The following is a 72,089-nucleotide window of genomic DNA, read 5'->3' on the forward strand; positions in this document are numbered from 1 at the left end:
TATTTCCACTTTTTAACTTGAGTCACAAAGAAATAATAAATCTAGTTAATATGCTAATATTGAGGACAAGTTTGACATGGCATATAGGTTAGTTGGGGCTTTTTGCACATTTAGGTGATGGGGAGCACTATTTGCCATTATTATAAACCAAAGTAATATAGATGTTGTATGGGTGTTAATGTGAGGATAATTTTGCCCCTAGACAAGGATGGGTATGTTTGGGGCCTTGGACATCATCTAAGGAGAAACACCATTATTATCCCAGGGCATACGAGTGGTTTTGGTTGGTTAAGTAATAGTACAGACTGTGCACATGGTACAAAACCACCTCCCAGTGCCCCTAAGGTGAACGATTGGCCTAGTGGTGCTCATCGCCAACATCAAGGTTTCTTGTTGGTGGCTAGTGTCCTACTTACTAATGTCTACTACCCAATATTGTGACATTTTGATAGATCGATGTACCAACAACTAATACATTGCATTAGTGTTGGTTGACCTTGAGGTGTCCTTGATACAGTTAGCCCGAAATTTGACCTAGACTTGATGGACTATAGTCCCCAACCATGGAGTGAGAGTCCTTGAACCCCCTATCTAGATGAGCTAATGGATAATGTAGGATGATATGCTAATATCGAGGACATTGAGCTTGACATGGCATGTAGGTTAGTTGGGGCTTTTTGCACATTTAGGTGATGGGGAGCACTATTTGCCATCATTATAAACCAAAGGATTATAGATGTTGTATGGGTATTAATGTGAGGATAATTTTCCCCTGGACAAGGATGGCTTTGTTTGGGGCCTTGGACATCATCTAAGGAGAAACACCATTATCATCCCAGGGCGTACGAGTGGTTTTGGTTGGTTTAGTAATAATACAGACTGTGCACATGGTACAAAAACACCTCCCAGTGCCTCTAAGATGAACGGTTGGCCTAGTGGTGCTCATCGCCAACATCAAGGTTTCTTGTTGGTGGCTAGTGTCCTACTTACTAATGTCTACTACCCAATATTGTGACATTTTGATAGGTCGATGTACCAACAACTAATACATTGCATTAGTGTTGGTTGACCTTGAGGTGTCCTTCATACAGTTAGCCCAAAATTTGACCTAGACTTGATGGACTATAGTCCCCAACCATGGAGTGAGAGTCCTTGAACCCCCTATCTAGATGAGCTAATGGATAATGTAGGACGATATGCTAATATCGAGGACAAGCTTGACATGGCATGTAATAATATCTGATTATCATCCTAGGGCCTACGACTGGTTTTGGTTGGTTTAGTAATAATATAGACTATGCACATGGTACAAAACCACCTCCGAGTGCCTCTAAGGTGAATGGTTAATGTGAGGATAATATAGATGTTGTAAACCATTATTATAAACCAAAGTAATATAGATGTTGTATGGGTGTTAATGTGAGGATAATTTTGCCCCTAGACAAGGATGGCTTTGTTTGGGGCCTTGGACATCATCTAAGGAGAAACACCATTATCATCCCAGGGCATACGAGTGGTTTTGGTTGGTTAAGTAATAGTACAGACTGTGCACATGGTACAAAACCACCTCCCAGTGCCCCTAAGGTGAACGGTTGGCCTAGTGGTGCTCATCGCCAACATCAAGGTTTCTTGTTGGTGGCTAGTGTCCTACTTACTAATGTCTACTACCCAATATTGTGACATTTTGATAGATCGATGTACCAACAACTAATACATTGCATTAGTGTTGGTTGACCTTGAGGTGTCCTTGATACAGTTAGCCCGAAATTTGACCTAGACTTGATGGACTATAGTCCCCAACCATGGAGTGAGAGTCCTTGAACCCCCTATCTAGATGAGCTAATGGATAATGTAGGATGATATGCTAATATCGAGGACATTGAGCTTGACATGGCATGTAGGTTAGTTGGGGCTTTTTGCACATTTAGGTGATGGGGAGCACTATTTTCCATCATTATAAACCAAAGGAATATAGATGTTGTATGGGTATTAATGTGAGGATAATTTTTCCCCTAGACAAGGATGGCTTTGTTTGGGGCCTTGGACATCATCTAAGGAGAAACACCATTATCATCCCAGGGCGTACGAGTGGTTTTGGTTGGTTTAGTAATAATACAGACAGTGCACATGGTACAAAACCACCTCCCAGTGCCTCTAAGATGAATGGTTGGCCTAGTGGTGCTCATCGGCAACATCAAGGTTTCTTGTTGGTGGCTAGTGTCCTACTTACTATTGTTTACTACCCAATATTGCGACATTTTGATAGGTCGATGTGCCAACAACTAATACATTGCATTAGTGCTGGTTGACCTTGACATGTCCATGATACAATTAGCCCGAAATTTGACCTAGACTTGATGGACTATAGTCCCCAACCATGGAGTGAGAGTCCTTGAACCCCCTATCTAGATGAGCTAATGGATAATGTAGGATGATAATGTGAGGATAATTTTTCCCCTGGACAAGGATGGGTATGTTTGGGGCCTTGGACATCATCTAAGGAGAAACACCATTATCATCCCAGGGCATACGAGTGGTTTTGGTTGGTTTAGTAATAATACAGACTGTGCACATGGTACAAAAACACCTCCCAGTGCCTCTAAGGTGAACGGTTGGCCTAGTGGTGCTCATCGCCAACATCAAGGTTTCTTGTTGGTGGCTAGTGTCCTACTTACTAATGTCTACTACCCAATATTGTGACATTTTGATAGGTCGATGTACCAACAACTAATACATTGCATTAGTGTAGGTTGACCTTGTTAAGGTGTCCTTCATACAGTTAGCCTGAAATTTGACCTCTCGATGGACTATAGTCCCCAACCATGGAGTGAGAGTCCTTGAACCCTCTATCTCCATGAGCTAAATTATGGAGAATGTAGGATGATATGCTAATATCGAGGACATGTTTGACATTTTGATAGATCGATGTACCAACAACTAATACATTGCATTAGTGTTGGTTGACCTTGAGGTGTCCTTGATACAGTTAGCTCGAACTTTGACCTAGACTTGATGGACTATAGTCCCCAACCATGGAGTGAGAGTCCTTGAACCCCCTATCTAGATGAGCTAATGGATAATGTAGGATGATATGCTAATATCGAGGACAAGCTTGACATGGCATGTAATAATATCTGATTATCATCCTAGGGCCTACGACTGGTTTTGGTTGGTTTAGTAATAATATAGACTATGCACATGGTACAAAACCACCTCCGAGTGCCTCTAAGGTGAATGGTTTTCCTAGTGGTGCTCATCGCCAACATCAAGTTTTCTTGTTGGTGGCTAGTGTCCTACTTACTAATGTCTACTACCCAATATTGTGACATTTTGATAGGTCGATGTACCAACAACTAATACATTGAATTAGTGTAGGTTGACCTTGTTAAGGTGTCCTTCATACAGTTAGCCTGAAATTTGACCTCTCGATGGACTATAGTCCCCAACCATGGAGTGAGAGTCCTTGAACCCTCTATCTTCATGAGCTAAATTATGGATAATGTAGGATGATATGTTAATATCGAGGACATGTTTGACATTTTGATATGTCGATGTACCAACAACTAATACATTGCATTAGTGTTGGTTGACCTTGAGGTGTCCTTGATACAGTTAGCTCGAACTTGGACCTAGACTTGATGGACTATAGTCCCCAACCATGGAGTGAGAGTCCTTTAACCCCCTATCTAGATGAGCTAATGGATAATGTAGGATGATATGCTAATATCGAGGACAAGCTTGACATGGCATGTAGGTTAGTTGGGGCGTTTTGCACATTTAGGTGATGGGGAGCACTATTTGCCATCATTATAAACCAAAGGAATATAGATGTTGTATGGGTGTTAATGTGAGGATAATTTTGCCCCTAGACAAGGATGGCTTTGTTTGGGGCCTTGGACATCATCTAAAGAGAAACACCATTATCATCCCAGGGCATACAAGTGGTTTTGGTTGGTTAAGTGATAATAAAGACTGTGCACATGGTACAAAACCACCTCCCAGTGCCCCTAAGGTGAACGGTTGGCCTAGTGGTGCTCATCGCCAACATCAAGGTTTCTTGTTGGTGGCTAGTGTCCTACTTACTAATGTCTACTACCCAATATTGTGACATTTTGATAGGTCGATGTGCCAACAACTAATACATTGCATTAGTGTTGGTTGACCTTGACATGTCCATGATACAGTTAGCCCAAAATTTGACCTAGACTTGATGGACTATAGTCCCCAACCATGGAGTGAGAGTCCTTGAACCCCCTATCTAGATGAGCTAATGGATAATGTAGGACGATATGCTAATATCGAGGACATTGAGCTTGACATGGCATGTAGGTTAGTTGGGGCTTTTTGCACATTTAGGTGATGGGGAGCACTATTTGCCATCATTATAAACCAAAGGAATATAGATGTTGTATGGGTATTAATGTGAGGATAATTTTGCCCCTGGACAAGGATGGCTTTGTTTGGGGCCTTGGACATCATCTAAGGAGAAACACCATTATCATCCCAGGGCATACACGTGGTTTTGGTTGGTTAAGTGATAATAAAGACTGTGCACATGCTACAAAACCACCTCCCAGTGCCCCTAAGGTCGATGTACCAACAACTAATACATTGCATTAATGTTGGTTGACCTTGACGTGTCCATGATACAATTAGCCCGAAATTTGACCTAGACTTGATGGACTATAGTCCCCAACTATGGAGTGAGAGTCCTTGATCCCTCTATCTCGATGAGCTAATGAATAATGTAGGATGATATGCTAATATCGAGGACAAGTTTGACATGGCAGGCAGGTTAGTTGGGTCTTTTTGCACAATTAGGTGATGGGGAGCACTATTTGCCATCATTATAAACCATAGGTATATAGATGTTGTATGGGTGTTAATATGAGGATAATTTTGCCCCACAAGGATGGCTTTGTTTGGGGCCTTGGACATCATCTAAGGAGAAACACCATTATCATCCCAAGGCGTACGAGTGGTTTTGGTTGGTTTAGTAACCCAACACGACTACCTAAGAATAGTAAATCCTCCTTACTACTGCTGCGTGGTGATCCAGGAAACAAGATCTGGGTTTTTATTGCTTATCGGAGGGAAAGCATTCCTCCACTCAAGGAGTTTTCCTCCTATCCACTTGTACAAACAATAGGCTTGAGTAAGATAATAGGATTAGAAGAAAATCATAGGAAAACATGTGAATAATACGAGAGGTTCAGATTCCAAGATTTTTTTGTAACTTTGTCATCTTCAAAGTTACAAACAACATGTTTGTTAATTGAAGTGATATTTGATTTCAGCGCTTAGTTTAGCTTTCTTCTAAGGTTTTTAAGTTTCCTTGTGTTAACTTGGCCCATTGACCTAGGTGGTCAATATCCCTCTTGTATCATTTATGTTCACATATTTGTTTATGAGCAATTTTTTCTTACAGCTTATCTTAACATTTGTTGATGATAGTTGTAGCACTCTTACATTAGTTAGATAGAATTTTTACTTTGAATTTAGTTCATTTCCATTACTATTTTTAATTTTTTTGGTTCATTATGTGTTATTCATTAACCCTACCACAAATTGTTTTAATGCATTGGATATGTTCACTTTCCAATTTTCCAACTTCTCATTAGCATCATTGCCATCCAATACCACATTTAGCATATTCACCTTCACATTAGACTGTTTCTTGTAGAAAAATAAGGACACCTGTAGCAGTTTGCAACCCGACTTCCAAGCTTGCCCAAATTCACACGAAACATAAGATAATCCGTGATTCAACGATTTGGGAAACTTTTGAACAGACAGATAATCAGTGATCCGTGTGCTTTGACAATCCGTGATCCGTGTGCTTTGAGAAGCGGATGCACACATTATATCCAATATGGTCGGGGGTATCCTGTAGCATTAACAGGTGAGGCGCATCTGTCAACAACCTTTTCGGACGGCCAAGACATTTTTATAAGCTCTGCATTTAATTCCGTTTTTTTCTGTGAGGCCGATCTTCCATAGTTTTTGCCTAAAACAGGTATGTGTTTAGGCTTTCTGTTTGTTTTATTAAAAAATATCTCTTTGGATAAATTATTATCATATCCTGTTGCCTGTTCAGATTGTTGGGGCTACCTTTAGATTATATCTTTTTGATTTTGCAGACTTTAAACACATATCTACTAAGCATAGGATGATAAAACGTTGCATTTTCTTGGATCGGATTCTAGCTTAGTTATTTCCTCTGCTTTTGGGCATATGTAACGTTAAGTGCATGTTAATGGAATTTGATTACTTGTTTCTTTGTGTTAAGTACATTGATAAGCAGAAAAACCTTTATCGCTTCCGAAACATCTTCACCATGCACTTTCTGGGTAGAAATGTTAGGACTTCTTATTATTTTCAATGGCATATTACCACAAGAACGCTTGAGATGAGGGATACTCAGATTACGTCCAGAACAGATACAAATTGGTGTATTTTCAATGGCATATTACCACAAGTCTTCTTATTTTCAATAGAATATTACCACAAGAACGCTTGAGATGAGAGATACCCAGATTACGTCCAGAAAAGATACAAATTGGTGGTTCTTTCAGTGACCTATCCCTAGCCAGTTTCTCAACAGTAACTTTCACCTTTTTCTCAGGAAGACTAATTTGAGAGGCTTCCATCTTTATACGAAACCACCCTCTTTCTTTTTCATAAATAGAAGATTTTGATATCATTGGGCATGGACTATCTGTTGTAACAAGTCCCAACATAAGTCGTCAAAATGGTCATATATTTTGTTCAATAGCACAATGACTAACCTGCAAAACATAAACCCCGTTTGTTAATAACATCTGGAGCATTAAAAAACACATTTTCCTTCACAATGAAGCAACATAGAAACCCTCAGAATTGAAAATATCCATTCTTACAAGTAGTGGAAAGACTGAACTGTAAGTCCCATCATAAGTCGTCAAAATGGGCATAGATTCTGTTCAATAGGACAATGCCTGACCTGCAAAACATAAACCCCGTTTGTTAATAACATCTGGAGCATTAAAAAACACATTTTCCTTCACAATGAAGCAACATATAAACCCTCAAAATTGAAAATATCCATGCTTACAAGTAGTGGAAAGACTGAACTGTAAGTCCCATCATAAGTCGTCAAAATGGCCATAGATTTTGTTCAATAGCACAATGCCTGACCTGCAAAACATAAACCCCGTTTGTTAATAACATCTGGAGCTCCTTCTATTAGGGGATCTCCCTTCTACTAATTATTTCCAAAGCTCATATTTCATCTCAAATTCTGGGCTGTTTATATATTGTGTCATCCTTTCTTGTCTTCCTCATTGCAGTCTTTTATTATCAGGTGGAAATGTGCTTCTGAATTGGGTCTACATGGTCTTCTAGCATATGAATGGGACAATTTTATTAAGAATCTTATTCTTAATGGTCTAATCTTTTTTTTTTCTGAGTAAAGACTATTCTATTAGGATTAAAAAGAGAAAAAATATTTACAAAGAGGTTTGAACCTCTGAGGGGGCCGTAGCCTGCCCTCTGTCAAAGAACCATTGCAGGTAGCTTTTTTCCTTCTGTTTACAAAACTGATAATCATAGCCTCAACACTGAACAGAACTATATGGACCAAGACTAAACAGAGCTAAACGCTCCAGAGTGAGCTGCCCTATTACAAAAAACTGTTCTTTACCATAATTACAAAAAAGGAAATCCAAAATTGTACCCTGGAGAATGAACAAATTCATATTGTTGGTATCAGAAGCCATGCACACTGAAAATGACACACGAGATCCAGAAAACCAAAACGGACTTACTGTCCTGTAGCTGAAACCAAAGGTAATTAAACTTGCCGTGGCGCATCCGTAGCATTTTCATTAACCTGATTAGGGGAGCTTGCCCAGGTTACCATCACCTCATCTTCAGCTTCCATCAAGTTGCCTTCTGTAGGAGGCACAAGGTGCAGAACACTGCCAAAGAGGCGCGCTGGCTCACAAACTATGGTCTGTTCTTGAGGAGAGTCCGGCGGAGGGCGAGAAGCCTCCTGTTGACCTTCTTCGTACACCGCAGCAAAAACATTGAGGACAGCACCAGCCAAGCTGCTCTGAGAATCACTGGAATTCTGAGAAAGCGACTGTTCCTTGGAAATTTCGTTTGAGCTTGTGAGCTCATCTTCTTCCTCCGAGAAGATGACAGTAATTATAGCTGAGATGAGCGGTCTGTTAAGTCTGCTTTTGAACTTAAACCTTGAGGTATGAAGGGAACTGTTTAGGGAGGGTCCAGAATTGTCTGAGGGCGGAGAGGAAGGTGAAGCAGTAGCTAACGGGGATATACGACGAGGCGCAGAGCTACCACGCCCTCCAGATCCTCCACGGGATCCCGAGTTGCTCCCTCGCCTTGGAATACCCCGACGACGGGCCATAACAGAATACAACAGCGGAATGAGGATGCTAAAGGACTGGGTGTGAGGGAGAAGCAACGTGCTGGGCAATTGTAACCAGATTAAAAACCAGACCTTTGAATGAAAGACCCAGAAGCCCAGCACACATAAGCTAGACTCGGCGTCAAGAAAATACCCAACGACGACTGAGAAAGCCCAGTACCCAACCCAGACACCTTTAACAAGGACAAAAACCAAATCCCTTCCCGAAATGAACCAGAGGACTGACTTAAGACACCAGACGCAAATGGAGAAAACAAACTTAATGCACCCGACGCTGTCTGAAAGAGGCAGAACTATATACCTGAAGCCGACCAAATGGGAGCAGTTATGAGACCAAGGAGGCTTCCAAATTCGCTGTGTTGCACTAAGACTCTGAGACCATGACCACCAGAGGAGACCTCTGCTAGAAAAAACCGGAAACACTACATTGATGCCTGAAAAGACCAGAACAAATGAACCCTGGAGAATGCGCGCCATCCTGATAACTTCCATCTGCGTACGAGCTCGGGCCTTCATTAATGCGGATTAATTACCTGCCACGAACCGCCTTACCCTTCTTAATTACTCGCCAGTTGCCGACTCCGCGTGCTCCAGCATTAACACCTCTTAAGGACACCCGCATCCGGGTTTGAGTCTTCCTTCGACTGCATATCACTTGTTACTATAGTATGGAAGGTGGAAAGTTGGTTCTCAGAAGCTATGCAAGATATAGAGCCTTCATAGAATTCCCTTCCACTGTCCACTCCTAAATTAGCAAGAAAGTCTGCCAGTTTGTTCCCTTCCCTTCTGATGTGTTTAAAAGAAATAGCTTGATTGTGAATAAGCCATTGCTGTAGTAGCTCGAGTCGAGTTGCCATTCTCCAGCTGCTACTGACCTTGTGAACCGGGGATCCCTGCAGAAGTTTTAAGGCCATGTTTATGATTATTTGGGAGTCCATGATCCATCAACCTCCTCTAAATACATTATCCCCTACTGTTAAATCAAGAAAAACACTATGAAGTGCTCTTGGATTAGCATGGTTACCTTTGTTGCTTCTTAGCTACATCCTTTGACACAAGGAAAAATAGAACCCCCAAAATAAGACATAGGGGATGTGAAAATATATAAATTTATTTATATATATGAAACAAAAAAATATTAAAATTACAGAAAAATAAGACATGCAGACATAAGGAGCTACATCAAACGCATCTGAACAGATTTTTGAAATTTTTTGGTGCCTCGACTGTTGTATATGTAGGGGTAGCTGGGGCTAGACTGTTTGACACATGTCAAACATGCAAGCTTGCATGACCATGAATCCAGGTGTACAACATGTGGATTTTTGGGGATTTTGATTTGTTGATATCCAACTTTGTATGGCTTTAATAAGAAGACCTTACTCACATGATTTTTCATTATGTGGTTTTTCTCTAGTTGATGATGACATATAAGATGGTTTTGGTTTCAAAACAACTTTGGATTCTTCTACTTACTTAAAAACAATCTTATCTTTAGGTATACAATATGTTGGTTTGACAACAACAAAAAAGTTTCCTTAGATATGTAGAAACCTTCAGAGCCAGTGAATGCTGATTACTGCTGAGTAGAGTGAATGGATTAAAGCTTGCTTTCAAATATGATCTATCCTGCCTAAATGATCCATCAACCTCCTCTAAATACATTATCCCCTACTGTTAAATCAAGAAAAACACTATGAAGTGCTCTTGGATTAGCATGGTTACCTTTGTTGCTTCTTAGCTACATCCTTTGACACAAGGACACATAGAACCCCCAAAATAAGACATAGGGGATGTGAAAATATATAAATTTATTTATATATATGAAATAAAAAAATATTAAAATTACAGAAAAATAAGACATGCAGACATAAGGAGCTACATCAAACGCATCTGAATAGATTTTTGAAATTTTTTGGTGCCTCGACTGTTGTATATGTAGGGGTAGCTGGGGCTAGACTGTTTGACACATGCCAAACATGCAAGCTTGCATGCCCATGAATCCAGGTGTACAACATGTGGATTTTTTGGGATTTTGATTTGTTGATATCCAACTGGCTTTAATGCTGATTACTGCTGAGCAAGCTTTAATCCTTCAGCTTCTAAGTGAGGAAAAGGATAATTAAGAAGAGCCATAAACTACATTGAATGAAGATCAAGAAATCAAGCCTAATATGAAAAAAAAATTAAATAGCCACATAATCAACATGACAAGCATAAATGTTTTGCCTAGATGAAGAATGGTGAAAATACATGGACAAATAATTAAAAACAAGATATTGAAATTGGTTGATCAAGCTCTCTGTCGAGGTTCCATCTAGAAGTTAAGAGTGGGGGTAGCCACAATAATGACCTGGGTTCAAAACATCATTTTCCCACATTATATGTATGAATTGGCTAGCTTAACAGCCCCAACTTTACTTTAAAGTGGGGAGAGAATATGAATATCATGACTTATTTGATGTACACATTGACTGCATTCAAATCAAGTTTTGGGACAAATTTCTAGAATTACTAATGTCACAAGGATATCGGTTCTCTTGTTCTTTGAAAGTGTAAGGTCCTTATATGGTAGAGGGATTTGAGACAGAATATGCATAGAATTTATTTGCTTGCAGGAATGAGTGCGCTTAATGGCACATTGGCGGGGATAAGCACAGAACAGAACTGAGGTTCATGAGATTGAATTGTGAAGATTCCCTTGAAGCTCTTAACTGTGACAAGTCCCTTTCTTACTACCATTCATACTATGCAGTGATATGTTTTCTTGAGAATGAAAGCCATCGAAATTGATATAATCATGATTTGAGGCTCTGGTTTATTACAATATGTTGGTTTGACAACAACAAAAAAGTTTCCTTAGATATGTAAAAACCTTCAGAGCCAGTGAATACTGATTACTGCTGAGCAGAGTGTTTAGACAATGTAAAGAAGTTTCATAATCTTGCAGCAGGGTCTAGAGGATCATCATTTGAACATTTGAAAGTGGCATGATACTTATTTCACAAAGTGTAGCATTAAAGGGTCTCATTGACAACATTGAATACAACAGTGTCGTTGCAGTTATTAACCTATTGATTTTTACATATGTCAGAACTGAGGTTGAATAGAGGGTACTTGAAAAATTGGTACAGTGAAGCAGAGCATGTTGATGCTAGGGTTTGTTGCAGCACATTAGTCTACCAATCTATGATACTATCTATAGTTGAGCATCAATCAGATTGGTGGCATTTTGAGTTATGCTTGTGGAACATTTGATCCTTGGTACATATTGGATTCTCTCTAGACTATCTAGATTCTAGAGTATGGAAGATGATGTTAGGAACAATTCTAGAAAGGGCCAGGACTTTAAATCAGGATTACATAAGAAACCCTGACATAATCAAATTTGAAGCAAGCTACTCTAGTAGGTCCTGAAGCAGTTAAAATTTGGTAATAACGGTCTCAATATGAGAAAACTTGAAAGTCTCTTTTCTTTTCAGTTAAGAGAGAACCAGCCCCTTTGTGCAACCCCTATAATCATAAGGAACAGTGATTGAATCCTTGGAAAGCCCAGATTTTGTGATGCTTGAATAAAAGGGACCTTCATAAATTGGGTTCTGTTCATAGCCTCTGTTCTGTTTATGTTAGGTTCCTTTTAAAAAAAATACAATTACTACACATTAGTGCAAGGATCCAAACAATCATTGCAACAATTGTAATATTGATGGTTTCATTGGATATAAGTGTTGAAAGCTACATCTAGGGTTGAATCCAAATAAATATAGTTTTTCCAAGAAGAATAACATATTAGATATGGATTCATTCAACCTAATAGAGTGTAGCATGGATGTAAATGAGAAGACTGTCTACACCTCAGTGCAAAAGGAGTTGAATATGAATATCCTTCATAGCAAGGAAGAGAATGAGATGACTAAATTATTCCAGATTAATACTCAAGTAAAAAATACCACGGTGGATGCTCTATTCGATTTTGATTCATTGGAAAAACTCACAGCAAAAAATCAAGTCAACAAGCTTGTGTTAGATGTTCATGATTATTTGAACCACTATCCATTGGAATGGGTGAATAGAGATGTAGAGCTCAAAGTCACTAAATAGTGTAAGGTCAAGTTTACTATAAGTGCATATTTTATGAAATGGATTTATATATAATACTCCTTGATGTGTGTGGTATAGTGTTTGGAAGCCCTTACATGTACACAAGGGATTGATCTTCATGATCAGGGAAAACTAGCACTTATTGATCAAGGATGGGGAAGTATTTCATCATCAATGTGGAAAAAGGTAAGTAGAAGGTCTCTCTAGTAAGTTCCAACCAAGCCAAAAATCGATCACTTTTAGTGGAAAATTTGTATTATTTTTCTTGAGAGATAATCAACCAAGGGATGAATTAGTAAAAGGAATCCATAGAGAGATGTAATGAAGAGCAGAAATAATAGTTAGAGGATTTATTGTATGTGTATAGAGAAGTGCTCGAAGAGCCTAAATATTTACCAACTAAAAGGGAAGTGGGGCACAAGATACAATTGTTTCCTAATTCCCCATTACCAAATATTGGGTTGTATGGATAGTTTATTTTGGAAGGAGATAAAGTGAAGAAACATTTGCAATAACTACTAGAGTAGGGAGTAATTAGACAAAACACATCATCATATGGGTCACATAGCATCATAGTTCCCAATAAGGATGGGACTTGGTGAATGTGTAACGAATTTACTTTGGAAGGAGATAAAGTTAAGAAACAATTGCAATAACTACTAAAGTAAGGAGTATTTCAACCAAGCACATCATCTTGTGGGTCACTATCATCATCATACCCAACATAAACATAAACAGAACAGAGGCTATTGATAAAACAGTCACTATCATCATAGCAGTGAAAGTTTGCTACCTGTGAACAATGAATGAAACCAATATCTAGTGGTAACAACAACCTCCAAACACGTTAGAAGGCAGTGAAGTTACAGGGCTAACCTGGTCATGACAAGGGTCTCTAAGATGCGTTTGGTGTGGTGAGACCCCCACAACACGTGGAGATATTTCCTTAACAGAGGTTGATCATGATGCTAGCTTGGTTCAAGGTTCATATACTTACTCTGTTTGTTCTGCTGCTACGTATGCATATATATGCTCTTAGGTATACTACTAGGGCAAATTATCCATGCTTACAAGTAGTGGAAAGACTGAACTGTAAGTCCCATCATAAGTAGTCAAAATGGCCATAGATTTTGTTCAATAGCACAATGCCTGACCTGCAAAACATAAACCCCGTTTGTTAATAACATCTGGAGCTCCTTCTATTAGGGGATCTCCCTTCTACTAATTATTTCCAAAGCTCATATTTCATCTCAAATTCTGGGCTGTTTATATATTGTGTCATCCTTTCTTGTCTTCCTCATTGCAGTCTTTTATTATCAGGTGGAAATGTGCTTCTGAATTGGGTCTACATGGTCTTCTAGCATATGAATGGGACAATTTTGTTAAGAATCTTATTCTCAATGGTCTAATCTTATCATAGGAGGATGGTTCAATTGCTTGTGCTTGGAACACCTCATTTGGGAAAATAACTTCTTGCCATGCCTATAATTCTATATCAGCATGTTCTTCCCTTCCCATGGTAAATTGGTGGTATAATAAGTTTCGGGACTGTCTTATTGCTCCAAAAATGTAATTATTCATATGGTTGGATTTAGAGAATTAGATATAACCATGGGACCCTCTATTGTGCAAAGGATTATCTAGGCCAAATATATGTATCCTCTATTCAAAGGACTTTGAATATGTCAATCACTTATTTTTTCTGTGTGATTTTTCCATGGAACTTTGGACTGCAACCGTCACGTTATTTAATATTTTGGACCTTGTTCCAATGTATCATATTGACCATTTCCTTTTCTTATGTGAGAAAAACATGGGTAATTATAAATCCTTTCCTATCTTCATCGCTTGGGGTGTCTAGAAGGTTCAGAATAAACATATCTTTGAAAGCAGAGATCTCTGACATCCTGCCTCATATTATGGGTTTCTTCTCTGTATGTCAAGCCTTTGAATCCTCCTCGTAGTCACTCCTTATGCTTCCCTCATAGTCCTCTATCTATAAATGTAGGTTTCTTTGATGATGCATATCATTTAGGTGTATCTGGAGGGGGTGCCATCAGTTTCCTCCCTAGAAATGGGTCTTATCATATTTGGTTGAATATTGGTTCAGAGTCTAATACCAAGGCAGAGGTTTCTGTAGTTTGGGCCCTTTTATATATTGAAACATCATTGAACATTATCTCCTGTCAGATTTATGGAGATTCCAAGTGTGTGATGGACTGGATAATGGAGAAGGGGAATTTTAAGGTTCTTTCCCTCAAGCACTAGATGTAACATATTTAAATTCTTAAGGGTCTCTTTCATAATCTACTATTCTAGCATATTTTGAGGGAATGTAACCAACATGTGGACTATATGTCCAAAAAATATCTACAGGTGGAGGAAGGCCACTTTTTATTTGAAGAACCAGGAGGCTTACAATTATTGAGAAGGGGATATGTTCATATCCCCAGTGATCTTCAGTTGGCTCACTTCTTTTGATATGTCAAGAAATTCTATCCTTTTTGTCATCTTATGAATAAAATATTTTTGTTTGAACTGGTTATTCTTGTTTGTAACTAGGATTTTAATGTTCCATACTATCCGGGTTTTTATCTTTTTTAATAATTTTATCCATGTTCTACAAAGTTTATAGATGTTCTTTTCATGTCCATTTTTGGTCCCTGTTAGTTAATTTTGTGATGGATGTTGTTGTTGGCATTGGTGATGTGCATACCTTTGAGGTTTTTTGGGTCATATATATGTAAATGTACTCCTCTTTCTTAATGAAAAGGATGATTTATCTTCTCTAGAAAATATTACCCTATAAAAGGGTTGGTGTTTAGGAGTTACGAGACTCAGCAATTTTTCAGTTACGAGTCAGACTAACCCATATTCCTGTACTCTGTTTTCCTACATGACAAAGTGATAAACAGAGGAAATGAAGATTTTTTTGAATATTTCCACCATTGATACAACCCATATGCAGTTCTAGGCAGGCAGGTAGAAACCATGTTTCTACCCCAAAAGATCAACCATATGAAAAGGATGATCGAGTACATGGAGGCAAGGCTTAACCCTACCCTCCTCCTTCAGGGTTCCTGATATTTCTCAACAAAATATGGCAGTGAAAGTTTGCTACCTGTGAACAATGAATGAAACCAATATCTAGTGGTAACAACAACCTCCAAACACGTTAGAAGGCAGTGAAGTTACAGGGCTGACCTGGTCATGACAAGGGTCTCTAAGATGCGTTTGGTGTGGTGAGACCCCCACAACACGTGGAGATATTTCCTTAACAGAGGCTGATCATGATGCTAGCTTGGTTCAAGGTTCATATACTTACTCTGTTTGTTCTGCTGCTACGTATGCATATATATGCTCTTAGGTATACTACTAGATATACTACTGGAACTAGAACTGCTAGTGCTGCTTCAAAAAAAATTAGTGAATTAGCAATAACATAGTAGTGAGCTTGAGTGGACCCTCAGGGGGACTCTACACCAGCTAGGATCTGTCCAAGTTAGATATCAAGCACACTTTCACAACCCAACACTGGATACTCTACACCAGATAGGATCTGTCCAAGTTAGATATCAAGCACACTTTCACAACCCAACACTGGATATTCACTGAGTTTGGAAGGAAATAAACTTTAAAAAGATTGCAGATCTATTTGATTGAGAAATCTTCGGAACAACATGCAGATTTAATTACACTACAACACATTCCTTGCTGAAAAATGATCCTTTAAATAGAATGCAGATCTATCTTATTCCCCACTATTTTCACCATCTTCCCATACACTATCAACAACTCGCAAAACAACAAGGAGATCAATACTTTTCATTTCCAGAGAAATACCACCTACCACATTATCAATAGTTTCAAAAGGGAATCAGTTTCTTTATACCACAGATGGCAAAGTTCCTTTAAGGGGTACTCCTTTGGGGATCCTATTATTAGACTTTGTGGGTGGTCCATTTATTGGAAACACCAAATGAACTCTATCAAACTTGCAATCTGTGCCTCCTCCTTGTAGAGTTATATAATGTGTTGTAGAACCTTTCTCATAATTCAACCTAGCTAGTTGTCTGCCACTGCATTTTTACCTCAAGATATCACTTCTTTGGAAATGGCTCTAAGGTTTGCATAAAATTATGAACCCATAGTTAAATAGGAACCTCCTATATCTCCTAATGACTTCACAGTAATACATGTATCCCATTGGATTGGAAGTACCACCGAATTGTAGGGGCTGGTTGACAGAACTGGATTCCAAAATGTCATTACCTAGTGGAGCCCCAATTTCTGGTAGGCCTTTATCATTAAGTACCTCTATCATATCATGCCATGAGTGAAACTTGATTTGATGTGCTTACCCACCATTACATGGGGGCCTTTTCCAAATTCATATACATTGTTGCAACCCTTTGCTCAGGCACAATCTACTCCACCACTTGTTCCAAAGATTCTTTCATGGTGTCAGTTGTGCCATTAAACTCAATATCTTCTTAAGCTCTGCACTAATCCACCTAACTATTTTCAACATCATGCAATGCCAAAAAAAAATTACAGTCTATTCAAGAGTGATTAAAATCTATATTTATCTTTTTCCATAGATCAGACACTGACACACAAGACAGAGTTCCGAGTCATCATTGTGCTCATACAAAATAAAAATTCAACCTTTCTTACACAAAGGCACAAAAAGAGTTGAAATATGGGCATTTGTTTGGAATTCACTCTATGTGCCACTGTACCCAGTTAGTTTTATTGTTATGTTTATCTGGTTTTACTTATAACACTTAAAAAGAGGATGAGAATGGAAACAGTAAAGGAGTAGAGAAACATCTTCCTCTGCGATAACAGCAGCTATGGTGGAATGGTAAACGCTCCTCGCATATTCACACCTTGGAAACCTTATCTCGAAATGAAGCTAGTCCTCACTTGCATTAGAGCAAATCCATTTGAACCTTGTTGGGCCTTGAAAGAGAGATCAAATTTCTCCAAACACCTCGTAAACAAATATTCTTGTAAATTTTTTATATTTTTTAATAAAAAACAGCTGAAAGGTAAGATAGGCCCCATATAGTTGACTCAGTAATAAAATTTAATTATTTTTAAATTAGATTTTTTTCATACAAAACATGTCTGCTTGAACAGAACATACTGAAAAGGAAGATAACCCGATAACCCCATATAGTTGACTTAGTAATTAAAATTTTAGGTTTATATGGTATCAAATTCCTCATCAAATTTCTTTCCACATCATCCAGTGGTAAAAAATATATCGAAGAATTCAATATATTTTAATACACAATATATATTTTTTAATTTTTTTACATAAAATTTTATGTTTATCATATCAAATATTTTATATTTATAAGAAAGATTAAGTTTCTAAGAGTTTAATATCTTTTAATATGTAGCATATATTTTTAATATCTTTTAATATGTAGCATATATTTTTAATAGACAATATATTAAAGGGAAAAATAATAAGATAACTTTTTTGTAAGTTAGTAAAGTTTCAATATATTACTAAATAAACATACAATACAAAAATAGTAGTTGGTTTACCAAACCAGTTGTAGAAGAAGATTCTCTTTGTCACACATTTAACCAGACATGCCATTAGATTTTTCTGTCTTTACTTTCCCTTATATAGTTCAAAAAAGTTCCCCTTCCCACTACTACTATATGTAGGTCTGCCTATCTGAATAGCTATATAGCTCTGATCTTCAGACCTAAACTTGACAAAATAACTACAATACTACCTATATAACATAACACAAAACTAAACAAAAGATTGGTCGATGCCATGATCAACTAACACAATATTATTTGCTTGGAGTTGTTATCGTCGTTGGCCCCATTGTTGGGTCCTCCACAAGGGTTGTCGCTGGAGCCTCTAGGGTTGCCAGTGGACAGCCGCCTGCAGCGCAAGCCTCTCGAACTCGATACTTCCTCAAGCGGGCGAAATCTCCTATCTCTACACCCATCGATATATCCACATTATCGATATAATTTAGATAGATTGAGAACATTTTGTTAAGATCCCCAATTCTGCCAACATGCAATTTCTCTATGTTAACCAAACCCTTGAGAGCCTCTTCAATTCCTTTTAGGCGTTGGTCTATAGATTTTAACTCGATTTCTGTCTCGAGTTGCCTCTTTTTCCTCTACTCTGCTGCCTCTGCTTGCAGCTTTTCCACTAGAGTCTTGACATGCCAAGCGGTCTCCAAGGTCTTTTGGTACACAGTCATCTATGTTTTGGATTTCCCTGTGTTGATGATCCAATCTCCTTCCTCCTCTATTCTACCATCAAAGATAGCCCTACAATGTCTTCGAACCTCACTCTCCCAGATTTCCACTATATCCTTCCCTTTTGTGTGACTGTTTAGCAACAACCTCCGCTGCTTCCTCCATGCATGTCTGTTTGCAAAACTCAAAGCCCTGAGCATCCGCGGGAACTACCTCTTGGCCTACTAGCATCACTTTAGCTCTTACTCATTGCACTCCCTGATAACTGAATTTCCCTCATAGAAATTACTATCACCAACTCACAATTACACCACCTTTCAGTGTTTTGCCTTATGTCGATGAAGCTTGCTCCCTAGCTATGATTTAAAGATGACACCCTAGATGAGACTTGCCTCGCCGATATTTGAGTACTTTCCCTCTCAATTTTTAGTAACTCTGACCTGCTAGCGATGTTGTTGTTCATTCGTGTGTACTTGTGGACGTCCTTCCTCTCATTTTCCCTTGCCAGCGGTTTGTTCAAAATCATAATCACCCTGACCTTGCTCTTGTATGTTTCCCCTCTTGATTTCGTACCTTCCCACTCCTCTTGCCACATCTCCTATTAATGAGACGATCACACTAACAATCTATTATGGGGGAAATCCTCTCCTTCCCATGATTAACCATCACTCTATCCTTGTATTGCAGACACATACCCCTTCTCGTTTCCTAAGTATGTCCATAATGAAGGATTATTTGTTCGTATGAACTGGTAGATCACTGTCCTGATTCGGGCCCACCCCTTCTCTATCAACCTACCTTAATGGCGTGGAGTGATCTCTCTCTGCCAACCTTTGGCTTTCCTCCTTTAGCTAGCCCTCTGAAAACTTGCACATCACGTCGGTGAGCAAATGGACATTATCTACCCCTTTATTTTCCACCCTATCCACCAACACATTCGAAAACCACTGAACTAAGGTGAATTCCATGGTTTTCAACACCTCCAGATGTTTTTGAATGCGTTGGATTAATGGGGGCAAGTGCCAGTTCCATGTTACTTTACTTATTTGTGTGCCACATTGTAACTTACGTGTCACTTGAATGATAAGAGGTGCGGTTCCTACTAGGTCTGGTTCCATGGGAGTTTGCATGGGCTTACAACCATTCATATGGGATTTCTCAATAAGTGTCTTGGCATATTTTCTTTTATATACAAATATCCGGTGATGTGTTTGTCACACCTCCAAACCAAGACACTAATGCAATAGACCAAGATCGGTCATGTCAAAGGACCTTTTCAAATCTTGCCAAAATTCTCTTCTCATAACTGCCTGTGATTACTAAGTCATCGACATACACAACGATGATCACAATATCCCCCCTTGATCTTTGCAGTAGAGGTTAGGATCATAAGGGCTTCTCTTTCAGCCGTGCTGTGCAAAATGCTCATCAATTTGTATAGAAAGTTCCCACAATATATTCCGTTTAAGCAAAATATAATGCTTAATATTTTGCAAAATAGATACAAATGGATTACTGCGATGTAGTAATATCTCCGAAAGAATATCTAAAAGCATATTTTCAAGATATTTACACCATGCAGAGGTAAAAAAACAGGGCATATATGTTTAAATCCCTCCCATCAAAGTACCTTGAGGTCCCTCTAATGGTGCAAGCCTAGAAGAACTCCAATTAGGAAAAAATTGTATCAAACCTTGAGGATAGGGTGAAACAATGGAATGTCAAAGCCCTAAACCTGGGTGGTCATCTGATTCTAACAAACACAGTGCTACAAGCTATTCCAAGGTATATGTTATCTATCCTCCCTTCTCCCAAAAGATCTGGGACATCCAAAGGAACTTCTTGTGGCGAGGGGTAGAGGTGAAACGAAAATGGGCGCTAGTGGCCTTAAATAGAGTGCAAACCAAAAGATGCAGGTGGGCTAGGTCTTCAAGATCCAGAGGTAACCAACAAAGAAAATGGAGCAAAATTATGGTGGAGATGGTTAAAAGGGGGGTCATCACCTTGGGAAAGGCTTTGGAAATCAAAATATGCACCTAATTTCCATACAAAAAAGTTAGTTTGGTTATCAAGTTCCACTCAGGGGTTGGCAATTTGGAATTTAGCATGGAATAAAAGAGGTATAATGCAAAAACACTATTCTGGGAAATCAGAAATGGAAAGGAGGCCCTATTTTGGGATGATGCGTGGTAGAAACAAGCTAAGTTATGCAGGGAGGAATGACATCCCTTCAAACTAAGCACAAAAATATAAGAGTATAGAGAATTCTACCAATTCTAGGATCAAGGACTAGAAAATAACAAATGGAGGCGATGGAATTTTAATATCTTTCAACGGCCAACCCAGAATGACTTAGCTATTCAGTATCTAACAGAGGAACTAAGAAAATTAAGAATTATGTTCAATAATGAACAAGACCAACTCAAATGGGGGAAAAAAGAAGATGTGGAGTTCAATCTCAAGGAAGTCAAAGCTTATCTTAGTGAGGGATATACTGGTACAAATGATCCATCGTGGAGAAAACTGGATGGTGCCACATTGGCCATAAATTTAAATTTTCATGTCATTGATTTTACACCAGAAGGTCCTAACTCAGGACAAAGTTATAAAGAGAGGATTTATAGGTTCCTCTTCGTGTTTCCTCTCCGAAAACACAAAAGAGAGGCTTAATCATTTACTCAACACCTGTAACTATATGGAGGCACTATGGGACTAATTAGCCTCAATATTTAGATAAAGAAACCAAAGTCGAGAGAGCATACAAGAAACAATAAAGAAATGGCGGGTGCATTATACAAAAAACGAGGTGGTGAACCTTACCTGAAATTTCATTCGAGGTTTCATCCTTTGGGAAATTTGGAAGGAGCACAATAGATGAATATTCTCTTATAATAAGCTTCCTGTTGACAACCTAGTGGAAGGAAAAATGTGTCAGCTAAAGGAAACATTAATTAGTACGGGAAATCAACCATTAGAGGAACAACCACCCCCCAAGGAAACACAAATTTTGAAGTGATGAGGCTTCATGTTTTTCACCCTGTTTTCCCCAAATAAATATATTCTAGCAGGAAGAATTATTCATTACTTTCCCCTCTTACAAGCAAACACTCGACAAAAAAAGGATTTCACACCTCGGAGTTTTTTTGTAGGATAAAGGGAAAGGTGAGTGGGTATCCTGCAGTAGCTGCATTGGTCTTATTAGCATTACGCCACTTTTCATATGGGTCTTCACAACAAATAATCACCATTACACTTTGTTGATTTGTTTTAAAAATAAACATAACACCCAATAGATTTCTTTTGGGATGCAATGTTGTTGTTGGTAGTATGATTGTATTTGTGCCACATGTAAAGCTAATATGCGTTAAATTTCTTTCACCTTGCAATATTTTTATTGGAAATGTGTTTGTGTTTGGGCTAGAAACTATGCTAGATTTCTTTTGCTTTGCAATAGTGTTGTTGTCAATTTGGTTGTTTATGATAAAAGGAAATCTAGCAAGTGTTAGATTTCCATCACTTTGGCAATGTTATTGGAAATGTTGTGCTTGTGTTTGGGCTAGAAGTTGTGTTAGATTTCTTTTGCTATGCAATGTTGTTGTTTTCAATTTGGTTGTTTATTATAGAAGGAAATATAACACGTGTTAGATCTCTTTCACCTTGGTAATGTGCTTTTGTTTGTGTTAGAAGGAAATATAGCATGCACTAGATTTCTTCTGACATAAAATGTTGTTATTGGTAGTATGCTTGTATTTATGCTACATGTAAAGCTAGCATGCGTTAAATTTATTTTACCTTGCGACATTGTTGTTGGAAATGTGATTGTGTTTGTGATAGAAGTTGTTGGATTTTGTTGGCTTTTGTTTGCCCTACAATGTTATTGTTGCCAATGTGCTTTTGTTTGTACTAGAAGTAAATCAATCGTATGCTAGATATCTTCTACACTGCAATGTTATTTTTGGCAATGTGATTGTGTTTGTGCTACAATAAACTCTAGAATGTGTAAGATTTCTTTTACTTTGAAATGTTTTTGTGAGTAATATGCTTCTATTTACGTTAGAAGAAAATTTAGCATGTGGTGGATTTCCTTCGCCTTAGAATATTGTTATTGGCAATGTGTTTGTGTTTGTGCTAGAAGGAAATCTTGCATGTGCTAGATTTATTTGACCATGTAATGTTGCTTCTAGCAATATGCTTATGTTTGTAGTAGAAGGAATGATATTGATTGTTAGCTTTCATTTGAGGAAACAATGTTTCATTACATACAACATGACAACCATAATATTTTTATTTTTGCATTTATATTACTTTTTCGGAAGTTGTGTGTTTTTGGGGAAATATAAAGTCACACTTTACACGGTTCATTCTTTTAATTACAAGTTACGATGTAATTGTTGTTACAGAATTGATGCAAGCTACAATGGAAAATATAATTTTGGCAAAAGGGGACTATGTTGATCTCCTTATTAATGATCAAGTCATTGGGCTAGCAAGGGTTGAATCTGCAGAGTCTGGAACTTATTATGTTGGAAAAAAGGTTAATGTTGGTTATGTTGCAATTTTGATAATTGATCTCATTCAACCACATTTGATTGATGATGATGTTAATGAAGGGGACATACATCCATGGAAGATTGTGGATTTGAGACACCACATAGGTAAATCAAAATATTGAAGCATGTGTTATATATTTTTGATACTATAATAAATGTTCTTTTTTTGAGTAAATACTAACATTATTTACATTTGTTTATAGGTACAAATGTTTCTTCTACATTTTCTATTGGAGACAAGGTAAATCTTCTACAACATGGAGTGAAGGTGGGCGAGGGCTCCATATTCAATACAGAGCTTGGGCATAAAGTGCATGGAAAGATGGTAAAGAAAGGATGCATAGTGGTTAAAATTGAAAAGGTGTTAAAACATAATGTTCCTCTACCACATCCAACAGGGTTTGAGCATACACTTGGGGGTGCATTAGAATCTTATGAAATTTGGCCAGAATCAGATTTGGAGCCTCACTGTCATGATCATGCCATAAATATTGCCCAAGATAGGGTTAAATTCATATGTGCAAAGGTTTCTCTTACACATGAATGCATGGGAACAAGCATGTGCATTGCCAAAGGAATGCTAGTTCATGTCCGCGAGGATGACATTGTTGAGGGTGAAACACTAGGTGAAATGGATTTTGGTGTTTTTCTAGAAGAGATAGATGGAAATTGTGAGATATGCAAAATTGGAGATAAGTCTATACATTGTTTGGTTAGATGGCCAATAAATAAGTTGGTGGACAACAAAGGTGTGATATTAAGGGTCAAGGAAAAGTTCAAGGAACCAACCAAAGAAATGGTGATATGGGATGTTATAGAGGACACAAATCCCTTAAACAAATGGGATGGGTACCTTTGTAATGAAAAAGATAGAAACTCAATTGATATGAATGTAACAAGGCCATATAAAAGGATTAAACGAGTTATGGCTACAAAAAAAACTGCAAAATGTCAAACAAAAATAGATGAAGAGAAAGAAATTCGACTTTTGGCAGCAGATGTATGTTGTAGAAAAGATTGTCTTCAACATGTCGATAGGAAGGCCATTGCAGGTGCTAGAAGGGGTATGAGACAAATAAATACAAATGGTATTAGAGAATTTGTCTTGAATTCACTCATGTCAAACACAGTGATGTCAAGCGGCCATGGCCATGGCCATGGCCTACCACCTATTGCTAGAAATGTAAAGGACATGAGATTTAATGGGAATATTATTTGTAAGAAAGCATGGTATAAGATACATAAAATTCCTCAAAGCACATTCTATAACTACCAGCATTATTTCCAACATGGACAGATCAAAGCTATTCATGGTAACACCAACACATGCAAAGCACGAGCTCACACAGTGGCAGCTATAGAAATATTGCACAAAATTGTAATGGATAATTCAGATTTTTCACCAAATCAAACACGTCAAGTTGAAGAAGATGGAACATCTGCTCCTTTAAGACTGCTTCCTTCGACTTACACAAAAATTCTTTGTTAAAAGAGATCAATGAGGCTCTTCAAAAGCTCAATTACCCATCAATATCACAACCAACAATGAGCAAGATCTGGAATACTAAGTTTCGAGATGTGGCATTTTCAAAGAACACCAACTTCAGTAAATGCAGTGAATGTATTGTGTTGAAAGCACAAATGAAGTCAGCAACTACAAAAGAGTTGGAAGAAAAGGCACGAGGTAGGTTGACGAAACATAACAAGATTGTTATGTGTGGAAGATATTGCTACTATGCCCATAGAATTATGTCAGAGCGGTTTCCAAAGGAGTATTTGAGCATTATCCATGATAAAATGGACAAAACAAAGACATCAATCCCAAGGCTACGTGTCAAATCAAAATCTGTTGTAGGAACAAATTTGGGTTTGTCATTGACAGGTATGCTTACACATGGGCATAAGGCGGGAGGTTTTGGTCATTTCTCCTTACCATTTGTCCATATGGGATCACAATTTACTATTACATCCCTTGCAAAGTGCTTAAGGGACCTTGAAGACCCACAAATGGATATGTATGGTGATCTACTTTATGAAAGTGGAATTTCAAGAAACCCACTTACAAATGCATTACTTGACACCTCTATTTACCCAAAATGTCAAGGGTACAAGGATGATTTTATATCTCATGGAAGTTCAAAAAGTCAAAATGTTGATTTTAAACCTCTTCCTCCACATTTGTTGTTACAGTTGGACAATGCAGCAAGTGATAATAAGAATCGCTATCTTTTCATGTTTCTATCACTTTTAACTGCACTTGGTGTCTTCATCACTATTGAGGTTGGGTTCTTGCCTGTGGGGCACACCCATGAAGACATAGATGGAACCTATGGAAGAATGTCTTCCAACCTAAAAAGTAAAGATATTTATTCTTTACCTGAAATGATGGATACATATCGCATAATTGAAGAAAATAGAGTGTTTCCACCTACACTTATTGACAAGGTCTATGACTTCAAAAGTTTCCTTAGTGGATACATTAAGGAGGGAAAAAATGCACTAGTTGGACATCTTAATGTTCAATACTTCCAATTTCTTATACTCAATGATGTTCCAGTACTAAGGTATAAAGAATCAATTAGAGACTCTGAGTGGTCAGAACCAGTTGAGTTATGGAATATAGATGATGAAGGTCGACCTATAATTCCCATAGGGAAGCCATCTTTCTTAGCTTCCAAACAGAATGATGTCTATTTAAAAGAACTAAAGGAAGGGATAACATCATACATAAAAATGTGGAAAGACACTATTGGGAATGAGGATTCACCAATTGTTACAGAGGAATGGAAAAATAAAGTGGTGTATTGGGAAAAAGTTCTTGATACATTAGATGGAATCTATAATGATCATAGAATAATAGATGGAAATGATTCATCTTCTGAGGCTTTCTGGCCCAAGACAAGGCACATTGTTGATGTTGATCGTAATGCACTCCAAGTAATCTCAAGTATTATGGATGGAGATTTTGATAATGCGATAGATGAACCAATATATGTTGGACCCAAATGCAACAAGCCAAAGCCAACATTCAATCCGATGACTGATGTTGAGAAAGGAAAGATGTTGCTAGTTAGATCAGGAAATGAGGATGCAGGTGAGATGATTTGGATGGCAAAATCCATCTCAAATATCTTTAGGGATAATGAAAGTGAGAATCTTCATGTAAAGGTTGACTGGTGGAAGCCTATGTCAGAGAAATACAATGGAAAATTTTTAGAGCAATATTGGGTACCAAATCCTAATGACAAAGAACTTGGCTCTATTCCAATTAATACCATAGTGTGGGCATGGATGCCAAAGAAAGAACATTGCAAGAAGACCAAGATAAATAAATATGGTGTAGAAGCCATTCTTGATCTACTTGAGCGATTATCTTAAGAGTAGGTTTATATGATACATAAATGTAATTTTTTTTTGGAGGATCTATTAATATACATTCAGACACATTTTCCCATATTTGTTGTATAAATATTCTCTTCATATTTTTTTTGAAGGAGTTTTATATTATTTAATAGTTTGATGTAATCACGTGTTATACAAATTACATGACAATGCCATAAAATATTTAAGTTTTCAAAGCTTTATTTGACCAGCATGACTTCTCACCATATCAAATATGCGTAATAAAATTCAATAATGCACCTAAAAACATCTTCTAAACTTGTTATAGTAAAACAACAGTATTATATTTAATATAAACCATTTAAACACTTAATGAATAAATGCTAGATGCTTGATATAATGTTTGAGGTGAGTTTTCCTTAATTTTCCTTATTATAATTGATATAATCAAATTCCCTATTTTGTTGCATGTTAATTTATAAAATAAATATTTTGATCATTGAACAACACAACTAGAATTATAAAATATTTCTACTTATAGATTTTGAAGTGGTGCCAACATTATACTAGTATAATTAATTTGTACTCAACTTAGGAAAAGTAGTTAGTGTCAATTTAAAATGTTCAATAATAGTAAGAAAAACAATATTAATATATTGTTAAATAACTTTATAGGTAAGATTTTTTTTACACAATCTAGTATTCATGGTCATATTTAATACATAAATATAAATTTTAATGGTAATAGAAATAATGTAAGGAATTTAAGTTTTAGATGAATGTTAATATGTTCTTTTCAATATAGTATCCTTAAACATTACAGGGATAAAAACTAAACATGTGTAATAAATATCTTAATCATTTTTCTCTCTTTCTTGTTGTATTTGAAAATAATCAAATTGTACTACTTTGTTACTATTCTAATTCATGATTTATTTTCATCATTAAAATGAATAGTAATTGAGACGAGAGGCTCATTTTACAGCCCAATATGGGGGGATGTGTAAGTTTGTCTATCCGTCTGTGCCCGTTTAAAATAAAAATTATGTTCTAAATAGAAAAATATAAAAAAGAATATTTTGTAAAGTAATTAGAAGTAAAAAAAAATGTGTGAATCAGAGGTTTAAATCTTATAATTTTCAAAAGTAACTATTGAAGATTTATGTTAACTAATTTATGTCAATATCAACTTCATATATATCTATATATATAAAAAAAAAATCTTATGGTTAAAATTATTATTTGTTCGTATATATACTCTATTTAGCATTCAAAAATATAGTTTCAACAATTAAAAATAACAAATTGTATCTTTCACTCTAAATGTGTTTGGACTTGAAATTTGATCCCTACATCTGCACTTAAAATGGATCTATGATGGTATATATTGGACACATTACTATGATCATTTGTCATTGAATAACTTTATACTTAATATATAGCTTGCATATTAATATATTATTCATTAAGTAAGCCTCAACCAACTTCGTTTCTTACATAAAAGTACAAATAATAAATAAAAATAAATTATATTCAACATTTAATTTGATCCTAAAAAAATATTTTCTCCTTAACTCTAAAATGGTGCAAACTTCTTACAATAGTATGTAATGATGATGGTGATAATAATGATTATCATCCACTAAGACCAAATATGGTATATAAGAAGGTAAAAAGATATTACTAAAAGTTATTTTGAATTTTAAATTGTGCCAACATTGTTTTAGTAATAATCGTAAATCAACATATACATGATATTTACTATATCAGATTATCGGTTAATAATAGTTACACACACATCATTATTTTCATAAAATAACCTTAACAAACTTATCTTTTTAATATAAACCATAAAAATATTAAAATAGATAATGTAAGGAATCCAATATTAATATGTGAAATATTTTCTTTTTCAAGTTTATATAAATTTGTTTTATAAAGTTTATCATGATAATTTTTACACAAAAAATGGTGAATATCTATATAAAAATTAGTGAACTAAGTGGCTTTCTAATTCCTCATTTAGAAAAAATATAATCTAGTTAAAGTTCTAAATAATGGTATATATTGGACACATTACCAAAAATTTCATTTGTCATTAAATAACTTTATACTTGTTTAGATATCTTCGGCAAAATCACATAACCAATATTTTGTCGATGCGTTTCGAACCAACCAGTGTGGTTCATCATCAGGACAAGTTGAAGAACTGATCTGGCTTAGCGAGAATAAATAGAGTGTGCAGAGATTCCAACAGCTAAATCCTAACGGCTAATTTTGACCAGGTCAAACCACTAAATTAGTTAGTTAATATTTCTCGAAGAAAGTAAAATTAGGTAAATCAAGGAAATTCAATTGTTAATGAAAAATAAGAATATTATTAATATTATCCCAATTAATATTATAATTATAATGGTCATAATATATAATAATTAATCTATAATCCATTATTATTCCAATATAAATTACAAGTAAAGATAATCCATTACTAATATTTTTAGAATTTTATTTATCCTAGGTAATTGAGTCATAATTATTTAATGGTAAGATAGAACATGTTCTTTAGAATAAATCATATATATTGTTTAAATTAATTGGTCATTAAAATGATAAGTTATATAAAAACAATATATGTTTATTAAATCATCTATATCTACCAATAATTAATATTATTGGTGAGACTGGTCGCTCGATCAATCAGCGGATTAGCGAGCATTCGGCTGACTTAAGACATGGGAGGACCAAGTCCTCGGCCCTGGCTGAGCATGCGGAAAAGACTATGCATCATGTGTGTATAGAGGAGGCTCAAGTCATTGCCAGAATTGCGCAGTTTCACCACCGCAAGTTTAGAGAGGCCATGGAGATTGAGAAAAGGTCGATCAATCTTAATAGGGATGATGGCTGGAAGATTAGCAGTTGCTGGGTCCCTGCCTTGTCTTCCTAACCTTTTTTCCCTTTTTTAGGTCGTAGGGTTTCTGTTTTTCCCCCTCCTTTTTTCTCCTTTGGCAGATTTGTCCTGTTATTATGGGGTGTTTGGGTCATTATTTTGCTTTGTTTGAGTTTCGGGCTTATTATTGTATTAACCTTACCTTCTAGTGGGCATATTTGTTTTTTCCATATTTCTCTATTTTTACTTTATATATTAAAATCCCCCTTTAACTAATAACTAGAAAAGACCCGCTTTATTCCTCCCTATATTAATGACATAGTTAACTGTAATAATTTTGGAATAAATATATATTGATTAAATAATTATTATTTGAATTTTGACCATTAAGTTTTAAGGATAGATTTTGATATATCAACCCTAGATTATGACATTCATCTTATAAGTAATAATATGTTTACCTATAGTCTTAGTTAACCTCAATATTTTATTGGAATAATAAATATAGTTCTAATATTGATTATTTGACCATTAGGTTTAAATTATTAGTTATGATATTAATAGACCTAGCTTTAACGACCCTAGATTATGGATTTACCTAATATAACTAATTTCTAGAAATATTAATGGTTTAACAATTTGTTTGATAATATTAATTATTGGTAGATATAGATGATTTAATAAACATATATTGTTTTTATATAACTTATCATTTTAATGACCAATTAATTTAAACAATATATATGATTTATTCTAAAGAACATGTTCTATCTTACCATTAAATAATTATGACTCAATTACCTAGGATAAATAAAATTCTAAAAATATTAGTAATGGATTATCTTTACTTGTAATTTATATTGGAATAATAATGGATTATAGATTAATTATTATATATTATGACCATTATAATTATAATATTAATAATATTCTTATTTTTCATTAACAATTGAATTTCCTTGATTTACCTAATTTTACTTTCTTCGAGAAATATTAACTAACTAATTTAGTGGTTTGACCTGGTCAAAATTAGCCGTTAGGATTTAGCTGTTGGAATCTCTGCACACTCTATTTATTCTCGCTAAGCCAGATCAATTCTTCAACTTTTCCTGATGATGAACCACACTGGTTGGTTCGAAACGCGTCAACAAAATATTGGTTATGTGATTTTGCCGAAGATATCTAAACAATGTTATGGATCACAGAAGTCTAAATTCCTTAATAACTTTATACTTAATATATATCTTGCATATTAATCTATTATTCATAAAGCGAGCCTCAATCAACTTCTTTATTAACATAAGTGTACAACTAATAAATAAAAATAAATTATGCTAGTACTCACATTCAACATTTAATTTGATCATAAATTTATTTTTCTCCTCAACTCTAAAATGGTGCAAACTTTCTACAATAGTATGTAATTATGATGGTGATAATGATGATTATCATCCACTAAGACCAACTATGGTAAATAAGGAGATAAAAAGATATTATTAAAAGTTATTTCGAATTTTATTGTTATGCTGAAAAAGCATTAAAAGAAGTGTTTCAATATCATCATAATTTTGTTTAGTTAAACAATCAAAAAGGTTGGTACAGTCACAAATATATTGAAATTTAATTCTAATACCAGTATAAACTCGATGCTTTGAGGGTTTTTTAATCTTCAACCATAATATAACTAGTGTTGCAAAGGTGATAGACTTTTAAATTGTGCCAACACTGCCTTAGTAATAATCATGACTTTTCACATACATGATATTTACTATATCAGATTATAATTAAATGGATTAACAATAGTAACATATGCATCATTATTTTCATAAAATAACCTTAACAAACTTATTTTTTACTATAAACCATAAAAAATATTAAAATAGATAATGTAAGGAATCCAAGATTAAAATGTGAAATATTTTTTTTAGCAAGTTTATATAAATTTGTTTTATAAAGTTTATCATGATAATTTTTACACAAAAATGGTGAATATCTACATTAAAATTAGTGGATTAAGTGACTTTCTAATTCCTCATTTTGAAAAAACTTAATTTAGTTAAAGTTCTAAATTCTAGATCCACTTAATACTTCCATATTTAATGAAATATGTGTTTTTTACTTGTGAGGATGACATTTTTCGATCACTATGTTTACTTTAAGATGGTTATAAGGATTCACTGCAATATAATTTTTCTTTACAGGTTAAGTATTGAGCTTTTAATTGTAATGAACAACAAGTAATTTGAATGTTTAAGGTTTTACTTGAAAGACATATATATTTGGTGTTACTGATTCTATTTTCTTATCGGTTTTTTGGTCAAGGTTTTCTTATTTTTATGTTATTATGTGTTTTCTTAAGAATGTACCCATGGGTGTTACCGATGCTACTATGGGGGATTCAATGATATTCACTACTTTTATGGAAATGTTAACAAATGCACGAGGGCAAGACGTTCCTATGATGATGCATGAGGTAAGCTTGAATATTGTCTTTTATATGTTCAATTATCTTATATTCCTTACTATATTATGCTACTTTATGTTTGTGGAATGCATGCAATCACTAAAGTCATTCCAACCCCTATAACACCTTATAATACATCTAAGATAATGATAGTGGTAAAACTTGATCAATATTTTTGTGCATTTAATTAACTTATTTCACTATATATATTTATTAATATTTGTGTTTTTACTAAGCGTGCATTTTGTTGGCATGCAGGATTCATTTATGCCCCTCAATACAACCAATGTTGGCATGTAGGGATCATTAATGCCCCCATATACATCTAATGCTATGCAAAATGTAAGATTCAACCATTTATTTGTGTGAGTTTGATTATGTTATTTGTTGAGAAATCTAGGGCATATATTTAATAAAGTTTTTGCACAACGACTCCATGATTTATGAGGTGTTACGAAGAGCTACATCATGCCTTCAAATGGATCACCCCATCCATTTTTTCTTCTTGTACATACAATACTATTTTAACAAGTAACCCAAGCAATATATTATTCCAAAACATGATGTCAAGTTACTTTTCAAAGGTTTTATGTAATCAAGAGGCCTTTTTAGGGTTTCTTAAATTCAAACCTTAGATCATACTCTTTTCCCTTTATGTCATTCTAGAGTTTATCCCATGCCCTAGAAATCAAATCATAGGAAATAAATAATTAAGATTAAGGTTTCTAAATACTAGGGTATTTCTTAAAATATAAACCCATAAATTCAACCCTACTACATCTTATGATGGACCCTTTAAAAGAAAATTATTATACATACCTCATGGACACCTATCTGTACTAATTAGTATTTAGTAAACAACACTACATGGTAAACAGCAGAGGCCCCTTCATAAAAACCACTTACAACTAGTATTCCCCTCCGCTAACAGCTTGTGGTTTCAACATAGAGCTGTTACAACTCAAGGAGGACAGGAAGCTGTAAATCCATGTGGTCAACTAGAAATAGCCCAGCTTATTCATCGTGATCCTGAAAGGTGTGCAAGTGTTTAGCTAATCCGACATCAAGATGTTGACACCGTAAGGTTGGAGGGCCATTGTTACTGAAATTCATCAATGTAGATATGTTGATGAGGGTATGACCAGAGCTTACTTATATTGAAGCATGTGAAGGGATTGAAGGGAGAAATGGTGACCAAATCTTCCATAATGTTGGGTCTTGAAGAATCTGATAAAGAGATAAAGAAAACAATGAACGACACATGTGCTATGGGTGTTGATATCCTTACAATGGAACAGTATTTGCAGCTCATGGCTTTCAAAGAACGAAATTTGATTAGTATTGTTGATACAGACTCTGGAAAAACAATGGCATATCCTTTACCTGCTATTGTTCATGTTAATATGCAACCTTATCTAGCTTCAGATTCTGAACCCTGAATGCAAGCATTCTTGCATTCATAGTCGCTGCATTATTATTTGCGGAAGCTTACGCACACCTTTCATGAAGAAAAGAATATGGTGCTATTACTATTGAGGAAGCTAACTCCATGACAATGTCCTGATTGTTTTGATTGACATTGCTGATTCTTTGGGTGATAGTCAACAATTTGGATGAATTTCCTGGCGATAGATTAGAATCTGGATAAATATGATACCAAAAAGAAACTTCTTTGTAGCTAAACTCCAATTCATGTGTAAATCACACCATTTCTGGATTGAGGATTGTGAAAGCAGGTTTACTATGGAATAGTTTCTGGTGTTGAATCGTTAGGTCTCAAAAGATATAGGCCTATAATATTGGTTAAGAGGTGCCTCAATTTCCACTGTTCTGGACCTGTAGCACTCAAAGGAAGGCATAAATCATGCCAAGAATATTGTGGCCAATAACACTGGACGGGTAAGGAAAATCGCACAAGTATAAACTTGTAATGTCAATAGAGAAGGGGTTAAAATATGTAGAGTGCCCCAATCCAGATCCACCACATCTATTTAGCTACCATAGCTTTATCACACAGATCTTGTATATACAGCATGAAAGGGTATTCAGATTTATTTACGAAAAATAGAAATCAATCTTAGATGCCTTATAAAGTATTGATTTGGCCGTAGATTCAATGTGTACAAGGTCAAGTTGCAGATTGGGTATGGGCATATTTTAGAGCCCAGTTTTGATACAGAGACAACAACTCTGAGCAAAAATAAGGAAAATTATTTTGTGATTTCAAGTGTGACTGCTTTTTCCAAATATCGGTTGAGTTTTTACTGCATTTTCCCATTCTTTTATGTCACTCTTGAAGATATTTTTACTGCTTTTTCCAATTCTTTTATGTCACTCTTGGCCTCAGAGTTAATCGTTTCTTTGGATATTTTTACTGCTTTTTCCCATTCTTTTATGTCACTCTTGGCCTCAGAGTTAATAGTTTCTTTGGTCTGCCAGTTGTTGTTCTTCTTCTTCTTCCCTGGCTTTTGGCAAGCACTGTTCTTCTCCACTTTCACTACTCTGTTTGAAGAATGAAGAAACCAACCATTACAGGCCTGCAGGTTTATACACTTCAGTTATTGGTTCTTCATCATAAACTAATGTTTTCTCCATTCCCATTCCCATTGCATTTGTGGAGCTACAGCTGCTCAGAAGGGTTGTTGAACTCCTCCTCTGGGGTTTCTGCCTGATTCATTAATTGATAATATCAAAGGCATCATGGAGAGAAGAGAGTTAAAGTCTTCAGAGGGAAGAAGTTGCATGCAGAATTTCCATATGTTGATCAAGAATGCAGCTGGGTTTTTCTTGGCATTAACTATCTTGGCTATTGCATTTTCACCTGCAGGTGATGTTTCAATTCAGGGGTTAAATTTTGCTAATTTCCATTTTACATGTTTAAATTTTGCAGTTTGTTTTCTATAACACGCCAAGATTTATAATATAAACTTATTTTTACCATAAAATTTGGCAAAATTTTAAGTTTTAAGATCAATTTCCATTCTTAAACTTTTCCATCCTTATCAAGGATATGAATACAATATTAACTTAAAATTTATCTACATTGTGTTCTTTACAGGTGCTTATGATCCACTGGATCCAAATAGTAACATAACGATCAAATGGGATATTGTGTCTTGGCCTGTAGATGGATATGTTGCAAGTAATGCCCTTTCAACAAATAGGTCTTGAATTATAATTCGCCCTCCTCATTTTCCTGAAATAGATGTTGAGCTTTTCTAAATTTCATTCCTAGTAGCCTACAATTTAAATTCTCAAAGCTTGACATCATGACAAATTTGGAAAACCTTCAAGTCAAGTAGAGTTTATTTTGATATTGATGAAAATTTCTGATAAATTGTGTTGTATTCATTGGTATGTTCGATATTTTGAGTAAATACTTCACTCATTTTTAATTAGCTTTATGTCCTTGAAATTAAGTAAGTATTCACTAGAAACATTGGTACAATTTACTAAACATTCCTTGAAAATCTTCATGCTAGAACTTATTTCACTCTTTGCTGATTCTAATGAGCTTCCCTCTGTAGGTGGCTGTGACCATGCACAATTTTCAGTAGTACCGCCATATACCAAGCCCCCCAGGATGGACTTTGGGTTGGTACTGGGCAAAAAAGAAGGTCATATGGGCTATGGTTGCTGGCCAGACAATAGAGCAAGGAGATTGCTCCAAATGGAAAGTAGGTGTTCCACACTGTTGCAAGAAGGACCCCACCGTTGTTGATCTCTTACCAGGTGTGCCTTACAATCAGCAATTTACTAATTGCTGCAAAGGTGGAGCATTGGCATCTTGGGCTCAGGATCCTCCAAATTCCATCACATCCTTCCAAGTTAGTGTGGGAAATTCAGGGACCACTAACAAAACTGACAAATTGCCAAAGAATTTCACTCTGAACGCTCCAGGACCAGGTTATACTTGTGGCCCTGCTAAGATTGTTAAACCCAGCCTGTTCTTTAGTACAGATCGCCGTAGAACCATTCACGTTCTGAGTAATAAACTGTTATAATCCCTCATAATTTATATATTTGTGAATGTTATGTGTTTCACTCTGAGCTGGCTAAGTCTTATATTTGAATTTCCCTTGTCCTTGTGCAGTGACATGGAATGTAACATGCACATATTCTAAGTTCCTGGCTCATAAAAGTTCAACATGCTGTGTCTCCTTATCATCGTTCTATAATGATACTATAACACCATGCCCTGCTTGCACCTGCGCTTGCCAGAACAACATAACTCAACCTGCTTGTATTGAGTATGATTCTTATTCCCTTGCAAATTCATTCAATTTATTTACATGCCATAAGACACCTCCACTACATTCGCCACTTAACTTGAATCGACTTCGACTGTGAATTTGAAGGAGGTGAGAAAGGAGAAGGAAGGAAATCAGGAAGCAAAATTGGGATTCATCTCTGTTGCAATGGCTCATTCAGCAGATCCCCTGGTAGTAGGAAGAGTGATAGGCGATGTTATTGACATGTTCGTGCCTTCAATGGACATGGCCGTCTACTATGGATCCAAGCAGGTCACCAATGGCTGCGAGATCAAGCCCTCTGCTACTGTTGACCGCCCCAATGTGCAAATAGCGGGTCGACACTTCGATGAGAGTCTCTATACTCTGGTACCCATTTCATCAATAATTTAATTCCAACACCTTTGGTTTCATAGAATGAATATTTACATATAAATTTGTTATGGGTCTTCTATGAATGCATGCATTTACATTTGATCAGGTAATGACAGACCCAGATGCTCCTAGTCCAAGCGAACCCAACATGCGGGAATGGGTTCACTGGTATAATAAATTCCTTCCCTTCTCCTTTCTTCAATTTATACAAACATGCAGGAATGGCTTCACTGGTATAATAAATTCCTACCCTTTTGCTCTCTTCAATTTATACAGACAATACACTAAAAAAAATTGAAAGAGAGACACTCTAATGGTAATAATATTTGGTTATTATTACCAGGTCTGATATGCACATCGAGGTTGCAGAGTTCATATCTCCAGTTTTAGTATTCTAATATGCATGTTTGAGCTTCACAGCCTCTGCAATCTTATCAAAGTTTCTAGTGCATATTAGACTAGATAGGTCTGATTTTATTTGGTAGTGCTCACATTCAATTATAACTTGATGGTGTCTAAACAATGGCACCAGTTTAGATCGTGTTGTGCCATTGTCCATATTCAATGAACTCACTACCTTTGTCCATATTCAACGTACTCAGTGCTGCCACAAAATGGCACATACATAGAAGCTGAGTCATTCCCATCCTCACATAGAGTTGCCAGCACTTCCTCTTCCTCCTTTTGCATTTGTACTATCACCACTTCATTGCATATTTGCCACACCATACTATTTAGTAATTTTATATGGGCCAATACACTGTCCTAGTCATCCCAGCTGTATAATGCACAGTTCTACTATTGTAACACTAACATAGGCACCAGAAAGGATTAAAAGTAAAGTAGGATGCTAAGACCTTAATGTCTTTGCATGTCAAACACTATGTAATAAATATTCAGGTTTGCACATGGAGTTCATAGGTTCAAGGGTAAAACATTGAGATCTATGGCCAGCCCTAATAGATTCAAGGTTGTTTGCTTCTGGACTGTAACACTATCTAAGAAACATTTTGTTTGCTCATTGAGTCTGTCGATCCAAAGTTAAAATCAATATTATCTAATAAAGAGTTTCTTTTCAGCAAGAGCTAATAGATTCAAGGTTAAAACATTCAGGTCTGCAACTAGAGTTAATAACTTAATAGATCCATATTCAAGGTTAAGACATCTTTTTTTTTTGGCCTGGGAAACACTATCTAATAAATATTCAGTTTGAAATAATAGTCTTTGGACAATCAAGTATTATTTAATAAATATTTTGAGTATTTTCAAAAACCTAGCGATCATATATTCACTTTTAAAACATTAAAATAACAGTTTTTGTCTTGTCAAAATACCATATAATTGGTACTAGAGAATAATAGATTCAAATTTTTGAATATGAGGTTTGCACACAATTATTATTTTATTCTGGTTAACCAAAATAGATCTGGTGAAAATGGATCTATTATTTATGGTAGTTCTTTAAATTTGGTATCTCAGTGAACTTTGCACCCAACTTAAAAATAGATTGATAAAGATGGATATAATGCTGGTTGGTTTTGGTAATGGGAGTTTATTCATAGTTTTTCTTATAATTTGGTATCTCTTTGAGGTTTGCAGCTGGTTGATGGATAGATCGTAGTTCAATTGGATCTACTCTAATTTTCATTTGGATTTAATACATCATGGATGGCTTTAATACATCATGGATTTTTGTGGACTTTAATGGTTAAGAAAATTCTATCATAGTGTATTAGGTTAAGATGGTTTATTTACTTATTTCTCCTGTCTTTTGCTTAAGTTGATATATTCTTTGAGATTAAGATGCTTTTTTAATAGGTTTGATGAAGATTAATGTATTCTAGTTTACTAGGTTAATATTTTTTGTTTTAGTAATTTTTTTGTTCTCATCATCTTAAAGATAACATGAAGTTAAGATGAATCATTTTAGGTCTAAACTTTTTTGGTTTTAGGTTTAGTTAAGATTAGTCTCTTCTAGCTTGTGAGATTAATTTGTTTTATTTTACTTTTTTACTTTTTTAGTTGTTTTTACCTAAGGTGATAAACTCTTGAACTGAGATTTTTTTGTCAGTTTTTTTAAATACTGACTTTTAAGCATTGAGGTGTGATATTTTCGAGGTTTAGATAGATTTATACTATCTTTAGGTTAGATTAAATGGAACTGATATTCTTACGGAATAGATAGATTTTTACATTCTTATGTTAGATTAAATGGAACTATGTTGGATTCTACTAGGTTATTTACAGTTGTTTTAAGATAATGGTCAATAAGTTGAATAAATAATAATTTTTGTTTTTGTATTGGTGATCCCACTCACGATAGTCACTAATATTCCTAGAGCCACAGATGTAGCTCAAAGCCAGCTAGCCTTTTCACTTGGTGGATTGTGTGGATTACATAGTACTTGGCCTTCATTCCTTCTATTTTTAACAATTCAAAATGTTGTTTAATTTCATATTTTATCTCAGTGGTTGAGTTTACAAGTTTTTGCAGGGCATGAAATAGATATGTTGTGATTTGTGACATGATTTACTTTCTATCCCATTAACTATTTTGGTCATATTTTTTTTCGCATGCTTTGTAATACTAAGTACTTTTCCTGTCTATTAGCAGAAATCATGAAGTTCGATGCGTGCAAAGGAGTATTCTTCTGGATACCCTTGCAAAAGAATTAGCTCCAGGAAAGATCAGATTCAATGCTAAAGTTTTTTCCATTCAACAGTATACAGATTCTTATTCAACTATAGTAAAACTGGGAGATGGAACACTTATCAAAGCTAAGGTAGCATCTTAAATCCAAACTTATGACTCCCATTTGAAGTAGTAAAAATTGGGCGTAAATTTAGTAATGAATTGAGTCCCCTCTTGCTAAACAAAGGTAATATTAATAACCCATATGCGTTGGTTTCAAAATGATTTTATTTATTTATTTTTAAATAATTTTTTATATTGTCTCTAGAGAGACAATAGTTTCAATTATGATTTTATTTATTTATTTTTAAATAATTTTTTATATTGTCTCTAGAGAGACAATAGTTTGAATTATGGACATATTGTCTCTATAGAGACAATATGTTTTTAATCTCAGCTATTGTCTCTAAAAGGACAAAAATGTAATTGTCTCTAAAGAGACACAAATGAAGTTGTCTCTAGAGAGACAAATGAAATTGTCTCTAGAGAGACAAATCAAATTGTCTCTTAATAGACAATAATTCTTGTCTTTATAGAGACAATAATAATATTTGCTCTATATTGTCTTTACAGAGACAAATTTTTGAGACATTATATTTTGAGACACCCGCTTAGAGACAATATTTAAGACAATGCACAAGTTTCTTTTTGTCTTAAGTTAAGACAATTGACTCAAATATTGTCTTAAAACCCCCCTACATGTAGTAGTGGCATCAAAATCCAACCCATATTACTTCAATTGATGAAGTATTTATACAATTTCCTCACAAAATATCTTGATAAAAATATCAAGAGTTATTACAAATATCTGAAAACTGTATTACAAAAATAGAACACAAATAAAAGTAACTAAAACTATTTGAAGAGTTCTAGTACTATCCTTGAGGATTTTTCTGATAAAGAAGAGAAATTCGAATTTGGTTGCAACTCATATTTGATGAGGTGGCCTCCAAGTCACTAACGGTCTTTGAACTTTTTCCTCCGGAAATTTTGAAAAATAGGGTCATGTAATACCTTTGTGTCTCCCAAAACATAATAGATGTTAGAAACGTGCGAGAGGTTTTTGTAAATTATTATGTTAGCAACAAAAACCTATTTCATGTTTTGAAAATTTGTTCCCCCCTACTCGGAAACTGCATTTGAAAACCCTGGATAAAATAAGGAAACTTCTGGAAAACATGCCTGCAAAGATTCATCCAAATATCCCAAACCATAACCTCTGTTAATCTGAGGAACAAAAACCTCCTCTAGTTTCCCAAGATTCATCTTTGTTTAGCCACCATATTCTCTGCAAAAAGGTGACTAAAACATGAAATTTCTAGAAAACAAGCCTTCAAAGATGTAACTGTATCTCCAAAACCATAACAACTGATAGAAAACTAAGAGTGGGTTTTGTAAATGAGGATGTTATGAACAAAAACCTCTTTCCATTTTTGAAAATTCATTTTCAGTTGTTTGTAAACCATGTTTGAATTTACTTTATTACATCATTTAATCATGTTTAAATGCATGATTAACTAAATCAACCAGCTAATGAGACTTAAATTTACATTTTGAGGGCGCATTTTACTCTTGCAGACCCATTTATTATTTCTAAACTACTAAAACCTATTATATCAGCAAACTTAAATTATCAAAACTAATCATGTTACAACATTGGCTCCAATGGGCACTGCTTCCCCCTGTGGGATGCAGAGAACTAGTAGACCGGTTGCCTTTAGTGTTGGGCATGGAGTCATACCATAAAACCACCAACCACTAATTTTCCATCTTATGTCGAAATATAACGAATCTCCATGGATCAGTGTTTTCATTTGAATACTCTGCTACTGCACACTACACACTACAACCTACAACTGTGAAATGCAACCATATGCCTGCACTAATTCAGATACTCTTTCATACTGAAATCTGAAAAATGAAAATTTCTAAAGACTGAAAATATAAGTTGATCTATCATATACTCTTCAAATCACACCACTCATAAACATCGAACACGTTGATATACTACATACTGAAACTCAAAATATCTATTTAATCCCCACACCTCTATCTAACTGAACTGAAAAAATTTACACTATTAGGTGTAATCCGCTTTCCAATGTAACCAAGTGCGAAGTGGATTTATTGACAAACCATGTTGTGAGGAGCTGAAAATCTGAAGAATATATACAATATGAACATAAAATCCCATGGAAAACTTATACTCATAGGTGTACTTTAAAAGTTGCATCCTCTGTAGACATTTTAAATTTTTGACCATGGCTGAGAGGGAGAGACATATACTACTGATTGAAAGTATCAATGAACCTTGCATAGCAGTAAAGGTAGTTGAAATTTCGAAACAGTGGGATTGATCACCCAGTGGAATCGCCATATGACAAAGTGGAGTCACCAGGTGAAAGAAATGCAACCAATAATAAATGTCTACTCCTTGTTCACCATAAAAGAATAGATCTAATCTTTATCATTCCCCGTAGATATATATATTCGTTACTTCGCTCCCTGGCAAGGATGCCAGATTTTGTACCTGTTTCCCATAGGCAGTCCTTGGATGCAAAAACTATGCCAGGAAACCAACTCAACTAGCCTTTAGGTTCAAGCTGGCCCTTGAAACAGAGGGGGCTCCATCAGTTGTTACGAGGCTTTGTTTAACGTTGTTCACCTATCACTGAACAAAAGCCTTTGAAGCACAATGGCCAAATTTATGGTTTTATTGGGGATGGTTGGTGATCAATGACAATCCCTAATCATGATTAAAGGCCTCTCTCACAGGGTCCCTTCTGAAAGTGTCAGCTTCGAGCCTGACAGAATGACTTAGCTTTTTCAAGAATTATGGTAGAAGAATGTAAGGGGATTCCTAATAATTGAGCAGTCAGACTGACTACTTAACAACTAGGGAAATTTAGATGTGTGTAGAAGATTTCTACAACCCAACAAAAACATATTCAAAGGTAACAGAAGGCCAAAGTGAAACTGATTCCAAGAGGAGCTATTTCAGACAAATAGTCTAATAAGCTAATCTCTTTCTAAAGGTTATGATTTTGCAGGGAATTACAGGGAGATTAAGACTTAATCTACCTTACCCAAACCTTCCTACAATTTCTTTGAACATATGTAGAAACAAGTTATGAAAACACTAGAAAGACATACAAGAATCACAAAATTTTGTCATAACTGGAGTTGGAAGGCTTTCATTAGAATTCTATAAGAGAAGCTATTACATAGTTTAAGAGCCTTGGCATCAAAATCCAACCCATATCACTTCAATTGATGAAGTATTTATACAATTTGCTCACAGAATATCTTGATAAAAATATCAAGAGTTATTACAAATATCAGAAAACTGTATTACAAAAATAGAACACAAATAAAGGTAACTAAAACTATTTGAAGAGTTATAGTACTATCCTTGACGATTTTTTTTTATAAAGAAAAGAAATTTAAATTTGATTGCAACTCATCTTTGATCAGGTGGCCTCCAAGTCACTAACTGTCTTTGAGCTTTTTCCTCCCGAAATTCTGAAAAATAGGGTTCTGTAATACCTTTGTGTCTCCCAACATAATATATGTTAGAAAACTGAGAGAAGTGTTTGTAAAGGATGATGTTAGCAACAAAAATCCTTTGATTTTTTGAAAATTCATTTCCCCCTACTTGGAACCTGCATTTGAAAACACTAACTAAGAAAAGGAAAATTCTGGAAAACATGCCTGCAAAGATTCATCCGAATATCCCAAACCATAACCTCTGTTACAAAAAGGAGAGAGGTTTTTGTATAATAGAATTGTAGGAACAAAAACCTCCTCCAGGTTCCCAAGATTCATCTTTGTTTAGCCACCATATTCTTTGCAAAAAGGTGACTAAAACATGAAATTTCTGGAAAACATGCCTTCAAAGATGCATTTGTATCTCCAAAACCATAATAGCTGTTAGAAAATTGAGAGTGGTTTTTTTACATGAGGATGTTATAAACAAAAACCACTTTCTTTCTTTTTTAAATTCATTCGCGGTTGTTTGTAAACCATGTTTGAATTTACTTTATTACATCATTTAATCATGTTTAAATGCATGATTAACTAAATCAACCAACTAATGAGACTTAAATTTACATTTTGAAGGCACATTTTACTCTTGTAGACCCATTTATTATTTCTAAAGTACTAAAACCTATTATATAAGCAAATTTAAATTTTCAAAACTAATCATGTTACAACAACTGCTAGAACGGGAAAATTATTTTGCCTCTTTAATTTTGCTAGTGATCCTAAAAATTTGGTGGGAAACTTTTGACCATATTGTTTAAATAAAATGAAAAAAACATAAAAAAGGGGTGGTGTGCTACCACCCCCAACGAAATTTTTATATGATATAGTCAAACAAGGCGGATGGGCCACCCAATGGCAGACCCACCCAACCAAACGGCACAACATGGCAGAATACAATGGGTTGACAGGGTTTGAACTCACGTCGACCAGTGGCCAGCCTGCCCAATGTGGCAGCCTAATCAAAACAAAACCAAACTAAATGCGCCTCTACCACCAAATTGTGTAAAACACCAAAATCGTTATGTAACCACAGGAAATTTCAAGTGAGGGCAGGGTTGGAACCACCGACCTCCCTTGCCCAACTTAACCCCGCCACCAATGGCCCAAGTGGCTTGTCTTTGTATTGTTTGTGAAAAAACACATATTTAAACCCAAACATTCATTCACCTGGGACAGAAGAGGCAGCGCTGAACCCAATAATAGTGAAATTCAGAAGGCATGTTTTTGAAGACATAACCATTTTGAGAATATTCATTTTGTAGAAGCTTGAGGAATCTAAAAGATTCCCTTGGAGGCTGATTTTTTACAAAGGTAGAATGATGCCAACTTTATAGTCATTTTTATCAAAATTTTACAAGGAGCACGATGGTGGACTCAGAATGGTCATCTGAGCAGCAAGATTTCAGGGAGTCATTAATAAGGAATCTTTGGAGAATCTTTGAGATTCCTGAGGGTCCAGATTTGACAGTGTTAGAAAGGGGTCAAGTTTATAGTTGTTTAACATGATTTCGTGCCACAAATTCAACGATGATGTCTGTTTTTGTAACTAAGATTTGCATTTTCATGCCATCCCCGGAAGTGGAGGTATATGATGTAGTGATGCTATGTCTTTCTTTTGATTTGCTAAGATGATGATTTTGTTGTTGAGATCCTTGTTACCATTATGTTGAAAGATACTTGTATGCCATGTCATATGAGAATTTATTATCTTGTCATGCTGAAGGAGGGCCCATATGAGTGAGAGCTCTTATAGGAGAACGTCTCATGGAGGGAAATCCCACTCTATTTGAGGGAGTTTACCCTTGTAATGACAAATAATGTACCATGTACTTAACATCATTCTTCAACATTTAATGAAGCAGCCTCCCCACTCTTAACATCTAGCCCGTAGACGTAACCCACACTTGGTGAACTTCATTATCAACTTGTTTGTGTTCTTTGATTTGATGGTTGTCATTATTTTTCCTCTTCTTTAAAGCACGCACATACGGTTTTTCATACTCTTTCACATGAAATTTTGTTAACATCACAGAATTAAAAGATCTTGGTTAATTCTAGTAGCAGAGAGAATCCAGATCAAACTATGAAAGCAAAGTGCCTATGGAGTCTCTGGTATTCTCAAATCCATCTTAAAGGGTTAAAAGACATTATGGAGTGACGATAAATAAAGGAAAATCTTTGGATGTAATTCTAGAAGAAATTTAGGGAAATTTGTGTTACTACAAGATTGTTGCAAGATACCTCCATTATGCTACACGAAACTTCTACCAAGCTTATTTCTCGAGTTAACCTGCCAAATTCCTAAGCTAATAAAATGAAAATGTTGCGGGAATTTTTTATATTAATTTTAATTTTTTTAGGATTAAATCTATGTGGAACCAACATGAAAGATCTTCATTAGCATGTGCTAAAATTTAGCAGAAATTTACAACTAAAAACCAGAAATTTCAGAACAATGAAGTAGTAAGTTGATCTAAATACTAAAATTCCTCACCTAATATAGTGAAAATGCTATGGGGTGAATTTTTTTGATTAATTTGAATGTTTTTAAACTTCAACATAAGTGGAATAAACTCAAAATAGGTTCATTAACATGTGCTAAAATTCAACAAAAATTTATTACTGAAACTAGAAATTTCATAATTATAAACTAGTAAACTAATCCAAGTAACTCAATGATGAATATGAATTTGTAGAGTTGTTATAAGGATGCTTCATAATTTTAACTATATGTATGACCTAAAAATCAAATTATTTCAATCATTTAACTAATTTAACCTACAACAAATGAAGCATGAATACTAAATGCAAAAATACGAAATGCAAGAATAAGATATGTAAGTGACTAAGAAATGCAAAGAAGATAAATAAATTGTATAGTAAGGACCTGAGGCTCCTAGGATGGCTAATCCCAAGGATACTCAAATTCCTATGAGGGAAACCAAGCCTCAGAAGCTGGAAATGAAACCAAACTTCATTACTCAGATCAAATCAAGTACATGCCTGCTATAAATGAAAGTAGAATTGCTAAATAACAATTTTTCTTCACAAGGCCAAAAATTTCATGCCCCTAGGAGCTAATTTGAATTGGTACTTATACAATTTGATGGGGAAGCATCCCCCTTGAAAGGAGGCATCTTTCCCCTCCAAAATCCCTCAAAATGTGGATCTAGTCCTCAACAATAGGAATCTTCTTTAAATACTGAGTTTTGATTTCTCTTGTAGCAGGGAATACATCCCTAGATTTTCTCAAACAGTGGAGCTACAAAATTTGTTCAATAATTGTATAATATCCTATTCATTTGTTGTTCCATCAAAGAAAGTTCTGAAATTCTCTCATTCTACATATCTTCAAAATTCGCTCAATATTCTCTCAATATTCTACAAGTTAATTAATATTAGGCACATGATAAGCAATTATCTCTAAACCTTCCTAAGAACTTATTAAAGCTAAGAAAACAATATTAAGTGTAAAATGAGAGATTTAATATAGCCTTTATGTGCCTAGGAAAGGTTAGATGGGCTTTATTTTGCACCGAATTGGGAAGCCCATCACTAAGTTCCATTGAGGCCTGTGTGCTTGCTTATGTATAATTTTTTAGGCGAGTGGGCCATTGTATTGATACATTGTAAGACCAAAGTTCCCATGTGATTAGGCTACATAGACTATGTGGTAAAAGTTCAGTGAGCCTAGTATACATATTATGTAAATACAATGGGATTAACATAATACCACCATGGTTGTAGACCGAGGTACAAAAAGTGTATGGGGGGCTAGGACTCCATGATCATAAAAGTGCTTTGATACATTATAATATTATAGTATATCATTAAAAAATGTAAAAGTAAGGGGTACCATTCCTATAAAATGGAGGTTCTCCTATTCAATTGGATGTGGCTAAGTGGGGACAAGTGTCTATATGTGAGGGCCTGGAGGGTAATTAGAGACTCATAAGGGTAGTAGGAACTCTTGGAAGCCACACGGTCTGGGAAATACATGGTCGACCAATTTGGTCACCCTGGAGGTAGTGGTATCGCCCGATTGACTGTTAGTGAAAAGAAGGGGGTGCATTAATTGAGTGCGGGGCAAATGGGGCATATGAGATTATTGGTTAGAGGTTGTTATGGTTTGGTACCTTGGCCTTATTTGTATCTGGTTGTGGATATGTACCTGGCTTTAGCAGGCATTACCATCATGGAGTAATGTCCCTAACTCGAGGGTGATTGAAAGCTAAGAGAGCACGAGTAACATGGTATATGGTTGGATGGTATGTCTAAGTCATATAGCTAGTCAACGAATTTCATAGATAAGTGCTTGAAACTTGTCATCTACATGTTTTATGTATTATCTATCATGTTATTTTACTATCTTGTCATTCTATATGTTTGTATATTGTGATTATGGTATCAAAGTCAGAAGCGGTGGCATTGCCTCAGTTGGGATACTAGGGGGTGTTACACAAGGCATTATTCTTATTGTATCTCTTTGATAATTCTTTTTCTTTTTTGGTAGGTAAGCACCCACGGGGGATTAGAACCAGTGACCTATCACAAGGAGTGTCTTAACAGTGCACCCATTCACCGTCAATCCAAAGCCCCATGGGCAATCTCTTTGACAAATCAATATATCTATATATATATATATATATATGTATATATGTATATATGTATCTATGTATGTATATATGTATATATGTATATATATATATATATATATATATATATACATATATATATATACATACATATATATATATATATATACATATATATACATATATATGTATATGTATATATATATATATATATATATATATATATATATATATATATATATATATATATATATATATATATATATATATATATATTCTTCCTCCCCCCTCCATCACCATGCCACCTAGTTACCCATCCCACTTGATTCCCTTACCCTTGAACCCTCCCACACCGACAAGATAAGGAAAAAAAAACTCTCTGGTTTATTAACCTTTTAGCATCTATTAAATAATTAAATTGTATAATTAAAAAATAAAATAATTATACATGAAAACTTAGAAATATTATTATACTTGAAAGCATTGTATGTTTTCTTTTTCCCATTTTTAAGTAACAATGTGAAAAATATTACATAGAATTAGATTTTTTTTCTATCTTAAAAGATAATGCCAAACATGTCAACAACTCAAAATAATTTAATAGCATATATGATCAACATCATTACCAACTAATTTAATAGCATATATGAATTGGTACTTATACAAGTTGATGGGGAAGCATCCTCTTTGAAAGGAGACAACTTTCCCCTCGAAAATCCCTCAAAATGTGGATCTGGTCCCCAACAATAGGAATCTTCATTAAATTTTGAGTTTTGGCTTCTCCTGTAGCAAGGAACACATCCCTAGATTTTCTCAATCCTGAGATTCAGTGGAGCTACAAAGTTTGTTCAATAAATTCATAATATCCTATTCATTTATTGGTCCATCGAAGCAAGACCCTAAATTCTCTCATTCTAAAGAACTTTAGAATTTACTCAATAATCTCTCAATATTCTGCAAAATAAATAATATTAAGCACATAATAAGAAATTATCTCTAAATCTTTTAAATCTTGTTTAGTTGTCCTTGAATGTTGGCTTATTCATGCTAAGAGTTGTGTTGGACCTCTTTGGAGCTCTATTTTTTGTGTCTAGCTAGTGCTTGAGCGCTAGTGCTTGAGCACCAGTGCTTTGTTCGTGGTGTTATGTATCTTGGTCAAACATAGTTTGATTTTCATTTGCATTATGACACAAGCCCCATGCAACGTCAGCGCATGAGGAGAAGAAGGGGAGGATGGGGAGGATGAGGCCCCTAGGACCATAATCGAGCCCATCAGTAAGCCCAAGAGGTTGATGAGTCATTTCACTCGTATGTTCCTCTTGATATTCGGAGTAAATTTCAAAACCTTGAGACCATGGCATCTAGAGAAAGAAATTTCTTCTCATATTCAGAGCTAGTGGAGGAATGTGGGCAGTGGATTTTGGATACTAGCCAGGCTGAAAAAAGTAGTATCTTTTCATTATTTATTTATTCGAAAATGAAAACCTTGATAGGAAGTATTCTTATGGAAAAATAGGATGATAGGTATAATGTTTTTGCTAGCCTTCATGATGTGAAAATAGAATAGCATAACTTGTGGTTCTATGTGGAGAGGATGGATACTTTCCTTCCTCAAAATGAGTGTCATATTCTATGCACTGGCACAACGTTTGAGCCTCTAGGATCTAGTGTGAGAGATGAGACAAGTGTCACTTCTTCTTATTCATAATTGTTAAATGTTGGTTGATATCACTTCTTGTGATTCATAATTGTTAAATGTTGGTTGATATCACTTCTTTGATTCATAATTGTTAAATGTTGGTTGATATCACTTCTTTGATTCATAATTATTAAATGTTGGTTGATAGTTTTTTGTGGTATGATGACTCCATAGACACTGTAGTGCAGATGTTACAATTTTTGCAATTTTAGAGTAATAACTCTATTGGCAGATGGTCAAATTATATAGTTTCCCAATAGGTAGGTTGCTCTATAACTCTATTGGGAGATGAACAAAATTATATAGTTTCCCATTCGTAAAGTTGCTCTAAAAACCATGTACGAAAACTTTGATTTTGTTAAGCTATACAATCTTACTTTATATATATATATATATATATATATATATATATATATATATATATATATATATATATATATAATAAACACCATTGTCAATTAATTATTTTGTGTGATTAAATATTAACTTTCAAACGGTATCCAACTCTGGATAATTGTACAATTTTTTTAGTTTGAAAAAGTAAAACATGTTATATGAAAGCAGACTTTTTCATTCTTAAAAGACAATCTAAAACAAACTCCGGATCATTGTACAATTTTTTTAGTTTGAAAAAGTAAAACACGTTATATGAAACCAAACTTTTTCATTTTTAAAAGACAATCTAAAACAAATTAGATAAAGGTAGACATTTTCTATTTTTGAATGTCGAAAGAAAATACGCAACTGACCATATCCTCCCGACAGACATATATATATATATATATATATATTTCACAAAACATAACTATAGACTCTAGACTCTAACTAACCAGAACTCTGACACAGTCGTATGCGGCAGAGGGGATTCGGTGGGTGGACCTGCAACACCGGGTCATTTACCATAGTTATAAAAGGGAGCAACGCTCTCCATTCATAATCAAATTCTATTTATTTTCGAATAGAAGAAAAGAAAAATAGTGAGTTACAGCCATGGAATCCTTTCCGGCGTTAGCAGTTGCAGTACTAGTGATCTTATCATACGCGAATAGTATTGTTATTGTGCGTGCAAGTGATCCAGATCCTTTACAAGACATTTGCGTTGCTGATATGCAAAGCAATGGTAATGTTTCCATGTTGTAATTACATGTAATATAAGAATGCGATGACGGTCACAGCAGACGACTTCCGGTTGAGGGGCCTAGATAAACCAGGAGATACCAGTAACCAGTTGGGATTCGTTGTAACGCCAGCTTTTGTAACGCAGCTACCAGGCTTAAACACCTTGGGAATTTCGTTGGTCCGCCTTGATTTCGCTGCTCCTCTCGGCCTCAACCCTCCTCACACACATCCGCGGGCCACCGAAATCTTGGTGGTGATCGAGGGTACTCTCTTGGTTGGCTTTATCACCACTAACAACACTCTGTTCTCCACAACGCTGGAGAAGGGAGACGTGTTTGTGTTCCCTCGAGGTCTTGTGCATTTCCAACAGAACATTGGCCCTGTCAACGCAGTGGCCTTCTCTGGACTGAACAGCCAGAATCCAGGAACTCAGCAGGTTGCGCCGGCCTTGTTCGGAGCCTCTCCTCCTGTTTCTGCCTCTGTGCTCGCCAGAGCTTTCCAGATCGATGACAAGCTCGTCCAAATTATCCAAAGCAGGTTCACATCCTCATGATGTTGATCCGATGCTGTCATCGCTCTTTCCTTCCTTCAATTGTGATGGTATTTATATAGTTAAATAAAACCAACCTCCCGATGTTGTTATCTGAGAGAGGTAATTATAATAGCAGACGCTGCGTTTAATTATAATATAAATAAAAGTTCAATATTTCAAATCTGACGCTGCGTTTGATACACGATTGACAAAGACTTGGAAATACATATCAGTGTTAATTTGGATTATGAAATTTCTCATGTTAATCAATATTCAACTCTTCAGACAAAAACTGAGGAAGTAATCGTCCACCATTCTCACAAAGAGAACAACATCCTTCTTTTAAAAATGTAGTCTACTCAAAACTGCACTGCAGGAACGGCTTTGATACACCGCCTAAATTACCAAGAACTACATAGATTATAGAAAAAATTGAACAAAAGATCAAGTAATAAACATCACTCACACAGGATTTTTCCACAATTCCACGATCATGTACAAAATATTGAACGAGCAATAGAATTCATTCTTCTTGGACGGCCTCTTGCCATTGTCATATTCACTTCGCTATCACTCAGATTAAAGTAATTTCATATATATCGTCAAGATTAAAGTAAATCATACTAAATAATTAATTTATAACTTTATTATTAATAATTATAAAATGGAATCTAATTTTTAATCATGGAAATTCTTAATTGGTAAATCAAATGACTAAAAAACAGTAACTCTTTTCATGTTCAAAATATTTATATTTTATTTTAATTTATTTTTATTTTTATATTTTATTTTAAGGCATAAAGCGAGCAGTCCACTCCTTCTTCAAAGATCTTTACTCTGCCCCCGTAAGACCCTCCTATCGATTCTCAAGCCTATCCGATTGATCTTATTCCTCATTGTGTTCAAGATTCTGACAATATTATACTGACTGCTCCAATTAGTATGAATGAGATTAAAGAAGCTTTGGATTGCATGGATCTAGATAAAGCCCCGGGCCCTGATGGGTTCACTGCAAGGTTCTATCTGACTTGCTGGCCTACAATTAAAAAATGCCTTCTGAGAATGATCCGTAAATCTCAAACCTGCACCAAGATTCGAGGCAGTACCAACTCGGCCTTCCTTGCCTTGATTCCGAAAGACAAAGGTGCCACCGATTTCAGCAGATTCAGGCCCATCTCTTTGTGTAATACAAGTTATAAGTTGATTACAAAAATAATAGCCAACCGTATTAAGAAAAGTCTGCCAGTCATCATCCCTGAAAACCAAGGAGAATTCATAAAAGGGAGAAAGATTCTTGACAATATTGTGCTGGTGCAAGAAGCAATTCATTTGAGGTGTCATCGAAAAGAGAAAGGCATGGTGATTAAGCTAGATTTGACAAATGCCTTTGACAGGGTGAGACATGATTTCCTGTTTTCTGTGATGGAGAAATTTGGCTTCTCAAAAGTTCTCATAACTTGGGAGAAACCTTGCATTGCCTCCCCTTGGATAGCGCCTCTGGTTAATGGTCGTTCAACGGAATTTTTCCAGGCCTCGAGGGGGCTAAGACAAGGTTGCCCTTTGTCCCCACTTCTTTACGCCATTCAAGCTTCGGTGCTCAGCTTCTAGCTAGACTATTGTCAACAGATCCAAACTCTGCCAGGCCTGAGAATGGCTCACAATGTTAAAGAAATAAATCATGCCCAGTTTGCTGATGATACATTATTTCTTGGAGGAGCTAGCATAAATTCTGCTAGAACCTTCAAGAAGGAGCTGGACATTTATAGGGAGGTTTCGGGCAGCAAGATTAACTATCTAAAAAGCACGATCTATGGCTGGAATTGCTCGATAAAAGATTTGATAGACATAGCAAGGCTATTAGAAATGGAAATAACCCTGACCTGGGAGTCATTTAAGTATCTTGGGATCCCAATTTTCAAATCAAATCCTAAGGTAGCTCACTGGATGCCCCTGCTAGACAAGCTAAAACTCATAATACAAGCTTGGGGAGCCTCATGGTTGAATAATGCTGGGAAGGTAATCCTTATGAAATCTATTCTCATAAGTCTCCCAGTTTATCAGAACTCCATTCTACTAGCCCCTAAAACCTTTATTAGTAAAGTGGATGGTCTCCTGAGAATATTTCTGTGGGAGGGAGGGAAAAATAATGAAAGAAGGCTCCATTTAGTTAATTGGGACACTATTAAGAAGCCATTCTTGGAAGGAGGTCTCCAAATGTGGGATCTGGCAGCCCAAAATCTTGCTCTGGGCTCCAAGCTCCTTTGGAACATTGTTTCTGGGAATCCTAGTTGGAGCAAGAGAGTTCTGTGGAAAAAATATTTTCATGGGCAGCGTTTGAGGTGCTTGGACCAGCCTCCTAGAATTTCCAAAGGATCACCAGTTTTCAAACTCTGTCTCACAACTTTGAAACTTTTCAGTCATAAGCTTTATTGGATCCTAGGTAATGGGAAAAAAATAAAAATTTGGGAAGATTCGATTCTTGGAGATCAGCCCTTGAATCAGATGGCAGAACTGGAAAATATCAGAGCTTGGCTTCAGGCCAGCAATCTGGAAACCCTTTGGGACATCTCCAATTGGACAAATGATGCAGAAAGTCTATGGGATGGTTGGAATTTGGGGGAGGTCCCTCATTGGCTGGATGGTGAAGCCAATTTATTGTTGGATTTGCTCCAAGGAAAATCTCCCTTAAAGGCCTCTTCTAAGGACAAAAGAGGGTGGGGTTCTCTTTCAGGCTCTTACTCAGTAGCAAAAGATTACAAAAGTATGATGGTTGTCCCTAGCATCTCCCCAGAGCCAACTCAATGGAAATTTATTTGGTCTTTTCCTGCTCTCCCCAAAATTGACTTCTTTTGCAGGACTCTGGCGCATAAAAGTATCCTCACTAGAGATAACCTGAGGAAGTGTGGAATGGAAGGTCCCTCCAGGTGCCCTCTTTGTGCATCGGATGAAGAAACAGCTAAAAACCTATTCTTATTGTGCCCCTTTGCTCAAGAAGTTTGGAAGGGTGTCCTGATGTTAGGACCTGAAAAATAGAGCTTTCAGGAAATATTCAGGACATACTAAGAAACTGGGACAAGTTATCCCCGTTTTGTCTCTCCAAAAAAAGCCTTCTCAAGACTGGCTGGATGTGGATACCCAAATTCACATGCTAGAAACTGTGGTTGGAGAGGAACAACAGAATATTTAGGGAGGAGAGTTGTAACCCGGTCAGAATTATCACTAAGATCAAAGCTCTGTTGGGGGAGGCCTTAGAAACCAAACCCAACATAAGAAATGGCATGATTCTGGACAGCGAGGAAGACAATGGTTAAAATAGCTTGTTCCAAATCATCAGAATAGATCCATTCCTCCTGCTAAAGCCCCTTCTCAATGGGAAATTCGTCTGGAAGAATAGGAATTCATCAAATGGAGATCTACTTTGGATGATCACTGCCTATTCTTCGATGGGGCCTCTAAAGGTAACCCAGGAAAGGCAAGTGGCGGGGGAGTTATCTTAAGCCCAGGTGGCTCAACTGAGTTGTGCTTTGCTTGGGGTCTGGGGCATGAAAAAAACAACAAAGCAGAGGGTCTTACTCTGTGGCAGGGTCTAAATTTGGCTATCAAGAGGAATCTCCTCTCCATCTCAGTATTTGGAGACTCCAGACTAATTATACAAGCTATGAACTCTCAAAAGATCCCTTCTCAGGTGCAGTTAGCCCCCATCCTCAAAAAAATCAGACTACTATTGTCCAAGTTCCACAAAATATCCTTCTATCGTGTTCTGAGGAAGTTAAACTCATAGGCGGACTTGGCAGCCAACCTAGGCTCTCTCAGGAGAAGGAGATCTCTGTTAGTAAATGATGTTGAATCGAACTGCAGCATTCCTTAATTTTGGAGTTGTCTAGGCCTCTGTTCCTTTGAGCATTTCACTAATTCACATTCTCCAGACTTTGGGACTGAACCATTTTGAGCTAGCTGCTATTAGGAAATGCAGACTCATCCACAAGGGAAAATTCAGAACGCAATCGTGGCATTTTCGATCTCTGTTCGTCGTTGGAACTCACTGCTGCATCTAGGTAAGTGCTGGGGAGTTCACGAGGGTCTCTTCAAGGCCAATTTACTGCTCTTTGAATTCTTGAACACTATATAACACTCCGCCATACATTTCAAAAAGAAAACATAGTGATTCTTCGGATGATTCGGCACTTCGGCGTGTTGGATCTCCTCTCTGCAAGCTAGGAAGTAGAGATACGTCACAGAAAGCAAAAGCAGCGGAATTTCAAGGCACCATTCTGAAACCAAATCAAGTTCTTTTTCAAGCCTCTATCTGCATTCACAGTGTAACTCATTCAGTGGACTATTCAAAAGAAAAATCTTCTTTCCCCGCCGACTGTAACAAGGAAATACAGGGTTTCAGTGTTAAAGTCCTCCGCAGCTAATTTGCTGAATTTTAAATAAAAACTAACCGTTTATGTCAAAAAAAAGAAAATGGAGAGCGGAGCGCTTAGGGTTTGATGCTACTCTACTACTGGCAGACCTTCACAGACTGCGTCGTTCTGCCATTAACCTTCAACCATAAGGCAGCTACAGCACAATAAGGAACAACTATCGCGCAACGGAATCCCCTCAGGGGGAGGACATGATGCCTCCCCCCGCTGATACGAAAAACAGCTTGTGACAGACGGAAAATGTCAGGATGGACCATCCAGAATATACAGCAACAGAGAATGAAAATACGCCAGCAAATAACAACACAAATGAAGAACCACGAGTGATGTCAAACACCTGCAAGTCGGTAGCAGTTGACAGACCCAAAATCGAGCACCCAAGTCAGCGCATCAACACTCAGATCCAGTTTATGAGAGATCATGCTTTGATAGGAAAGTTCATAGGCCTTTGGCCAACAGAGAAAGCTTTGCACGGCTGGATCGCAGCCAAATGGAAGCCAAAAGGGCACATAACACTGCAGTTAGGGCCTAAGGGCTTCTTTACTACCCTTTTCAATTGTCTAGAGGACCGAAACAGGGTATTGGATGGAGGACCATATTTCTTCAACGCAGTAGGGCTATACCTAAGAGGATGGATCGAGCGCTTGAACCCGGAAAAAGAAGATCTGAGCTGGGCCTCGGAGTGGTTGCGCCTTTATTCTATCCCTCTGGAGTATTGGGATGAAGACTCTTTGCGAGACATTGGGAATCATTTAGGCGAATTCATCAAAGTGGCAGAGGAGACAAAGATGAAGCGATACACCTCCTATGCACGGATTTGTGTATACATGCACCTCAGCAAAGCTCTCCCGGACGTGGTAAGCCTCTACCATGATGATTATGAATGGTTACAAATAATAGATTACGAGCATGTACCATTCCACTGTCGAAAATGCCACGCCCAGGGCCATTTATTCCGAGACTGTCCCTCCAATATGAAATCCATGACCACCCCTTCAATGGACAAATCCGACTCGGATGGGTTCACAAAAGTTCCCAATTGCAATAGACCCATAAAAAGCCCTCTCCCTCAGTCAAAAAACCTATCACCAGCACCTCCTTACCTTCAACAAGAAACAGCTTTGAAATCCTGCTCCAGCCGGAGGTAAATATTTTAGATCATCAGAAACAACCTGAAGCCATTCCTAAGACTTCCGCCCATTCTGCTCCATCAAGCTCAAAGAAAGCCCTCACTTCTAAGCAACTCACGGACACCAAAACGCCCTCTCGCAGTAACATGCAGAAAAGGACTACTCATGGTATGGAGGTAGATAGCACTCAGATGCAACTCACGATTGTAGATGATACAAAGGCAGAGAAAGAAACAGTACAACACATGGAAGAGGAACCGGAGAGCTTCGACATCGGAGATCTAGATATACTGGGACTTCAACAGGCTTATAAGAAAAAGGAATATGACAAAATTCCGGAGTGACAGCTAGAGAACTTAGAAGTAATTCTCTCAAGAGCACAGAAGCAAAGATCATTAGGCGTCCAAATTGGTAGTCAGTGGGATGGAAGAAATATCTTCAAAGACAGATGAAAGATGTTTGATGATATGTATGTAGTCAGTACACTCCTCTGCATTACTCCTTTGCATTAATCCTTGCTTTGTATCTTGCATGTACCCTCACCGCTTGTCAGATTTGGCTACCTGCTGCCAATAGTCTCTTAGCTCTTTCTTGACAAAGAAGGTGAAGGAATTTCCTTCAACCTGATTTCTTCAAGGCTCTTCATAGAAATTATAGAGCTAAGAGAAGGAGATGTGGAATCTCACTGTCAAACTCTTGAAAATACTTTGCATGTTCGAATATATCGAAACAATTAAGCTACCGCTCAACAACATTGTCAATCTTGGAAGACTCAAGAAAGATCACATCTCTAGATATTATAAACTTCTTATTCACTTCATCATAGAGATGGTATGCTTTGGAGGTATGAGTACCCAAAGAAGATACATTTGTGATTCCTTGCACTGAATTTTTTTTATCTGTTCCTTAGGTATGAAGGCATAATATGAGGAACCAAAAACCCTGAGATGCAAGAGTCTTGTTTCTAATAGCAAGAGTTGGACACCTATTATTTATATACACAACACATAGAACCACATCAGCCCAAAACCTTATGAACTTAACATGTGAACTATGCCAAGTTCATAGTGAAAGTAATACATTCCAATGAACTATGTGTTGAAAAATGCAACAAGAAATTCTCAATTTGATTTTTCCTTGATTAAATTGAAAAAAATTCAAATTTCCACATCAACAGACAACTTGGATGATGTTAACTTGTGTGACATGGCTTGTGTCACCTAGTTTACTCAATAAATTTGAGTTGGAGGAGTTAGAGTTCAGTTCTACGTATGCGATTGCTAACTTGTGGCAATAAAGGTCAATTATCTCAAGTTGTTGTCAGTTAAACTAGTTCTAACTTTTGGAGGAACTAGTGGAAGGTCATTTAACCAGTGAGACTTCAGTCAAACTTGGTGATCATCTAGTTAACTGATCAATCAACCCAGAATAGTTGGGGCATGAAGAGAAGTCAAGTCCCCTAAAATTGGTGGAGATTCGAAGGTAGTTTTAATTTCTTGTAGCTCACACAGTTGCAAGAACTTGCTATAACCATAGTGGAGGAGGTAGCTTGATTAGAAACTTCTTGTGAAATTAGAGAGCGAATGATTGTTGGTAGCATTAATAGCCTACCAGCAATTTGCTTTGCACCACACTTCAATGTTTTGGGCATGGTTTTTGAGGGTGGATATTTTTTTTTATGCTTTTTGGTCATGCACGTCCTCAATAAGTATCTTGGGAGGTCTGTAATAGTTCCTTGCATGCACATCCTCACTAAATATCTTTTGGGATGTCTGTATTAGGTCCTTGTAAATTTTTGTTTGCCAAGGCTTAACTACTTATGATCTTAGGTGCTCACAACAATTCGACAGTTTATGGCACTTTCCAAATCACCATTCCTGAAAGGATCCAACAAAACGACTTCAGAGGAAGATGAGAAGGGAACACTCTTATTGGAACTAGCCTAGAACTAGTGAAATTGGTTGGTCCCAATGGTTTTAGAGTTGTACTAGTCTAGTTTGGTGGTTCAGATTAGATAAGGTTGGTCTTGTATTGAACTGACCTTAAAACACCAAATTCACTAGTTCTCTAATAAACTGACCAATTCTGAAGAATGTAGTGCAACATAGCTAATGACCACCAAATAATAATTTTTTAATAAAAAATACTGAAAAGGAAAAAAAATATTATTAACTCGAGGGCCCTACAAAACCTAACCCTAGTAATTAATGGTAATATTTAATTTTTAAAGTTAAAGTAAAAGTTGACATTCTCCTTATCTTTCCTTTTTGAAAAGTAAAGATAAGGATAATGTCAACTTTTACTTAAATTTTTAATATTAACATTAATTGTTTCGAGTTGTTTCAGAGTGGTTCCAACTTCATTCAATTTTGAGAAATTCAAATTTTAGATCCCATTCAAAACTTAGTGGTTATTGTTTGAACCGCTTCTTTATAATTAGTCCTAGACTTTGACTTCCAATTTTTCAGGTGCAGTTATTGCATAATCATATTCCTCATGAGATTTTGCAGCAGAAGTTGATCTTTAATCCATTGCAAGCACTTGACCTAGCATAGGGAACCATCAGCTACCCCTCCCAAGTTTCACCTCAACATTGAAATTTTCTTTTCCAATAGACATTCATTTTATCCATTAGATCATTTCTTCCACTGTGACAGTACAACAACACCCCTGCCATCATATGCTTGACAATCCATCTCATCTTTACTGCTACCTCATAAATACTCTTAAATCTTGTGTCTCCAATATAAAAGAGGAAGAACCAGAAAGGGCCTTCTTGGCCCTCTTCACAACCCACAATATGTTTACCTTCTCTCTGGTGCTTACACTCTAGTCTTCTTGCAGCTTCAAGACGGTGAATCTTAAACACAGTCTCATGATGTCCATTCAGGAAAGCATAATTCACCCTTTGTTTGAATCAAATTACCCCCCTAGTATTCCCTTTACCTTTAAATGCAGGCATATATTTTCCTTCTGGATGATTGTTAAGCTTCCCTTCTCTATTTCGCCTCCCTCTCCTACCCTCATGAACCCGATAAGCTGAATTTAACCAATCTCAATGTATCTGAGATAAACAATCCATCCAACTAGGTAGATTGAGTTGAGACCCTTTTAGAAACTAAATCCATCCCTCCACAATGATATATCCGTCCCCAACAACATCATCATGCTCTGTTCGAGATCTATCATTCCCATGATCACTATAAATTTCTGAGTCCTTCACTTACATATTTGGTAACATCATCATTCAGATCACTTATACTTTGTTGTGTTGTTTCTTGTGTTATGATTTCCTTTAATGGAAATATCTCCCTAGTAGGCACGAGTAACTAAATTCAAGTTCTTATTGAACTCTTGCATTAACATACTTAATTTTCATTTTGACCTATTCGGTTTCAAATTCTTGTGTGGTTGGTTTATTGGTTGACTACTAGCATTCACCAAGTGGTTATTGTTGATCATAGTTAGTCTAGAGTGAACGTTGGACTTTGCCTTGAAAACCAATCCCCAAGAATAAGCACTTATCATGGAACATTTCAAAGCCCATACTAGTGGAAGGCCAATTATGCAGTGGGACTTTAGTCAAACTCAGTTATCATCCATTTAATTGATCAATCAACCCAAAATATCTAGTGCATGGAGAATTCGAGTTACCCAAATATGGTGGAGATTCCAAGGCAATGTAACATCAATTGTAGACTAGCCTTGAGTGTATAGGTGTTAGATACTTTCCCCCTTTTCTTGCTTATTCATTCATTGCCAAACACTAGACCACTAGTTCTAAGAATCTTGTGGATACTATCACCAAAATAAATGTATATTTTATTTTATAGGAGACAAGAATTATATATTTACCTTTGGGACACTCCAAAAATATTTTGATGCACCTTTTTGACCTTTATGACTTTATGACCTTAATTCACATTCCATGTTCATCCATGTGGACGCACTTTATGATGTTCTACGACAACCTAATGTCCTTGTCAACTTCCTCTCATCTTCCTTGTCATGTTTTCAGGACTTGTGTGTCCAACAAGAAATTTGGGAGATGAATGCCATCAAGGTAGAAAATCAAGGGGTTTCAAGTCATTTATTTAGGGTTCCCACTAGCATAGTCCCACCATATGATCCACCCAATCCCTAAATTGGGGTCTACTGCTATTTCAATTAATTATTAGATGATCATGGTGGGCCATAATTCCAGGTTAAATATTATGACTCTTCATATGATATTATTGGAGATACTTGAGGAGACATCTTTTTGGCTAAAGGGTTAAGGGAGGATTTTGACTTCAATATTGACCCATATTCTAATTCTAGAGAGCCATATTGTAATAAGGTGAAAAGCTCCAATACTAACCAGAGATTTGTGGAGTTTTAAATGACAACTCATTAAAATTCCATCAACTGACAAAGTCTATAGATAAATTTTAAGGAAACCCTTTCGAAGAACTTTATAATAAATGATCATTAGACCCACCTCTGATTATGCCTTGATCCAACCTCAGAAAGAACTTTGAACAAACCTTTCAAGTGACATCACTCCAATATCCAATCCAACATAAGAGAACACATGGATGCCCCACTTTAGTGAAAAGAGGATATTTAGTGAAGTACAAGACCCTCCCAAAAATATTTGAAACATAGGCTCAAGTTGCCTTAGGAGGTCTGAAATGAAACCACATTCCTACACTCATTAAGATGCCACCGAAAACATTTATAAGGAATGAAGTAGTTTTATATTAAATTCCACAAAGGGTTGAATGAGACTCAAAACATAGCCACCTAATTTCTTGTGAAAGATCCTTAGCAAAGGCTTCTCTAGGCCTCAGAATAGTGTCTGAAATAGGGCTTTGACTTGTGAGAATTAGGGCTTAGATTTCCCCTACCAAATAGGGTTGAAAAAGATCTCTATTAATTCAATCATAATGTATCTCTATCCTAGGGCCAAAAGATAAAAATCGGGCAAACGAGCTTTATCCATTGAGATAGATTTGGATGCAAGAATCAATGTTTTTGGGTCCAAGACCATCTTCATATGATTCTCTTCATTGTGTCAATTCCAATGGTAGGTGGAATACCACATAACTCCTCATGTTTGACGAGATATGCTTGATCAAATTTAGTGCCTCAAAAGTATGGTAAATATCCCCAAAATGAGTTGATGAAGGCAACTTGATGTTGTGGTGAATTAATGGAACTTATTCTCAAATGGTTGATTAACATTAAAGGTATCTAATGGGTTTCCTTAAAAGTTATCTATAGGCACATTTAAGAATTAATATGGTTATACACAAAATCAACAAATTAATAATATCTATCAGCATTAAGTTATAGAAACGTTTTTCTCACTCAGCTTTGGATTGATGGTTAATGGGTCCACTGTTAAGGCACCCCTTGCGTTAGGCCACCAGTTGAAATCCCCCATCACTTCTAGCCTACAAAAAAAAGTTATATAAATGCTTTATAAATTAGAGCTCACAATTATATTATTGTCTTCTCTCAGTCTAAACATAAATGGATGGATATAGTTAGAACTATAGCATATGTAGATGGCTTAATCAAATAATTGACGCAATCAATTGCTGAATGTTGTTGTCATTTATCCCAACCTTAGTCTTTGAAACACTCTTAATATCCGTCTATGGATTTCATTGATAGGAATACCCAATGGTCACGAAACCCTAAAAGGAAGAGAAGAAAGAAAGCCATTGTAGTGTAGCCATGATACTCTGCATTTAGGAATTTGGATGCAAGAATCAATGTTTTTGGGTCCAATACCATCTTCATTTGATTCTCCTCATTGTGTCGACTCCAATGGTAGGTGGAATGCCACATAACTCCTCATGTTTGACGGGATATGATTGATCAAATTTAGTGCCTCAAAAGTATGGTAAATATCCCAAAAATGAGTTGATGAAGGCAACTTGATGTTGTGGTGAATTAATGGAACTTATTCTCAAATGGTTGATTAACATTAATATTGGGATTATTAAAGATCATCCTAGTTAGTTTTAACTTACAAAGAAAGACTTTGTAAAGGGATTATTTATTAAATATTTTGAATCCCATGTCAGCTTTTAAGGATGATTTTTTTGGCTCCAAAATTTAAAAAATCAAGTTTCATTTTGTCTATGTCGGCGCCATGTGTTAGGATGATGTTCACCCCTCTAGAAGCTTTCTCCACTTTATATTTGAGCTTGACATCTCCTTGGAGTGCATTGAAATTTTATCCAATCCTAGAATTATCTCTATTCTAGTAGGTGGGGAATAGTCGCATTCACCTATGGATGAGGATGAATTTCATTGTGAGCTATTAAGATTGATCTAAGGCTATTGTGAATTTTCTGAGGAGAACACTTGAGGTTTTTTGTGGAGTTTTTTTACCTATTTTGAGGCCTAATTTGAATCACCTCTATGGAATAATTTCAGATTCTATTGTGGCTGAACTCACTGGCATAATCAAGGAATCTTCACTATTTTTTGAGGTAATTTCATTGGTAGTCCAAGGATATTTTTATATTAATATTGAGCCCTATTCCAAGATTTCTCTAAGGAAACCTAGTTTTCTATTTCTGAGCGCTAATTTGTAACTGTTTAAAGAAATTTTCACAAAGCTCCAATACTAACCGGAGCGAGTTTTGGAAGTGGGAGATATTGTAATAAAGATTCACATTGTCTAATTCTATGACTTCAATTGTAGGATTTCAGTGGCTCGCAGCGATGGATAAAGTTGTTTGAGTGAAAATGGAAGTTGAAGCACAACATGAGAACTCTGCTGCTCTGTGCGAGGCCTTATGTGCCTTGAACCATCTCTCGGCGCGTGGCTTTGAATGTGGAATATATCTCTACATTTGATTTATGGCTACGACCCATGTCTCTACGCGTGGCATTCCCTATATCCAGCTACCCTACGCGTGTCTTTTGTTTTTCAAGTAAGATGTCTTCATGATTCAAAACATCATTTTGGTCTAGTTAGTCTACCATTAATGTTTCCTATCTAGACGAGTGGATCTCAATTTTTATCCTTGTAGCTGTGCATGGTCATCTTTAGTCTGGCGTATGGCCTTTCCCTTTCTGTTTTGCCTGGTGTGTGGTATGATTCTAAATTGGTTAGATCTTTTTTGGCACCTCGCATACTAGTTATGGCCTGACAATTGCAGGAACATAGAGGGTTTCAAGGAGAGGGTTTCTGCAAGGAACAGAGGAATGAAAAATATAGAGGTTTTCAAGGAACAGAGAGGGTTTCTGCAAGGAACAGAGGAACGAAAAATATTGAGAAATGTTTGTAGATTCACAAAGATGGTGACAGTGCCACACTAATGTCACTTTGTTTCTGTTGTGCTAAGAGATGGCTAGAGAATCGCCTCGATTTGTTCCAGAGGGATTCTCCAGATGGCACGAGAAATTGGGCAGAGAGGGTTTCTGCAAGGAATAGAGGAACGAAAAAGATTGAGAAATGTTTGCATATTCACGAAGATGGTGACAGTGCCACACCAATGTCACTTTGTTTTTTTTGTGCTAATTGATGGCTAGAGCATAACCTCAATTTGTTCCAGAGGGATTCTCCAGACAGCACCAGAAATTAGGCTTTCGGGAGGAATTGATGGAAAAGAATCCAGCGGTGGGCCTGGCGGAACTACTCCATTCCCTGCCTGATTCCTGCCACGACTTTCCATTATGAATCCACAGGAAAATGGTGCCGCATCTTCATCAACCAAACCTTCCTCCACACTGCAATGAACCAACACCTTTACTTCTACAACCAAACCTTCCTCCTCGTCATCAACCAAACCTTCCTCCTCGTTTGCCCCATTGCAATGGAGGGTTTGTCGAGAAAATGGAGAGACAAACACCAATGTTTGAGAGCCACGAGACTAGGGTTTCTGTGATGGGCATTAAGGGCATGAGGCCCAACGACAGCAGAGCACATACTCGTTTATTCGTGGGTGGCGGGAGATAGATATTAAGACCCTCATTCTTAGGAAAAGTGGGAGACATGGGCGCCGATTGAGTGGGAAACAACAGGAAACAGCAGGCTAGGCCATCTTAAAATGGAAACAAGCTGGCTTAAAATGGAAACAAGATAGCTGAAACCACTGAAACTTCTTTGGTGTAGAGGCCAAAAACCTTTTTGGCGCCAAATTGTTTTAGTTTTTATATGCTGGGGCTTTCACTATTATTTTGCAGAGGAACTCGAAGCTGAGCTAGAAGTTTCAAGGAAGACAACAAAGGGTTTATTTTCCATAGGTATTTTCCTTTCAATTTGATGTATTTCCTTTGCAAAGATGTTGGCATTGGTATTATTTTCCTTGCGTAGCTGTATTCATTGGTATAGCTATAGGAATTGGGATTATTTTCATGGTATAGATGTATGCATTGGGATTATTTTCAGGGTATATTTGGGTTTGTGAGTATAATTTAACGTGTTTTCCAACTAGGGAAAGTACTTTTGAATTATACTAGTGCATGAACATGGAACCCCAACCTAATTTGAATTAATTGGTCTCTAGAAGAGTCTATATATTGCATTCATGTTCATCAATAACATATTATTACATTTTATTAGAAATTTGAATTGTCTCTCTCGTTCATTAGTTAATTTCTTAGTGGTTTTATTCTCTCTTGTTTCTTGTTTTGCAAGTAACTATCTAGTATTTTTTCACACTTATATCTTTCTATTATAGTTTTATCTTGGCTAAGAAACTCATCTTGGTACCATTTCCTAAAGTCTTGCATTATTGTGATTTGAATCTATTCTCCTTCAAGGAAGTTTTGTTCAAGAATGCTTATTTTTATTTTTCTTATGTAATTCCCTCTTGGAACCATTTCCAAGAAGCTCATATGAATTGACTATCCCAACCTCAGACAAATCAAATAATGATTTGTTACCAAATGTATCTATCCTTTTAGCATGGTGTATTTTTATGGAGGTGATTTTCCTCATTTTATTTGTAGATAATATGTGTTTTTTAACCTCTCAACGAATCTTTATCTTTGAAATTAATCATTGGTATCATTAGGTCTTTGTTGCAATTTCTTGTGAATTTCAGATAGATTTTCTAGCAACAATGCATTCAATTCTAATGGTCTTTCTCTCTCTTGGATTATCCTTTCATTATCTATCACGTAGCTTTAGAGTATTTATTTTAGGATCCTCACTATTTCTACAAGATTTAGGAGTGTTTCTACTTTAGGATCCTCACCATTTCTGCAAGATTTAGGGGTTTTTCTACATTCATCCTCTCTTGATATTCCTCACATTTGACATGGTTGGTTTCTTCAAGAGGACATCATACCATATTGGGTTTTTCTTGTGATGTTGGTTCCACTTTTTTCACTCAATTATATTTTATTTTTAGTGTTGTAATGCAAAAAATTCAATAATTAGTTGTAAATTAGCATCACAATTTAAATTAATAATGGAGTATAACCTTTTATATGCAATTGTGTCTTATAACATGATAGTGTTGCACCCTAACCCAACATAGAACATTGTAACAATCCTAGTTCCTTTGGGTGTGTTTTGAGAAATGAGGTCATCCTTTTATGAAAATGCACTCCCCATTGGCTCATTGCTATATAATTCAACTTCTGTGCAATAAATGGCCACATTGTGTCACTTGATATCTACCATTCTAGGAGATGCATTGGGATGATATTTTTCTTGGATACGTGATCATGTGTTTGGCACTAGACTCTAGTTATTTAACATGAAATAGGTCCATATCACACACAACTTGCTTTTTATACCAGCAAGATAAAATCACATATAATATGGAAATTTTCTTTATCAACAATATAGGGAATGGTTCTTGTAAGTCCAATTGAAAATTTTGTAATCTATTGCTCAAAGTCAGTGCGCTGTCTACAAGTTTGGTTCTTCTTGAATCCCCTTTACTAGGAACATTCATATCATCCAAAATAGTATAACCCTCAGCTACTTCTCCAGATTCTACAGGATTTTATGTGAGGAGAATACTTTCAAAATGATCTGTCCCATCAAAAACCGTAGCATGCTTCTCCATGACACACACATGGTCTCCAAGTGGGACATGCAGTGACAAATATTCAGTCTCTGATGTCACATCAATTTCTATAAGCTCAAGATTTTTCACTAGGGTATCATATTCTGGTCCCTCGGCATGTTCAAGCCTCTTCAATGGATTATCCAAGGAAAGTTGTTGATTGCACACATCCTTGTCTTCTAGAAGAGATTCATTTATACTTAAACAAGGGGATATATTGTAACTTTTTCTAAGTTCCTAAACTTTTGGATGGAATACTGGAGTCCAGGCCAAATCAGGTGCTTAAACAAGGAGATATATTATATCCCTCCGTAACCTCAGGGATCCTCAACAGAGTATCAAACTGGGAAGGTTCCTACTTTCTCACCACAATCTGTATATTTTCTCCAACTTTGAAATTTTGGGTCTCTCCAGCTTCCTGGCCATTGTTTCCCTCAATTTTGGCAGTGTCAATGAATCACTCATGTTTTTCATTGTTGTCCATATCAAACAATTGTTCTCTAATTGGACTTGCATCAGTTATGCCATCAATAATAAAAATGCTTTCCTGGCATGCTCCATATTCAACTTTATTCTTTTCCACAACTATATTATATCCCTATGTAACCTCAGGGGTCTTCAAAGGATTATCCAATTGGTAAAGTTCCTACTTGTCATATATTTCAACATTTATTTATGTAATGATCCTAACTAGTGTCCACAAATGTTTCTTCGCAAATTTCTATTACATTATTCTATACAAAATGGCAGACCAGGTATTTATGTTGCTTTTGGTATGTGTATTATTTATGTTGTTGATTTAGTTAGAGGTTGGATTTGTTTTTAGAAATAACTTTAAAATGATACTTCAAAAGTTTGTTTGTGACTAGTTAAATGCTTGTTGGAACACTCTGATAAGCTTGCCTCAAAGTGTTGGACATATCTTCAATGCTCACTCAACACATTGGTAGAGTTTTGTTCAGGGTTTTGAACCTAGTTCTCAATTTTTTTCATATCTAATTCCTACAGAAGCACTAAACACTACCTTGAAACAACAAAAAAAACAAAAGTACAAACAATCAAGTGATCAAAGAGCCAAAAAATACATTGAAAAACTACATATTAATAGATTCACTCCCTAGGTTTATTCATTGGTCATGTTCTCTTGAAAAATAAGTAATACCCAAGTTAAAAATTGCATTGTTATTGTTTAAAAAACTTGGTGCATTCAGGGAAATAGCACATCATCATCTGAATATTTAGATGAACGAGAAACAAGACCTACTCCAGTTACAGATGAATACTTCAATGAAATGATATATTTCAGTTGCAAAATGTGCCAAAATAGGAAACTAAAGAAGCGAAGGCTTGTTGGTATCCATAGATTGGAACATGGAATTTAGATAGAAGAGATACATTATAATTAACAAATTGTTATTCTTATAATAAATAAATATGCACATTATTTAATACATTATTATTGATCATTTCATTTGATTTTTTTATTTATGAAAAGCTGCTTCCAGTTCCCAATATTTGTGAAGAACCAATGGATGATATTGATAATAGCAACTCTCAAGATGAAGGACAAGACACATTTATTGAAGAAGCCACTTTGCAGATAAATGAGGCTGGTGTCAATGAATTTATCCAAGATTTCTACACATCTTTTGAAGAAGTTGTTGATTCACCCCTAGCTCATTTGGCTAGGACACCTCTTTATGCAAATGTTGAATCTTCTATATTGGCGACACTTATGTTGTTGTTGAACTTGAAGGTTACACATGGACCGAAAAACACATGCTTTACTGATATATTAAGGTTGGATTGATATTCCTACAAATTAATTCTCTAGATGTCTTAAAAGTTTTGAATATTGTGTATACTTATAAAAATCATTTGTTGCACTATGCAAACTTTTGGCAAACAAAATACTTCCAAAGGACAATAAGTTGCCTCATTCTCATAGAGAAGTATCTTCAATAATGAAAGACATTGGAATGAAGTACAAGACATATGACCATATATTGTAGTATGGAAATAATGCAAATTTACAACAATGCCCAAAGTGTCACACAAATAGGTATCGTCAAGATCAATTATCCAAGAAGGTTCCTTATAAAGTATTACGACACATTCCACTAAAGCCAAGGTTTGAGAGAATGTTCAAATGCAAGGAGTTCGCAAAATATATGGATCATCATGCACAAGGGAGGAGCCAAGATGGTGTCATGTGTATGGTTGCGGATAGTAAATATTGGAAAGATATTGAGGTAAAATGGCCACATTTCATAAATGAGCCAAGGAATGCAAGAATTTCTCTAGCAATGGATGGCATAAATCCTTTTGGAGATCTTAGAACAACATATTCTGTTTGGCCAGTGTTAATTATAAACAACAATCTCCCCCCTTGGATGGCAATGAAAAAGGAACATGCAATGTTAATTCTTATCATACCGGTACTAGAACATGTGAATGCAATGTTTTCTTGAAGATTATATAAAAATATTTCAATTCAGTTAATCCTAATAAATAACTCTTTGTTCACTTAGCGAAATATCAGGTAAAGGATATGGATGTATACATGGAGCCCCTCATTGATGAGCTTCGTGAATTATGGGATGGTGTAAATATGTTTGATGTATCAAGACCTATCAATGATCGAAACTTCCTATTTCATGTGATTCTTATCTGGACAATTCATGATGCCAAGGCTCTCTATTTGTTTGTAATATAATATAAATTAAATTTATAATTATTATGTTCATTTTAGCATTTACTAAATATGGTTCCAATCTTATTTTAGACTACAAACAAAGGGAAACATGGCAGTCCATCATGTGGGCCAAAATTGTTGCATAGGCAGTCAAGGATCTCAATAAAAATTTCTATGATGAGTATCGACAATTCTTACCACAAAATCATCGCTATCGAGTGCTGATAAACATATGTTCAATGAAAGTAAGTGGAAATCAGGAAGCCAATAAAGATGAACCCCGCTAGGTGGAAAGCGATGTATTACCAAAAAAGAATGGACAAGGCTTTTCCCCTAGGAATGAAAATACTCTCTATTTTCTACAAATTAGAATATTATGAGAGCTTGCCAATAGCCAACTATTTGATACTATGCACATCGGAAAAATGTGGCAGAGTGCTTGTGAAACATCTAAATGGAAATAACATTGAAGCACAAATAATTTAAGAAAGGACCTTCGAGTTCCAATATCATGCCGAACATGTGGTTGCACGAAACAACCCATATGTTCATGCTCCATGGACATTTACATCAAATGAGAATCAAAACATTATTTCTACTATGAAAAGCATAAGATTTCCTTCTGGCTTTGGTGTGACATTAGAAAACTTATTCACAAGAGATGGATTAGAGTTCTCAGGCCTAAAAACACATGATTGACACAATTGGATAAAGGTAACGTTGTCACATGTTATATTTGTTGGAAACTTAATTATAAAATTGTATATCCTAGTGATAATATGAGTTCATGCATATTTGAACATGGTTATTTGTTAATAGACATGTTAGTATAGTGATGAAATTAGTTCATGCATATTTGAACATGGTTATTTGTTAATGGTCATGCAGTATGTGTTGCGTGCAGCAATACCAAGTACTTTTGACCACAATGTCACTTTGACTATTTACAAATTATATAAATATCTGAGGTATTTTTCAATCCATCATGCATAGTCTTCCATTACTCTTATCATTTGAAGAGCAACATTGGTTATGCCTTTATATGAGTTTCTACTTTTAGTTTACAAGAAATAGCAAGTCTTTATTGTAATACTTGTAGGTGGGTCTCATCTAAAGAGATACATCAGGATGACTTGAAGTATTGGAAGAGGAATGTTTCACTTTTGATGTGTGATATTCAAATGTGCTTCCCTCCAAACTTCTTTAATTCTAAAGAGCACTACCTTGCACACCTAGTAGAAGAGATTGAACAGTGTGGTCCTATTCATATTCGAACAATGTGGCTCGTGGAGAGATATATGAAGGTCTTGAAACAATTTGTGAGGCAAAAGGCTCAACCAGAAGGGTCCATAGTTGAGGGGTACATGGTTTTCCAGGCCATGGTTCATTTGAGTGAGTACTTACCTCAATTGCATCTTGAAGCTTTGCGATTATGGAATTATAACCAATCTCAATCACTTGAAGGAGAAAAATTAGAAGGAGAAGGGACTTCCAGAGAGGATAAAAGGTATAAAGAAATGTTAGGAGTTATTTGCATCTTAAGTTTTATATTACATGGCTTTAAATAATTATAATTCATTGAACGGAAAAAAAATTCATTGTAGATGCGAAGGAGTGGGAGGCATACATGTTGTTGCATACAATTCTGACTTTAAGTTGGAATGGATGGAGAAGTACGTTGAAAAAAAAAATTAGAAGATGAAAATGCATGGGCCAATATATATAATAGACATGGTCAAAACACTACTCGAGGATTGCCTGCAAGCCATAAAAGAAAGTGGCCCAAGAGATGCTCGTGGAATTGGCTAAAGGCCAATATTGAACACGAGGCAACAAAAGGGAATAATAGAGTAACACAACAACAATTGAATTTCATTAAAGGATCCATAAATGGGGAATGATATATATTAATATATTGCATATATTTAATCAATTTTTTGTTAGATTTCATATCCTTGAATCTAATTAGTTTATATTTATATGAATTTAGTAAGATACTACAAAGGAATGTGGAAATTTTGGTCATAATTTTCGCATCAGAAAAGTTGATGAAAAGAGAAAAACTTATGATTGTGGATTTTCAGCATCATTTGAGGTGGAATGTCGTTCACTGCAAAATGATAGACAACCAATCACAAGAACACTTCGCTACTATGGAGTGTTGGAGGACATTATCGAGCTTGATTTTATGTCTCTCAAGAAAGTTATTTTTCGTGTTGAATGGTACAAGCTTTTGAAGTGGGACAAGAAAAAACTATCTTGCTCATGATAAATGGATTCCACATGAATCAATACATCTAGTTTCAAGCCACTTCTGAACCTTATGTGTTTCCAAGTCAATGTGACCAAAATTTTCTCATTCCAAATTTAGAACAACCTGGTTGGTCATTTGTGATTGATTATGATCCAAGAGGACGAAGAGTAACATTTGTTCAAGATGTAGAGGACCATGATTTAATTGAAGATGTAGAAGTCCCCCCTGAAGACATAGATGGCCAAGATGGAGATGATGAAGAATTTATTGTCAATGATGCATATCACCAAGATGAAGACCAAGACGAGTTTATTGAAGTTTCTGAAGGACATGAGCAACCACATGGGCATCAAATCCATGAAGATGATGAATTCATTGATTTTAATTTATCTGTAGTTGAAGGTGATGAAGACTATGCAAATGATGGTATTAATTTATTTGTGGATTTAGGGTCTATTAATGATGGGGTATATATGCCATTAGATGAGGAGATTTCATCCGAGAATCATTTTATGAAGACTATGTATACTTTAATATAGTTTTAAGGATTCACTACAATATAATTTTTCTTTACAAGTTAGACATATGAGTTTTTAATTGTAATGAACATTAAGTAATTTGAATGTTAAATGTTTTACTTGTGAGGATGACATTTTTCGATCACTATGTTTACTTTAAGATGTTATAAAGGATTCACTGCAATATAATTTTCTTTACAAGTTAAGT

General features: G+C 35.9%; 1 protein-coding gene and 2 pseudogenes across 1 annotated transcript; all 3 read left to right on the forward strand.

Moving 5' to 3' along the window:
- The first annotated feature begins 34,721 nt into the window (after positions 1-34,721).
- On the forward strand, positions 34,722-36,349 carry LOC149257979 (COBRA-like protein 4; annotated as a pseudogene).
- A 6-nt stretch (positions 36,350-36,355) lies between these two features.
- On the forward strand, positions 36,356-39,441 carry LOC149257980 (protein MOTHER of FT and TFL1-like). Its single transcript, XM_089394475.1, has 4 exons — positions 36,356-36,640; positions 36,753-36,814; positions 38,965-39,033; positions 39,261-39,441. Exons 1-4 carry the CDS (start codon positions 36,440-36,442, stop codon positions 39,439-39,441), a joined length of 513 nt encoding a protein of 170 aa, XP_089250601.1. The 5' UTR covers positions 36,356-36,439.
- A 10,727-nt stretch (positions 39,442-50,168) lies between these two features.
- On the forward strand, positions 50,169-50,850 carry LOC149257981 (germin-like protein 1-3 pseudogene; annotated as a pseudogene).
- The last annotated feature ends 21,239 nt before the right edge of the window (positions 50,851-72,089 follow it).

Source organism: Pinus tabuliformis, chromosome 6 (assembly GCF_031772625.1).
Source record: "Pinus tabuliformis cultivar Carrire ecotype Pingquan chromosome 6, CPIR1, whole genome shotgun sequence".
Taxonomy (NCBI): domain Eukaryota; kingdom Viridiplantae; phylum Streptophyta; class Pinopsida; order Pinales; family Pinaceae; genus Pinus; species Pinus tabuliformis.

Bases quoted from the DNA above. Each gene is read 5' to 3' on its own strand.
- LOC149257980 (XM_089394475.1), top strand. From the start codon at position 36,440: ATGGCTCATTCAGCAGATCCCCTGGTAGTAGGAAGAGTGATAGGCGAT. The intron at 36,641-36,752 runs GTACCCATTTCA...ACATTTGATCAG, and splicing joins ATGAGAGTCTCTATACTCTG to GTAATGACAGACCCAGATGC. The intron at 36,815-38,964 runs GTATAATAAATT...GATCCCACTCAC, and splicing joins ATGCGGGAATGGGTTCACTG to GATAGTCACTAATATTCCTA.